This window comes from Sebastes umbrosus, chromosome 21, assembly GCF_015220745.1.
Source record: "Sebastes umbrosus isolate fSebUmb1 chromosome 21, fSebUmb1.pri, whole genome shotgun sequence".
Classification (NCBI taxonomy): Eukaryota; Metazoa; Chordata; class Actinopteri; order Perciformes; family Sebastidae; genus Sebastes; species Sebastes umbrosus.
This window is the reverse complement of record NC_051289.1, coordinates 21,455,686-21,523,415: the sequence shown is the minus strand read 5'-3', so window position 1 is coordinate 21,523,415 and position 67,730 is coordinate 21,455,686. Positions and strand designations below refer to the sequence as shown.

Sequence of the window (67,730 nt, the reverse complement as noted above, 5' to 3'; positions counted from 1 at the left end):
GTCCAATTGATTAAACTATGTCTAGCTTGTATAACTATGGTGCTCACAGAACACTCAGACACAGAAAATCCCCACTGCTAAATAATAGAAAAAGACTGAAATCTTCAAATACTTTATCACCCCGTGTTCCCCTGTAATTCCGTCTGGAAGCGGCTCTACAGATGAAGTTTCAACTCTGTGACAGACAAAGTTAAGCTACAGTAAGTGACAGTGACATTGACTGCAGGCTTACCCTTCCATAAATCCAATAGAAATGAACGTAACAAAGGCAGAGCCATAGCTGAGACAGCAAAGTAAGGAGAAATCCGATGAGGATGTCTCTATACGAAGCATATTGATGTGCTGTAGTTAATCTCTGGCAGCTTGCCATGAAAGAGCACTGGCTCTGAAACTAATGCACACCTGTGGGAATAAATCAATGACAGGCGCTCATTTTTTACGGGATTGAATTGTAGGAAAATAATACCATGACAGTTGAATCCCGAGATACACCTCATTAAGCGCTGTCTTCTTTCAAAATTCTTTAAGCGGGATCCTAAATGATTCAGCAAACCTTCCCGTTCTTCTGTTTTTACACAGAGGCACTCAGATGGCTTTGTGTACTCAGTGATTCTCTCTTCAGTCTATACCAATTACTTTGATTCAAACTGTTGAACTAACAATATCATGCTTAAACAGAGAAAGAACGGATGAAGCAGGCAATCAGTGAAAACTGTGAAGCTGCTAGCTCTGCTGCTTTTCAAGTGAAACGTGTTCGACATACATGAAAGACATTCTTCTATAAAAGCAGATGAAAAAAGCTTCAATAAATCTCTCTGATGTAGTGAGCGAGCGTGATACTGCATATAGTTGCTGTGATTTGTGTCCATGGTTGTTTTTGTTAATTAATTTCCCTCCTTTGGCTGTGCTGTGATCTGCATGTACCTGCAGTATATCTTGCTGTGCCACTAACCTGATATGAAAGCCATTCATCACTTGATCGGGGCAACAACAAGCCAGGTGAGGTCACAACAACTAATTAAACATCAGCAATGCGGTTTGAGCACGGCAACAGAGGAATTATGAATTCATGTTATTACTCCGGACAGTCACATTAATATTTGTCAATCTGTATTCCAGAGGGAAACAGCAAAGAATAGAGATTGAACAAGTGATGCAATGGAGGTGAAATATCTGGAGTTGCCCTGAGGAATTAATTATGAAAGAGCATGCAGTCATTTTCTGACAATAAAGACAAACTGAGCTTTATAATTGATAACAACAACAACCCTAAAAGATTAATCATTTTATTATGATAGAGCCCTGTTCAGTAGTAGTTCAATATCTTGCTCACAATAGGTAAAAGTGTTACAGTAGTTCTCTGGCATTAGGAAAAGCTGCTTGTTGCTGTCTCGGAGGCACTTTGGATTTCAATCATACGTTTTGATGTATTGCCTCCTGGTGAAGAATTATCCATATCCCTTTATCTGAGTTTAATTCAGGCCACTAAAAAAATCTATGTGTTCTCATTTACTCACTTTGTGATGTTATTTCGGCTTATTACATGGGTGTTTTTTATTTTTTATATGTTTTGCTTATTGTTACTTCACTTGGATGTTTGAGCTTCTGCAGAATCATGTATGTGCAGTATGCATACAGTCTTTTCAAAATAAACTGCCGTCTTCACAGGAAACAACTTGGTTAGGTTTAGGTAAAAAATTGTGGTTTGGGTTAAAATAACTCCGGAAGTGACTAACTAAAGTACGGAAGTTAGGTGACAAATAAACTTGACTTCTGGTTTCACACAGGGTACGAACAGCAGCCTCCTGAGCAAATGTCTGGTGTTTTTTGACGCACCCGTCCACCAAGACCTCCTTCCTACGTGACATTTGTCACTCTTTATACTTCCTGGTTCACGATTATGTGGATTACAGATGAATTTATTTCGTGGGATATATACAAATTACAGTGCATTACTTTTTGCAGGTATAACTACAAACAGTGTATAAAAACAGCCTGTTTTGTGACATCACAACTGGAAGCCAATCATGATCCAGTATGCACGTATGATGTGGAACCTTGAAGCCTCCAGTGAATGTACATTGGGAATGGATTCTTCAGTGAAGTATAGAGACATCTTGTGTAGTTAAACTTCTGAAATGAACATTTGCATATTCATACATTATAGATTTTTCAATGAGGTAATGTTTTTGTATGGAAAATCTATAAACACAAGTATTTTCATAAATACTAAATATATGGTGCCACTTTTCCTGTCATCCCAATGTTTAGTTTGTTCTTGTTTGGAGCTTAAGCCGTAAATGTTGAGTGACTCTAGGTAATGAGTGCTCTATGAAACATTATTTCGTTATTCCTTAACCTTTGACAAACGTGAAAGTTGATTATGCATTGTGCAAACTGTCATGTCAAACATACTCCGTATGTACCACCTTAATGCCCACATTTACTGTAGCTGCTAGCCTGTAATCACTAATATGAGCTTGTTTCTGTCATCTGCCCCCTCCAATCAGCACAAAAACAGTTCGCTGTTGTATGATGTAATTGTAGCCTACATGTAATAACCTGTTGTGTTTGCACATGTCAGGCAAGCAGAAACTTGTTTTGTGTGGGCAGTAGTGATAAAGAGCCAGGTCAACACACTGATCCCCCATGCGAGGCTGGACTGAGGGTTTATTGATGTGGGCTGAGGGACAGGCTCTCAGAGCAGGTGGACGGCTCCAAAGCAGTTCTAACTTTAATGAATCACACAGACCACCAGCACTCACTGGACATCAGCATAGTGACAATCATGACACTGAAATGGCTTTCAGAATGGTCCACTCTACTCATTTGCATTCACACGGGAGAGTGCTGCTCTGTTATCTGACATGTATTTCCATGTAAAGTGACAGTTGTTTTTTATGTTTTTTCAGATGTTCTTCCCCCTGCCTCCTTACTTGCCATTCATCTGGCAGCTACTCAATAACTGTTTACACCACTTTGGTAACTTTAACAAAAATGTAAGACAGCTTTAGTTTTTAGCATCTTTTTAAAATCAGTGTCCGTGATCAAGCTCATCCCAGGAGAAAGAAATAATTAAAGCTATTTACACAGGTCATTTTAAGTCTTAGAGCTTTCTTGCCAAAAGTTTTTTGCAAGCAAACATAACTTCATGTGTATAAATTTAACTCTATAAGTACTTGGAATGTGTCACAGAAAAATACAGATAGCAACGGCTGTATAGGCCAACCAAAGAAAAGCTAAATAACAAATCTTGTATATGATTTATATGGAAATCAGCACAAGACCTGGACTTTGCAACATGAAATGAAAATGGAGCCTCTTTGTTGATATGAGGTTTCAATTACTTTTGTTTTGGTTACTTGACAATGAATCACATATGGATACCTTCTCTCTTCTAGGAGCAGGGGAAAGACGACGATGAAAGGGAAAAACATGTCCCACCTTGTTGCTTTATTCTTCAGCCTAATAGACTTGCTGCTTTCATTCATTTTTACTTCCAAAGGCTGCACTTTCAAAAAATAAAAACTGCATTGAATGAGCTTTTTAAATGGCATTTGACATCCAGAACCAAATGTTCCTGAAAGATTAATGGCATTCAGCTAAACTTGGCTATTGTTGGTTCAAAACAAGCTCGCTCATTTAATCTTCAGAGCAAAAGTAATGATAATGAAATAAGATTCAAGCGAATCATCTCCTGCAACCTTGTGGCTGCACCTTCAAGGCCAACTTAAACTTTGATGTGCCCTTTGAGACATAATGCATCATTCCCGAAGGACTTGACTCATTAGATTGGTAAGGGATTTTGACAAATGCTTTCTGTGAGGATATTTACATGACCGTAGGATTCAGAATAAAAGCTTGTGACACAGCCAAGGTCGGGTTATATACGTCCTCATGTCTTATTCACATATATCGCTGCAGAGTCTCGGAATAAACATGCAAACATTACCACGGAACGAGGAATCACCAAACACCAACATTAAACATGACGAGTCTTAGGCATATATTTTAGAAGAATTGACTATTTGTTAAACCCCTAGCAACTGTAACTAATGTTTCAGTGGGTGCTTTCACATCAGGGACCCAGGCCCGGGTCCGAATACACTGGACCCCAAAGTCCAGTTTGTTTGTTTAGTGTGAACGCTCCGTACCGTACTCGGACACGGTGCGTTGATCCGTACTCGAGTCCACTTGAAAAGGTGCTCTAGTACGGTTCCTGTGTACTCGGGTACGGTCCGCATCAGGTGAAGCTAACTGTATCAAAACATGGAAGTGGACAACTATTTAACGCGAGTAACGTTAGCAGTCAGCAAGTAGTTTTGAAACGGCAGGCTGTTTTCAATAACGCCGGTATCCTCCGATCATCTGTATCTTCTCGCAGCATGCGGCGATCTCATCCTCTGAACTGCACGGCCGTGGATGATAAAGCAGGAAGGCAAGCGAGAGCTTCCTTAAAATATAAACAATAGTAGGCATTGGTGTCGGCCGATGTTTGGAGTGTGTAAAGCCGGCATATTTTCACATCTAACTCGATTACTTTAGGATTTATTTAGACCAAACCAGAGTTGGCGATTGTTGGAAAGACTAACGACGAAGGTTTTGGTGAGTTTTATTTTGTTTCCGTGAAGTTTGAATGAAGTGTTTCACAATGCTCCGCCACTAGAACAGCTGATCTCAACATCAAAAAATACACATGGATGATAACGCAAGTATACCCGGGTACAGAACAACTTTACTAATGTGAAAGCTGAGCAGCCAGGGAATGGAGAGGGGGGGGGGCAAGCATGGTACAAATCAATCGTACCTAACATGAAATCGCCCAGTATCTGATGGAGGCCAAAAAAGCCATATGAAGATATTAGGTGTGTTAATGTAGTTATAACTGGTTATGGCAATGTACAAATCCTTGGTTCATTTTCACAACCACAAGTGACAGAGAGACTCTGATAGCTGGAAAAATCTAAACCAGCCTTTAATTTACTACTTTTTGGCCTTTCTAGCATAACACAGTATGCTAATGTAGAGAACACTTTCAGGCAATCAATCTATTAATAGGGGGATGTAAGCTATGTAGTACGATAATTTGTTTTTCCATTCAACCTCTCAGACCTCTTTTAGCGACACATAATATTCTCCATCACGAGGCATGTCAAGGCGGTCATGTTAAGAGACACAGCTTTTACTCGGGCTGACATGATAATTATCTACTACAGCGACCGACAATGCTTTGAGGTCATTACTCCCATGGCGGGTCATTTCCCAGTCTTTTACATGCCTGTGAAACTCTCACAATGTGGAGCCAGAAAGAGAGAGAGAGAGAGATATCAAGAGAAAGAGCGAGAGCATTCCACAAGACGAAAATTAGCATTTGATTCGGACCGTACCGTGGCGCCTAAACTCTCACTTTGCTGAAGTGGCTGTGGATGTCTTTCATAAAACATATATTACATTAGGGCTTTGGGGAGATGACAGGTGGGATTTCACAATACGATTAGAATTTATCAAAGAAACTTCAGTCTCTTTTGTTGATGTGTCAGCCAAGGTAGAAGTTGTGTTTCGTTGTGTGAATGTAAACTAGTCTGGCAGGTGTTTCCTGCTTCCTTTCCTTGACTTCAAGGAAATTACTGTCTCACAGCACACACTCACTTTAGCTTCCCATCTTCTGAGGGAATTGGCATACATCATAAAGCCCTGAGCAATCAAATCTGGGCAGATGACACAGAAAACAAAGCAAGGCAGAAAAGTGAGTCTGAGCGGAAGCCCTTCAAGGTAAAAGTTTTACTGGGAATTCAAGGTAGAAGTTCCCAAGGCACCCTGGTTTGTAGTCGTAATCCACGATGAGGTGAATTTGAAATCAATTATGAGCTCAGTAGGATTATTGACAGATACCTCCTAGTCATTACAGCATGTGAACAAAATGACTTTTCTTGGGGAACTTCCATTAATTTAGCTGAAATGGAACAGTGTGCAGCAGCCCTGCAAAGCCACGTCTGGATCAATGAAAAGGAACCACAGAACAATCCTCATTGATCCCCTCTGCTGAAATACACCACTGTTATGGTACACAACGTGTTCGATTGGATTCCACAAATCCTTCACACAACTATGAGGGAGCAACAGAAAGCATGTGTGATGAACATTAATGCACTACTGGCGTTCCTGGAAAATGTAATTTGCTTTGTGAATATAGTATGTTGAAGGACATTGTTTTTAAGTGTGTTGAAGGTTTGTTGTGTGTGAATACGTGGAATTTGTGACGAGAAAGCCTTTTGTAGATGCTGACATCCAGCGTCATGTTTGGCCATTTTAAAAGGGGTGACAAAGGGTTGCCATCGAACATTGTATTTCAGAGTAGCCCTCCAGCAAACATACAGATCAAAATGCAATAAATTGAATATCTGTGATATTACCAAAATGATGGCACTGCTTACCAGTTCAGAAGAAGGACTTTGTAAGAAGGACTTTGGATCCTTCATCCTTCAAGGATCATGTTATCACTGACTATCATACAGTATTCATATTAAACATCATCCATAGTTTTTATCTTGTGGTGCCTGGTACCGGTGCGTTTTGCTTCGGTCATACAGTAGGGGAGAGCGGGGTCGGTTGTGACAGGGGGACAGTAAGGACAGAGCCTTTTCAGAGCCATTCACCAGCCTCATACTCAGCCACGCCCTTTTCACGTTCAACTTGAAAGTGGAGACATTCTGACTATTCCTCACATTTTATTCACAGTTTTGAAATATACAGCGTGTAATTAGTTAATTTAGTTATGCCACATACAAAAATATATTGTTGAAAAGCACATTTTCAGGCCTATCAGTTGATGCTAGTGCTAGCTGTCTGAATTTTTGTTGGTAGCTAGCACAGGAGTCCAAAGCGTGTCTGCTCTCCCTGGGACGGTTGGGACAGTATTGTTTATAGTTTATACCTTATTACAAATCAACAAAAGGCCTAATTGATTAAGAACCAGTGTGAAGTCACTGAGTGAATGTTTATTCATGTGGCATCCAGTCAGAAACCTTTTTTTTTTCTTCCAAATTCCATATCTCAGTAATTTATGAAAATGTATTCTTTTACAAATGTTTTCTTTTTCTCAAAGACATCTGTGAACAAGTGACCTTGTAATTATAAGGAGTTGAAATTTAGACTGCTATTCTTTCAGAGTAAATTATATATTTTCTTAGCCCAGAACAAGGTCTCCCAACAGCCCCGGCAAGGCAGAATTTTGGAAAAATCCACTCCTTGTAGGCTACATTTAACAACATTGTACCTTTCATATTTGGGTTGATCAAATCGTTTCATTACAGTTCAAGTGAGTAATGGAAGGTTATTTGGTGTTGATACATAAGTGTCCCTACTGACCCCGCTCTCCCCTACCAAAGAGCAGTTTTTACTCACTAATATGTGCTAATTTAACGGTTCCACTTCTAACACTATAGTTTGGGATTGTTCTTGGTTCCAATAATCAGCCCTGGCCACACTTAGACACACCCGTGCTTGCATTACATCCCATTATCTATGACCTTAACATTTTCATTCCTAAATTTGATCACTTGTTCGACAGAAATCCAAATTAGCGTTTGTTGTATTTAGAAATGAGATCATTGTGGTTTCTGTGTTTGTCGGTTTCCCACTTGGCACAGCTACTCTGTGCATTTTTCAGCTTTTGACTCTAAAAGAATCCAAATCAGCCCAATACCAAACACATCACAGGTGAGGCCAATAGCCTGAAGCCAAAGCAGGCCTGTTCTGATACAGTCTGATATAGCAACCTCTGGAGCGTATCCAGCCTGTGCTGTGTATCCTGTGACAGCCGCTGAGCACAGATAAAGACGTGTGTGGTCAAAAATGCAGACTTTGATCTGATGCTCCCATCTCTATGAATAAGCATCCGCCACATGCTGTGTACAGGAGGGAAGTGGGAACATCAATGCTAATCGAGCTCTCTGTATGAGACATTTTTTGATTTAATGAAGATCCGCTGATGGAAAGATTTTGGTCCTTTTTTGTCATTGTTGTTGTTAGCGGTGCAGTTTGAGATATAATGTGATTTTACTGAGTGACACTTGTAGCCTCAATGGCGAGATGGGGGAATCAATAAATGAGGGAGAACAGCAATAAGAGCCGTTAAAAACCCAATCACATACTCAGGTGATAGTGTAAACCCATAGACTCAGAGAGGCCGGGCAGAGGCTAAAAAAATCTTCATTCTCAAACCAAAAAAGATAATTACAAAGCTGTATTTTAATTGCAGGTACTATAATGGTGATACATTACCTCTAGTCTCTAGACATCTTGTGTGAATCTCTTCTCTAATTAGCTAACTTGCTGCTTTTATTAGTGAAAACTTTCTTCATTTGAATTAAAGGCCTTTGTAGGCAGTGTCAGAGGCCAGTCATTGATGTTGCTGATGGGGGTTGGGGAAATTAACAGGTTACAGCACACCGCCAACCGTGTCTCTGTTTGTTTATGAGCACGCATGCAAATGTACTTTGCCTCACTTTGTTTCATTATATGTGCATGAAAACGTGACTGTGTGTTTACCCATAAAAAAGATAGGTCGCACTGTGACACATCAAAACCCACCATCAGGTATCATAAAGCAAACGTCTCCTTGTTATTGAAGATACTGTAGAGACACGACGGCGAGGAGAAGGAAATTATAGTGAGCGCTGTGAATCATCTCAGCGGTTCATTGCCACTTCACGCTGATTGAAATGCCAAAGGATGACTCTCAAGGCCCCATGTTGATAGCAAGAATATCCCTTCCTTCGTGAGTGATACTGTCATCACCATCGCCATCGCCATCATCAGTTACCAGTAGCTTTTCATATTTGTCCTTATTTTTGAGAAATATAAAGAAGGAGCCCCATGATAGCTTGCTTGAATTATGGGTGTGACTAATGGTTATTCCTCTCAATGGACCTAACTTCCCAAACAGGTTGGTTCCAGTCTAGCAAAAACACAAACAAACCATAAAAGACAGAGTTGGAATCATAGTTTCCTGATTGAAACAGGCTGAAATCATAAAATGGCCCTCAGAGAGCTGATTGTTTCTCCATCAGATCATGGCAAATATACATTTTACCACCCAAAACCATTTGAATGAAATGTACAATATTTTAATCTCAATGAAAATGCACCGATATTCTCTTATGGTTTTCTTTTTATAAAAAATACAAATGTTCTTCCACAGATACATACATAACAGCAATATTTTACAGGCCTATCTTTAAAAGAATGGCTACTATATTTTATAATAAGCTAGCTTAACATGGAAGCAAATATGCAGGAGAGGTTGCCTTTAAATAGTTTTAAATAGACTTTTAAATAGACTAAAATGCAAACACTGTAAGCAAAACAGATTTGCAACAAAAACACAGCTTTCATCATAGGAAATCACTGCAGACAAAATGTGGACATTCATGCAGAAGCTTTCGAGAGTCTTCGGCTGGCGGACCCGACACAGCAAATAAGGCATTCCTGTCTGATCAGCAGCGATGGAAAAGTAAAAAAAAAAAATGTATAACATGTTTTCCAGTAAGGTAACCAGTCATTGGTGTCCATGCTCAATTCAGCCAAGAGCCACAGGTTAGAAAAGTTCAAGTAGTGGCAAGTAAAGACACCATGGTTCATTTTAGACAAAGAAAACATGGTTAATTAGGAAGTCCTTGTATCACAAATGATAGTGCTTTAGTTGTGGTTGGAAAAGTATCATGTTTAAGAGTCATCATCAGTTTTTATGACGTGGAAGAGAGTGACATTAAATACTACCTGGTGTCCGTTATTCCAGGCGTACAGTGCTCTCTCTCTGGCGTTATAGTCGAGCATGGAGATGTGAAAGTACTGGTTGTGGAAAGGGATGTCTATGTATTCGTAACTCGAAGTCTTCGTAGAGTAAGAGTAGTAAACCTTCGCTCCCGACAGGTGAGAGTTAGTGATATAGAGCGTCCCACAGATCATGAATGACTCACCCGCGTTCCTTTTGGAGTATTCGGTGTTCCAAGTCTTCAGCACCTGCAGGGTGTCGGGGTCCATCTGGGAGACGACGACATTCCCGGCGTTTTGATTGGTCGCGTACACGACCCACATTCCCAGCTCGTCAGCCATGACGTCGATGTCGGAGTACCCTCCCCACGTGTACGGGTACATGTTGTGGAAGCCGGCGAACTCCAGAGCTCGCTGGGCCAGCACGCTGCCCGAGTCGAAGCTGTACTTGACGATAATGTTGCTCTGGTACTTGTTGTAGTAAAGCGATCCGTTGTAGACCATGTGATTGGTTCCCTCCCATTTAAACGGGAGGCTGTACGTTCGGGAAACCACCCCTGCGACAAAGTCGTCCATTGTCTTGAACTCACGCACAATCTTGCTGTTAGTGTAACTGTCCATATACCAAACCTACATCAGAGAGGATGAAGAGAATGAGTAATGAGAAACAGCCAGACAGCCATCAAATATAAACTATTTCTAACCTCTTTTTTAAGTAAATAATTGATGTGATTCTATAAAAAATGCAGTTCAAAAGTTATCAAATCAGAAATATCAGTACTCTACTATAGATTAGCTCAAATCAAAACCCACTCTATCTTCAGCTGTGGTGATATTCTATCTTTTCTAAAAACAGATATAGTACCGTACACACTGCACAGCCCCCAGAAAGCACTCCCCTGCTCGCCTGCTTTCATAACTCACCCTGTTGTTTCTGGTTGATGCTAGAGGATCAGTCATCCATGCCCCAAACCGGGTTCCAGATGTCTTTATTGTAACAGGTCCAGTGATTTTCATTAATTTCCCACACGCTGTTAATAAAGAAATGCAGCGATAAGATGTGCTGTGGTGGTTTTTGTCTCTAAGTAGATTTCTCAAGCCAATTTCATGCCTGTGCCACCAGAGAGTGTGCCCTCTGTGCATACTAAGATAGCACTGGCAGCGAGCTGCTTTATTTAACTTACAGCGTAATGGTGCAACTGCTGTTTGTGGTTACAGGCAACACAGCTTTCTCCTGCCCAGCCCGTAGTATTTACTTTAATGCAGCTAAAGAATATGGACATACAGACCTCACATAAGGTATCATCAAAATCTTTAGTTACGGGCTGCTTATTTTGGTAAACTACAACACATTTGGTTTGAGCACAATTAACAAAGGGCAGGTTTTTTTTTTTTAAATAAATTAAAATATTTTAATTACAATAAAATTAAAATGTAGTGCAGCAGCAGTGTCTAGCCTAAGAAGCACCTTCCACACAAACTCTACCAGTGCCACTCACTCACATTCAAAATGTATAAAATATAAAACACATACAGTATGAGTCAACATATTTATTAGGGCTGTCAATTGATTAAAATATTTAATTGTGATTAATGATTGTCCATAGTTAATCGTGATTAATCGCAAATTCATAAAAACATTTTTATCTGTTCAAAATGTACCTTAAAAGGAGATTTGTCAAGTATTTAATACTCTTATCAACATGTGAGTGGACAAATGTGCTTTCTTTATGCAAATGTGTGTATATATTTATCATTGGAAATCAACAAACAACACAAAACTGACAAATACTGTCCAGAAACCCTCACAGGTACTGCATTTAGCATAAAAAATATGCTAAAATCATAACATGGCAAACTGCAGCCCAACAGGCAACAACAGCTGTCAGTGTGTCAGTGTGCTGACTCGACTATGACTTGCACAAAACTGCGTGTGATTATCAATTATAAAGTGGGCATGTCTGTAAAGGGGAGACTCGTGGGTACCCATAGAACCCATTTTCATTCACATATCTTGACGTCAGAGGTCAAGGGACCCCTTTGAAAAGGGCTAAGTTTTTTCTGACCAAAATTTAGTGTAAGTTTGGAGCGTTATTTGAGCTCCTTTGCGACAAGGTAGTATGACATGGTTTGTAACAATGGATGCTTTAGGTTTTCTTGTTTCATATGCCACCAGTGTCTTCACTCTAGCTTTAAAACTGAGCCCGCTACAACCTAAATATCGCAAGTTGAGTTAATGCGTTAAAGAAATTAGTGGCGTTAAAACAAATTGAACTTTGACAGCCATAATATATATATTGTGTTTTTTCATAATTTTGTCTTCAATATATGGTTTTATTTAATCACTGTAAAGAAAATGAGAGAAACACATTTAATAAATGTTCAGCTGACTAATGAGTAGCCTGACGACCTCCCTGTAGAAATAGTGGATATCAAGTCCACAACCAGCCCCCCTTTTCTGTCCATTATGAAGCAATTAAGTACCGTATGTTCCTTTCAAAAAGCCTTCTTTAAAAAAGATTTTGGAACATCTTAATGTTTGAAGAGCCAAAGGCTGTCAATACACTAACCAGTCCACAAGAACAAAAACTAATTGCTTCGTTTCTTCGCTGGCACTGAGATCGAGGTGAAAGCACATTGCCATTAAACGTATTTTTTTAAAGGAAACATTTTTTGTGTGGGATGTAAGGGCAACACAACAAAGAACAGCATTACAGCAACTGAAAGTGGGCTTCTAAAAGTAACCTGCTGTATAGGGAGCAGTTTAATGAACACAGGCCACACTTGTTTGTGGTCAAAACCACAAGGAAGTCAGGCCACAGAGTTTTTCGTTTTAGATCTACATTTCTCCTTTGGTTATTTTCTTCAGCAGCAGAAAAACAACAGTATACAAAGGGCACAAAAATACTCTTGCTATGACGGTGATGTGGCTGTTACATATTATGAAATCCTGCAATGCCACTTGTGCTAGTACTATGTATTCACCAGTACCATTGCCAACACTGCTCTAATAATACAGTAGAAAACACTGCACACTACATGCACATGCAGTGTTCAGCACTTACTTAGTTTGCCCATACAGCTGCGGAGCCGGCTGTCCAGTCGCAGGACTCGCTGATAGAGCTCATCGTAGTCAAAGGCCCCGAGCTCCTCCTGGATGCTTGTCAGCACTGCTGAGAGGTTCCTGATCTCCTCCTTGAAAGTGGAAATGAGCGCAGCATCCATCTTGTACTGCTCCAGCACAGGGATCAGCGGCTTCAGCTCGTCCATCTTGTCCTTAAGCTCCTGCAGAGGTGACAGTGACAGCGGCAGAAATGGAAAACAGAGAGAGGTGGCACAATGTGGATAGGTGTGATAGTCAGGGACAAACAAAACTACAGTTACAGAGGAGCACACCCTGCTTCAGTACATGTTAAGTATTTGTTAGCAAAAGAGTCCACCCACGTAGCTACAGGGGAGACTGGTAACTGATGAGGAATTATACACGTGTCCCTTGTTGCCTTAGTGCTCCATAACATGTTAGCATTTGCAGTCTCAAGAGACAGTAAGTGACTAGTATTATTCATAATGAGATAATAGACTGAGCTTGTACAGTATGTGCTGTATGAAGCACCTAATGGAACTAAGAAATAAACCATTCATTCATTCATCCATGCATTTACCCTTTCAGCTTGTGGGAAACTATGTAATTATCCACCATGAATTTACCAGGTCAACTAAAACGGGTCAATTTCCTGAAACACACAGTATGTCTATTCCTGTGTTTAAAGGTCTTATTGATGAAATTTTTATGTAGACAAATTAAAAAATATTAATAATACAACTACGGAGCCTTTAGAAAGGTGCTGAATAAATGTATGGCTTTACCTGAAAAAAAAAAAATTTTGATTGTGAATTAAAGGGACTGTTTGTAACTTTATAAGCGTATAAATGTACCGGGTCAGGACACATGCGCGCTCGCGTATGCGCGCTCGCGTGTGGCTGAAGTCTCTCCTCCGCTGCTTGTTTGCCTTCAACCACACAGCGCGCGTTCTCGCTCAGCTCGCTCCATCTCTAGACGTGAACGCGCGCTCACTCCACACTGCAGAACAGTTAGTAGCTCTGAGAATATCTAGTGAATGTACAGTGGACGTTTGTGCAGAAATAACTGCTGCAGCTCCTCCAGACAATCAGAGGTTTCCCGTGTCTTGTGAAGTGACGGAGCTCCGCAGCGAGACACGTTATCGCCTCCTACCGGGTGCCGGTGTTTCCCCTGCGGGCGCAGTCAGGAGGCTGAAGCACCCGGTCGGGAGGCGATAACGTGTCTCGCTGCGGAGCTCCGGCACCGACGCTGAAGGAGGAAAAGCCAACACTAGGATCAGCATTGATTTGTGGAGAGACCTTCGTCTGGTCAGCTAACATTACTACCAAGCAGGTGAAATATAGGAGTGATATTGTGGTTTTAGCTGACGTGTGTCGCCTCACTGTTTTGAGCGATGCTTGTTCATGTCTATGTAGAGCGAGCACAAGCGCGAGCCCGACGCTGACTTACGTTGACTTAACGGCTACAGGTGTCGCTGTTAACAAGCATTTCTGAAAGTTACAAATAGTCCCTTTAAGCCTCTAAAAAATGTTGTCGGGTCCAAAATGAATGTTTTGTTTATCTCTGTGGAAGACGTCTGACGTTTGGTTCCCACTTCTAACAAGGCTTGTGAGCCAATAGTAAAACAACGTTGGCATCACGTGGTATCTCTGGGTCACCGGTTAGTGTTGAAAAAACGGTTAAATGTCTGAGATTGACAGTAAGTGCCTGGCAACGACTTGTTGTGAAGTAAATGCAATGGAACAGGGAGGGAGAATGCGATGTTTAGTGGCTGAATGTTATCAGTGTTATCAATAGCACCTTTAACTACAATTTCCTTATAATATTCATATTTCTTGGTGGCCAGCTTTCTTTATTTAAACCATGGCTATATTTCTGACGTTCTTGCCAGGCTGATGGTTTTTCCACACAGTTATTTCTCAAACTCATTGAGTGTCTTGCAACCTGCCACACGAGAGATGTTCCTACTCCCATACCAGCTGTCCTGTGCAATCCACACAGGGAAACCGTAGCAGCACAACAGCTTCTGAAACAACCATACATTGTAAGCGCTTTCTGATTCAGAGAGCTTCTTTTGTAGTGTATGTATTCTTTATTTTCATGTACACACAAAAGATTATCATGCTGACAAAGACATAACATAGGCTCCTCGGCTCTTATCCTGGCTTTTCTCAACAACTTGTTGTAAATAAAGGGGACGATTATTAGCAGCTGTGTGAAAGTCAAAGAAGACTGTGTTGGGTAGTTATCAGCCAACGGATAATTGTGCCGATATAAAGGATGAGGAGACTGATGCTGAGCTAAGCAAACCAGCGGAACAATTTTGGAAACGTGTTTGATACTTGTCCCAAGTCTTACTATGGATAATTGAACCTGACCCCTGGTGGCAATTTTTGGTGTTCCATCTGAAGAGTTACAGGGACCTGCCGCTAAACGTAACGCCCTTGCCTACGTCTCTCTCCTTGCACGTCGTGCTAGTTTACTGAAATGGAAGGAGCCTACATTCCAAATGGCTTAGTGACCTGATGTCATGCCACAATCTTGAGAAGATTCGGACGCCATACGTGGATCGGGCGAAAAGTTTTATAAGGTTTGAGGTACCTTTCTCACCTATTTTCACAGGTCTACTACTGTGGTTTCTGAGTAGCAGACATGACTTTTCTCTCTTCTGCTGGAGGAGGACTGGGTGTGTTACCACTGCTCCTTTGACTTATTATTCTGTATGTAGCTCATCTTATGGAAATTGTTAAGGTGCAGAACTAGCTTCTCCTATAACAGTGTTGTATTATTTTTATTTTCATCTTATTTTTTTTTTTTTGGGGGGGGGGGGGTATTAACACCCTGACTGTACCAGCTGCTAGCTGTAGTCTTATATTTACCATAAAGATATAAGAGTGGTATCGACCCTCTCAAAAACAAGTGTAATGGCATTTGTGAAATGAATGTTGCATAAAAACTTCCAGGTAAATATAGAAAAACAAAATAGAAAAGATCCATTGAACGTTTGATTAAACCAGGCTGTGATTAAACGAGGCTGAAGGATACCTGGAAGTTTCTGGCGATGATGGATTTCCTGTCATCCTCAATCTGTCTGAACTTGGTCCTCAGGCCTTTCATCTGGTTCTCCATCTTCATGACATATTGGAAATCCCTCTGAGTTCGCAGGTTCAGCACCTCAATGGACTGAGACATGTTCTGCACCTAGAGAAAAACAATGATAAATACCCTAACAGGGTTATCAATCACAAAGTGGACATTTAGCAGGATAGTATAGTATAGTATGGTATAGTCAGCAAGTGAATTGAGGATGCCTTCCCTTCGCTCCTTCTTTCTTTTCACTACAACTAATTGAAAGGCACTTTGAGGGGTTTTCCCTGGTGAGCCTGCGTGTGTGCCTGAATGTGTGACAGGCTAATTTTGAAAAAGAACAAATATGATAAAGCCTAGCAGCCACGTACCTGAGGTAAATGTACATGATAAAACATTGTGTATTAGGACGACTACTACACTCTTCAAAAGAACAATAAAGCTTGCAGGGATTTGTTCCTTCATAATTCCAATCTTTAACAGGAGAGCGTGTTTGCTCGTGTGCGTGCATGCTGCACTGGGGTGGTAAATATTCCCTTTTACATGTGCTTACCTTCTCTAGTAGCTGGCGGAGCTGTCTGCTCTTGGCATCTCTGGAGCACAAGCTCTGTTCTGGTGCCACCACTGTGCAGATACAGCGGCCATCAGCATCCTGGGCCGAGCTGTACACCTGCCAGCCCTCCTTTGGGCCGATAGTCTGCAAGCACAGGCACATACGCACTGAGGTTAGATCGATATTTTAGATTATGTATTGTATCATTGAGTTCATATTTATGCGACACTGGTTCTCTTGGGAAAGCTGGTAACCTTAAGTATTTCTAAGCGTAGCAACAAAGATATGTTGCTGCAGATGCACCCACTTTGAAAAAAACCTGGGCAGTCAATGGTAGTGGAGTGGAGCGCAGCTACATACCTTTTTTCAAACAATAAGCATGAACAATGTCAACTTTAAAAATATAATAATAACAATAATTAGGGCTGTCAAAGTTAACGGAATAATAACTCAAATTTGTTTTAATGCCACTAATTTCGCAATAGCCCTTTCGGAGGTTGTCAGCATGATTTCAGAGGTTGTGAGCGGGCTCAGGTTTAAAGCTAGAGTGAAGATACTGGCATCATATGAAACTAGAAAAACCTAAGGAATCCATTGGTACCAACTCATACTAGCTTGTTAAGAAGGAGGATAAATAATGCTCCAAACTTGCACTAAATGTCCACTCCCATGTTGATAAGAGTATTAAATACTTAATAAATCTCCCTTTAAGGTGCACTTTGATAATAGATAAAAACACGGATAAAAACTGTGCAATTAAACAGAAACTTGCAATTAATCGCGGACAATCATGCGATTAATTGCAATTAAATATTTTAATCAATTGACAGCCCTAATAATAATAAATTGATGTCTCATGGGTTCAGTGTGCAAACAGTGCATGATTTCCAAGCATAGACTAAGGTGTACCCCAAGATTGAATGTTGGGTCCACTTTATTTTAATGTTTATAATTGTAATGTTTCAGCAATGTAATACACTGTAAATTCATCTGTGATGCATATTCTGAAGCAGCTGTTAAAACTATGCTAAATTCTTTCAAGCTGAACACTGACAAACACCCTGATTTTCACTATGACTAAACACATTAATTAGTCCCATCCCCAGACTAGAACATCAGGTATTACTGAGATAATCTCCTAATTAGAAACATTTGGGCATCTGGATTGCTGACAAAACCTCAAGCACATATAAATACATTTAACAAAAAGTTGAGGGGGAAACTTAACTTATACAGAAAAAAGACTTTTTTAGGGAGAGGGTAAAGGAGTCGAGCCTTCTCTCGGGTCTGGATTATGGACATAATTTATAGACATGTGACTGCCTCCATACTAAAACGCCTGGAGCCTTTCTGCCCTTTAGCTTGAAAGCTATTGTACTTCATATTGTGGGGATTGACAAGTGTATATGTGTTTCTTAACAAAATCCTATACTGTAAATTCCCCTTTACTAACTAGAGAGCATAAGATTATGATTTAAGGATTGGCTCATAGGCTACACGTCATTTTAGATATGAAACACCTCATGGATCCAGATGGCATCTTACTCCCATTCATTAATTCATTCATTACTTCGTAAAACTCTGCCTGGCAGATTTCATCAGCTGTAGTTAGCTAATTAAGCTAACATTAGCTGGTTAAAGATTCAGGCTCAATGACTTTTTAATGTTGACTAGTGTTAAAGTGTTACGAGAACCCTGTAAACCCTGTCTTAAATATGCACTTGATAGCTATTTACATGATATCATGCTAAAAGACTGAGGCTAAAGCTGTATGTTCAAGAAAGTCTGCTTCCTGACCAGTTGGTGATCCATTAGGAAGTCATAGAAATAAAGATACAGCATTGTTCTTGTACTGCAGTGTAGAGCTTGAACATCCTACAGAAAATGTAAGATTAGACTCTTATTTCATTCCAACCTATAATCCACTTATAGCCTACAGTACTTGGACAAGCAAAACAGAGATTCTTTATGCTTAATTGGTTGTAGTCACAGCTGTGTGAGAAAATAGGCTACTACACAGTGGATGTGCTATCATGAACCAAGCTTGTTTTTTTGTTTTACCACCTGTAACCCCAGGGACTGCCCATCGTTCCGACGGTCCATTGTTCCGAAAATACACTCTCCACAAATACACACTCTCTAATTATGGGTAATTATTATGCAGAATGACATCATCGGACCTTCCCGTCTCGTTGCCTTGAATGTCTTTGTTGGTTGAATCGTTTGGTTAGGTTTAGGCATGAGAAGTGAGGTTAGTTAGGTTTAGGGTAAGAATATCAGGGTAAGCCAACCAGAGGCGGGTCATAGGCAGGAAAAAAATATCACAACCGGGAAGGTCAGATTGTGCATAACAATTAGCCGTGTGCTTCTGTTTGGGACAACAGGATGTTTTCAGAGTATTGGGGTTTCAGAATAATGGGCCGTCGGAACAATGGCATGGCACCGTAACCCCACAGTAGTGTACGACATGCTCCTTGGCTTTGGAATTAACGGTGGATTACCATTGTATGTAATAAGCCAGTGGGCCGATCATGCTAACATTTACAGAACACATTAGACCAGACAAATTTGAATCCATTCCTTACACTTTTGCCTCGTGTTTCTGGTTTTGGAAAGGCCAAAAAAAGACAGTATCACTCTTAATACAGCCTGTACACACAAGTTCATCATGTGGAGAAATCCACAGCTTGACAGGCCTGCTGTGCCTAGTTACGGTTGCTAAGCTATGATTGGACAATGTGGACAACAGTGCATCATTTTCCATAACCGCATGGGTCGGAGTAGAATATTCATAACATTCACATTTGTCAACAATCAAAATCTAAGTTTTGTTCATTCATGATGTTCTTTGAATTGAAAGGTTCTTTTGACCCTACAGTGTCTTTCTCAAACTTTTGCTTAAGTTAAGTTAAGTTTTTTTCCTGCTACTATATGTCACTACACCGCCATTACGTTAGAGCTGTGGGGTTATGCACAACATCTTGCCATTCAACTTTGAAAATTGAAGACATAAACTTTGAGTAACTTCAAGTACTTTTTCTCAATTATTCATAGGACCTGTGGCCATGCACTCTCTCGCAGTGGAGAGATTTAGCTGACGCTTCAATCAAGCAAAAACAGACAAACAAGCCTGAAGATGCTTTTGTATTCATATAAATATTTATGCACTTTGCCAGCAAGGACTCTGATGGTAAACCTTGTCATCCACTATAATCCGAGTGACATATCTGAAGAAAAGGAGGTACATTTTGAGGAAGGGGGATTTATGAACAAACAGAATAGTTGAAGAGGTGGTTATGTAGGAAAACAGTAGCTGGAAAAAAAGACAATGAAAAGAGGACAGTGCTGACAAAGAACAAGAAAGAGGACTTGACTGTCAATTAGGGGGAAAGAGATAGAGGTAGGAGAGTAGGTACGACGGCACATATATCACTACAGAGAAGTACAAAGACAGCCAGCATAAGATAATGAGATGAGGTGAGGGATAAACGAGGAGGGCACCAACGTGTACGGAGGAGAAAATGAAGGAAAACAGACAGAGAAGTAAAACAAATAGGCAGATAGATGACATTGGCAGAACAGTCCATCTCACCAATGCTTACATACGGATTAAAAATAAAGAATGGTTCTATACAAGCACTGACTGGCATTACTTATTCAGTTAAGCCAAACTAGAACTGGATGATGCATGAAGAACAACATGTTTTACCTTGTGCGGTTTAATAATCTAGTATTTTATTTATGAAATTGTATTGTTGATGAGGCGAAGACTAATTTTTCAATATTTTCTATCTCTCACTGCACGTTAGATAGAAGAAGCTCAGACTCCAAGGCTACAATGGTTTCACAGAGCTGAGCGCCGAAGTCTAGTCATTAATCATCCTCAGAAAACAGCATCCAGCAGCTCAAAGCTCTCCCCAGCCGCACAGCAGAGTTTTGCTCCCTGCACATCCCACACACACACACACACACACACACACACACACACACACTCATGCATGAATGGTTACGTATAGTATGTACTGCACACACAAACCAGTTGCCAAGATGTTTCCTCTGTAGTTCTCTTCTTGATCTCCCAGTCTTTCTTGGCCAGGGTTAGACTAATGGCCTTTTGGAGGCTGATATGCAGTATAGTCATCAATACTTTTTGAGTGAAGTTGCCAACAGACAATATTGTGTGCCAGTATTCAATATGTTTACAGTCAAAACCATAAAAACGACAGCAACGTGTATAACTCCTCCATGTTTAATCAAGAAAAATGGATCCTGTGGTGCGGAGGCCTCTTGCCCAATCAACGCTAAGATGCAATAACACTTTCTCAAACTCATACCAGTTATTATGTCAATCAAGAGTTTACATTTACAAGTTTCTTCTTTAAAGCAATGCACCAAATAAGTATTTTCTATGCAGCAAGCTTATACTGTATCAACCTAAGACAGATTTGATGTGTCATTTCTTATATTGCCTCTGAAATCTGTCTCCTAGACAACACGTCTCTCTATATTTATTATATTTCTTTCTACATTTTTAAACATTAATGATCTTTATAACAAGAACATACTTAGTTAATTTCTGCACTTAAACTTATAATTAATTGAAAGCTATTTTTACATCTTAACCTGTCTGTTATCTATTTCTTCATTTGTATCTTTTGAACTCATGGATTCATTGACCACGAATAACTTTCTGTACCTTTCTTGGTTTCACACCAAGCGCGGATTTTCATACTAAAAATTTGCATGGAAATTTATAAAAAATGATTTTGTGGGTTCTTATGAATGCTTGCACACCCCTGCGGAACATTTGTGCAGGGGAAAAAAATATTCGGACCGACGTCGAATTTCAGTGGATTTCGGCCTGTGGTAATACATGTTTGACCATTGAAATCCTTTGTTCCAACTGATGTCATTCTGCATAATAACTAGCCATGTGCTTCTCTTTGTTGCACGGAAAGTGTGTATTTTCGGGGCCTTGGAACAATGGGCGTTTGTTTTTGGGTAACGGACTGTTGGACAAATGGGCTTTTTCGGTCCAATGGGACATTTTTCGGACTATTGGTGTTTTGGAATAACAATGGACCGTCCCGTTCTCAACACCCAATAATGTACAACAAACACTACCACCTCAACGACCAACTAAAGGACAATATATGGTTTGAGATCGCCCAGCAGCTGGGAAACGATGAAGATGGTAATTTAGCTGACATGCACTTGTTAACGTTCTTTGTTGGTCAGGGAACAGGGCTAACCACAACAGCTAGCGTTGGCATCACATTTGGGGTCTGATTAGTTTATGCATTGTGTAGTTAACTTTAACCCCTTATGGGCCTTTCACACAGAATGTGGCAATATAGACATTCTCTGTCTGGATAGGTTTTTGTTGTGTGGAGTGGACACGGCACTTTTAGTAGGAAAGTCATTGGGCCTTATTGACAAAAATGTAACAGGGCAACGCGGATAATCTGCACCGGACCCGGTGTGCATAGTTGTCAACGAGGGAAATTCAAGTGCAGATTTTCTGCATTCCCGCACTGCATTTTCGCATCACACTGGTGAAAAATGGCTTTTTGGATGACAATATGCTGTGCTCTACATTGTAGAACCAGAAATATAACACAACAATAGAAACACCTTACAATACAACAGTATGATACATCAATATCACAAATAATAGCCTGCAAAATGACCATATAAAATTGCCTCTTCATCTCTGTGACAGTCTCACCAAATATATAACAGGTCATATTTGTCACTTCATTAGAAACCATCATATTGTACAATTGTTTATGTTATGGCATCCACCCACCATCCAACAGGGTAATCTAATATTGACCTGTTATTTGAACAGGCCACTATTTTTCAATGATCTAATATAACTTACTGAGTCAAAGATTATAGGACAGTCCAATAGCCACTAATAATGAGTGATCATGACTTTATTACTTTTATTACTGCACACAAGGTCAGTCTCACTTCTAATCCCTATTAATTAATGTTGGACGTTTATGAGGTGACCTGATTGAACTGTGAATCAGCCCTCAAACTTTTCATGCCTCAGTGAAGCCAAGAGCGACATTTACAGTACAGTATATTATGACTATATCTGTCATCTGGCCACCCAGGATTAACCAGGGGACAGGAAAGGAACTGTCGTGGAAAAAATGTATTAGACATGAAAGAATGTTTTGGTGTTTTGAAAGACCTCAGAGTCATTCACTCTCAGCATGCAATATGTGAGAAGGCTCTGGTTGTCTGGAGGTTACGATGAGACCTTGCAGATGTTCCCGAATCCCATAGTAAAGAGTCTGGACCAAGGGTTACACAACATTTTTTTGCCTCCTCCAAGGTGGTGTGATTATACGTTACTCTGTATGACATTGGATACACTGTATAAGGCTGAGCAAAAGCAATGTTCAATAAAAATACATGAGCAATGACCGTCTAGCTCACTTTTAAAGAAAGTCCTTGGTATTTGATGGTAGCCTGGAAAACATCCGAGGCACTCTGATTTTGAGTAAAAAATACTTTATGAAATCATGGATGACCACCAACATGTTTCGATTCAGCAAGTCCTCATCAGGGTGGGAAGTTCAGTGATGACAGGTGTTCAAATGTGACATGAGTCAGTAGACATACAAAATGTATGTAAATATGTAGTAAAACTAACTCACACATATACTGGCTTAAAGACAAAAAAATATAAATAACAAATTAAGATCACTAACTGTGAAAATAACGGAATAAAAACCATAATGTGCTAATGTAAACTACAATACTCACACAAATAAAGGCAAAAAAGAGATAAAATGTGGAGCAAATAAATAAATTAAGGATAAATATAATGAAAAAACAATAATATAAACAGACAACGACCTTATGGGACTCTACAGTATGAATAAATAGTACTTGTCCAAAGTATTAGTGGCACCGATAAAAATGTTTGGAGGAATGTATAATGATGGTTTACAGAAACAGGATGAGGCTGCACTGGCTGGTAAATATGCAGTTCAAAACTGTATAATGGCAACATCCTAATATAGAATGGCAGCATAGTGTTCCTTGTCAACTTTGATTTTGTAAGCTCATAACATACTACATCACATGATGAGATACCATAACAGCCTTATGGGACCCTACAATGTTAATGTGTGTGAATTATACAGACTCAGGTCACATGACCATTTGATGACTTTCAAATTTTGAAAGTCATCAAATGGCCATACCTGTCCTTACAACACAGTGCATGAATCACGTTTTCTTTTACATCATGCTGATGGAAACAAGTTCGAGGTGTTGACTTGACCTCCAAATTCTCCAGATCTCAATCCAATCGAGCATCTGTGGGATGTGCTGGACAAACAAGTCCGATCCACGGAGGCCCGACCTCCCAACCTACAGGACTTAAAGGATCTGCTACTGATGGCTTGGAGCCAGATACCACAGCAGACCTTCAGAGGTCTAGTGGAGTCCATGCCTCGACGGGTCAGTGCTGTTTTGGTGACAAAAGGGGGATCTACTCAATATTAGGCAGGTGGTCATAATGTTATGGCTGATCGGTGTATACAGTATATATTTACTATATATGGACTATATATATCTTGGACTGCCACCCAATACCAAGGACTTCCTTTCAAAGTAAGCTGGACAGGCACTGTGAAATATTGGCTGGCTGATAAAAACACACACAGACAGAGGAGCACTACACGTCCCTATTCTCCCTATGTCCACAGCTAACAGATCCGGAGAATGGTGCTTCGTTCAAGAACTGAAAACTGTCCAGTTTTGGCTGATGCTAATTAAAATTTGACCTCATGATTCAAAATGTAACACAGTGTTGGATTTGTATTCAGCATTCTTTTTCTTTTTCATTCCATTGCATCCTGATAGTCAGTATTATTAATATATGACAGAGGTAAAGAGAGGTAAAGAGAGACCTCGTTGACCTGATGGAAGCATGTAAACAGACTATTCTCCTTCTGAAATGTTTAACTGAAAGAGGTCACAGAGCATCCGTTGCTGAACTATGTGGGGAATATTTTGGAAAATGGTCACCGCCTCCGCTCACAAGACAGTTAAGGCCCTGACACACCACGCCGAAGGTCGGCCGTCAGACAGTTTGGGGCCGTCAGTGAGCGTCCGTCAGACTAGTTTTTGCGGTGTGTCCCGCACCGTCGGCTCTAGTCTGCCCGTGTTGGAGGTTTTTCGACTGATTCAGCATGTTGAATCAGATGGGGAGATCGTCGGTGAGAGAAATCCCTTTGATTCACCGTTCAGCTTAAACGAATCAGTGTACAAGAAGAGAAACTGAAGTGAGGAAAGCAAGCAAACGATTAAAGTCAAGAGGACAGAGACGGCTCTTCTCATTTTTCATCTTCATCTCATCTGATTATTCCAATACACAGATATTTTCACAACCACATGTCCATCTGGAATGCAGCTAAGTGGTGAGTGAATATAACAACGGCTTGTATATCCGCAATCCTCGGTATTCCAGTTTCCCTTTTTGAATGACGAATACCGACTACCGCCACCTGGTGGTGTGGAGAGTTATTTCCTTTCACGCAGGCGCACAACGTACGTGCTAACTGAATGTCGGCTGTAGTCTTTGCGGTGTGTTCAAATGCAACTTGTCAGCCAAGATAAAGGCAATGTGAGGCAACGCAACAGTCGGCCATCATTGCCGCTAGTTCTTTGATATTGGGTTGGTGTCTGCACCTTTAGGCCCCGATCAGACAGGGTATGTTTCAGTATGCTGGGGTGGCTTGTTGTAATTGTTTTCAATTGTTTTCAGCGCTTTGCACGCTGCTGTTGCATTGCTGAGTGCCTGGTGTTTAGCACTCTGTGTGCCTCAAGTAAAAAAATGCCAGACGTCATTAGCATTTTTTCTCATTGTGGTCACTTTTGTTGGATACCTGGAGCTTTATGACTTTAACAGTAGTTACCGTGATCTGAACAGAAAACAGCGGAAGGCAAATTAGTGCGGTTCTTGAGATTTCGGGTAACCAGTTTTCATTCATTTAAACTTTACTGATAACTATTTGGGTAATGTAGAGTTCATGGTTTGTATTAAGGTAATGTTAGCACTCATTTGGTGGTTGCTTAGCAACAATATAAAATAAAAAGATGCGACAAACTGCAAAAAACTCTCCGTCTGATCGGAAACAAATAAGGCAGTGGGGTGCGCCTCTGTGTGATCAGGGCCTTAAGCTGCTGTCTGCAGTGCCTCCTCCACAATCAAAAGCAGAGATGCGCTCCTTTAGGCATGACCTATTATTGCAGCCATTGGATTCAAGGTAAAACAGCAATGGACTCTGCACCTGAACTCATTCAGATACAGTGCTCTCTCGAAAGATGCTCTCACATCAGCACCACAAACTGCCTTTTCATCTATATGTGCAAGACACAGACAACTTCATCTTGGGTGTCTTGGTTCACAGACATGGCTCTCATTACCGCCCGGTGGCTTTCTATTCTTCTAAACTGCCTCCTGCCTCCTACCAGGGGATGACAGCATGCTTTAGAGCTGTTGCAGCAATGGCTATCCTAATTGAGAAATCAGCCCCCATTGTTTTGGGCACCAATTCTCAGTCTTTTGCTCTTAATGGTCTGCTACCCATCACATATCAGCTGCACATAGATCCGGCTACAATGCAACCATTCAATCTAGCTCTAACAATTCGGCTCCTAGAGCCTCATCTTTGAACTCAACTACATTGCTCCCATTGATTGATATGGACGATGAGCTAATAGCACACGACCGTGAAACATTGGTAGGTACAGTTACATCACCCAGGCCACAGTTGATGCAAACCCCTATTCCAAATTCTGATTTGATTTTCTTTTGTGATGGTTTAGTAATCACACTCTCGGACACCCAATATCTTTCAGGTTAAGCTGTAACCACTGAAAGAGATGTCGTGGAGATGTATGCTTTGCCTCCTGGAACATCTGCTTGTGCTGGCTCAATATTAGAGGATAATTGGGTAGATTTTAGGTCCGATTCGCCCCTACCGACAAACATAGGGGTGTTCCCAATTTGAATCTGCTCTGAACAGATTATCTGCCCAAATGAACCTATAGTGTGAGAGGTTTACAGACATCATTTTAATTTTACAGACTAGATCGGAGTCTCCCCAATTTTTTATATCTTTGATATTTCCAATTTATTTGAAATTCTGTAGTGTGAAAGGAACAGCGATGGAATATTGAGCAGAAACCCGCAATAGCCAATGAGAAGGAGTTGACCAGGAAGCGCCACCAACCGGATGTTGCATACTTGTGTGGAAAAGAAACACTTGCACTGTAAAATGCATAAGGGTCTTCCCATTACGTCTTCCCAGCCATGACTTAATTCGGTGCAAATACATATCACAAACAAGTACAACCATCTGAGAATGACGGTCTGTCTCCATCATTGTTTATTCTTTATAGTCATGTTTGATCATGAGAGTTTCTGCGAGAACCGAAGTCCCTGGAATCACCACTCTGAATCCTCTCTAAAAATGTGCGTAGTTGGTCTATTTGAATGAACTTGGTGTGGATTCCTATGTTTTCAAGTCTACTGGAGGGGATTTTGCTGATCTTATACCCCTCTAACTTACACTTTTTCTCATTTACAAAGGGGAGACCCCAAATAGTCGACTATTCATTCTAGGAGCCTGATTCAATTGTCAATTTCACAGTCGGATTGTTGCAGTGGCGGAAAAATGTGATTATGAAACAAAGGATCATTCGGCCTATATGGGGTGCTGAATATCTAATTTTACATACAATTGCTTGGTTTCTCCCAGTACATCATGATATAGAAAGAATGCATTTATTAATCAGAGCACTCACATAGAACATAGAACCGTCAGAGCACTACATTTATTTTGAATTTATGAACAATTCTCTGTCAAATCCTCTCTCTCTCTCTCTCTCTCTGACTGAAGTCATTTCCCCTCTGTCTGTGGATTTCTTCAATGAGGGGGAAATGGAATTACGGCCGAAAGTTCTATTTACAACCACAAAAAGCAAGCAGGCAAAGAAACCATGTGTATCTGTCTCTCTATCGATCTCATCTGCTCTGTTTCAGTACTATAGACAGCGGCACATCCAAACAACAAACAGCGTTGTCCATTATTCTGAAACATCAGCTAAATGGACTTGCATCTATATAGCGCCTTTCTAGTTTTCCGACTTCCGACTCAAAGCGCTTTACACTACGTGTCAGCATGCACCCATTCACACACACATTCACACACTGATGGCAGAGGCTGCCATACAAGGTGCCAACCTGCCCATAATCTGCCCGTCTAATCGAAATACTCATTCACACATGGCACAGCCTTTGGAAGCAATTTGGGGTTAAGTATCTTGCTCATATGCTTCAACGTGTGGTCTGGAGGAGCAGGAGATCGAACTTCTGACCTTCTGATTGGTGGGCGACCCGCACTACCTCTTAGCCAGTCGCCCCTGAGCAATAGTCACATTTATCTTGGCCAATCATTTTGTTGGATTTGCTATTTTTCTAAAGATAAAAGCTTAAAGAGAGGGGTATCAATGAGCAAAAAACAAAACAAATACGATTCAATGATCAGTCAACGATAGGCAAGACTAATTCCTGACTTGACTAAATTCTTAGTTGGTGACATCCTTATATTTATAGGCTGATAAAAGGATCAACTCTCGACCCTGAATGTCAAACTGGCCATAAATGCGAGCCCTACTAGTAAATCAAGGAACACCAACTGGACCAAGTGTTGCCCATGTCAGCAGGAAGATCTAAAGTCTCCTCAGGCCAATCCTGCCAAAAGAGAAGATGACGGGTATGTGAACTTGGCGAGGAATATTCCTCTATTTCAGTCACTCCATGAAACAGAGGAATATTATATATATATATATATATATATATATATATATACACACTAACAATCAAGCTAGACCCGGCAAGACTTGACAAAGGTAGTGGGATAGCACAAAAGCACGACATCACAAGAGTTGCAGCCTCCTGTTCAACAACCCAAAGTTACACAGAGCTAAAAAAGATCAACCCATGCTAATCTGCTGCAGATATCTTATAGTTTAAGAGTATTTTTTATAGTTTAGAGCTTTATAGATTAGAGTTAGAGGACAACTGGGGCTCATTGAGTTATTCTTTTATTCATTAAGTGAAGATTGACCTGAAGCATACGTTTTTCCACATCAAGAATGGAGGTATTTTTAACATAATCTGATGTGAAATGCTCAATTTTATTTTTATGTTTATTGTTTTGTGTTATGTATCTCGTGTTTATTGCAGGACTAGTTTACTGAAAGTGCTTGACTTAGCCTAATAATGCTAAAAGGCTGCAAGTTTTATTAGGTGCTTTTAAAGTATTAGTCGCGTTTATTGGCCAGCGTTCTCCTGTAAAACTGCCTCTGCTGTGGCTAGTTATAGTCACACTGGAAGCCAGTCGCTAGTAGTGTGGCTCCATGGATGTCAGTCCGTCTGTCGTTTCACCACTCTGGTCCAGAATAAAATCTCTCAACAACCTTTGTACTGATATTCATGGTCCCCAGACGATGAATCACAATATCTTGGCATGTAACAGCAACACTAGGTCGAAGTTTTCACATCTCTATATTTGAGGGATTGGCACAATTTGCACACAGTCATGGTTCCCAGACGATGTATCTTAATGACTTTGGGGACCCTCTGACTTCCTCTGGGATCACTATGAGGTTGACATTTGTGGGTTTTTTTTACAAGAAGTCTCAACAACTATTGGATGGATTGCAATGACATTTCGTACAGACATTTATGTCCCCCTCAGGATGAATTGTAATAACTTAACCTGTCCTTTAGTGCCATGATCAGGTCGAAACGTTAATGTGTCAAGTACTTTGGTTTATGACCAAATACCTGCGAAATGAATGGCATTCCTTTCAGCCTCAGCTGTCCATGGTAAAAAGAAAAAGTTAGCATTCTAACATTCTAAACTCAGATGATGAACATGGTAACGTTATACCTGCTAAACACTAGCATGTGAGCATTGTCTTTGGTAGCATGTTAGCACGCAAGCAGTGCTGCAAGCAGCCGACGTGTGTATCACGCAGCCACCACGCCACGCAGCCGCCATGCGCTCCTGACGTTATATGTGTGCCCCGGGCTTAGGCGCAGCACTGCTTGCAAGCACTGCTTGTCGGGTGTTCACACCAGCTGCGTGTCGGCTGCGTTTCTGCTGCGTTTCTGCTGCTGCTGTCAGCCTTTTCTTTCTACATAGAGTTTGCCTTTTAATGGCCATTTAACTTCATGATAAATGTGATTTATATTTATTTTAGAAAGAGAAAGGTAGAGAAACATGTGGTCATTTGTAAATAATAGTAATAATCCACTATTAAAACTCCGTACTATATTCATTCATAGAGCTCTGCAAGTCACTGCATGTTCTAGAACACTGTCCGGCACATATTGCAGAATAAAAGCCTTGTGTTAACAAATGAAGACACGTGAGACGCGCGTCTGTGTGGCTGCTCTAACCTGTTAACAGGGAAGCCGAAATAAAAAAACAACAGGTAACGCAGCCGCTACGCGCTCCTGACGTTGTATGTGTGTCCACGCCGTAACAGTACAGCTAGCATGGGTGCCATAGAGGTGACACACTGCATTTTTGGCACCAAGAATGAGATCATATCACATGGTACGCCGCCCGCCACTCGTTTTCCATATTTTGGTCACTTCATTAGGTGAGGGTACACCCACAAAAACCTCTCTAAAATCACACAAACCCGTTGATTCATGTTTTGCTCGTCTTTCCACTTTATTCCACGTCATACAGAACATGCAACATGATGAGATGGAGATTATTCGGGTTACATTTTATAGTAGTATTCGAAGAAACCAAGGATTTTTTGTTATAAAAGTGAATTTATTTGTGGCGCATTACCAGGATCCGGAGATTAAGCAGGATAACTATTTCTTTCAAAGATTGTCGGCGAGTATTTGCTGTTTGAAAGTCTATTGTCATTCCAAAGTTCCAAAGGTGGATTTGATTTTCCAAATCTTGGATCACTCGGTAGAAACATGCAAAGTCAACAGCACCTACAGCGCGTAAACAATCATTTTAATGAATTCCTCCCTGTGGAAGATATGATTCATGCTCTTCACAGCAGACAGGTATCCTGCCAATTACACGCCTAATTGAATCCCTTTTCTGTTTGTTATTCTGTCATCAACATGTACTTTACTTTGGCTACTTCACGCTTAACATTATCTTTGTCCTCATCAACCTTTTGTGTGATTGAGGGAAAGACGTAGGGGGTTGATGAGGGAGTGAAAGTGTATGGATAAGTTAATGTGGGTAATATGGTTAAGAGTGAGCTAGTGAATGATGTCAGGGCGCCGTTGTCATCAGATCCGAATCACTTCCTTCGCCCTCATCCGTGACTGTGAGCAATTTACGATTACAGTTTTGAAAACACGGGTGAAAGAGGAGGAATATTGAGGAGGAATATTGCTTCCTGTTTTACTTTTTCATGCACATTATCCAATTCCAAGTAAAAGATCTTTGTTTGTTCTCTGTTTTCTTGTCCTTTTGGCCGACAATCTTTTTCTATCAATGTTTGCTGTTTTTTTTTTACCAATTTTGGTTACATTTTTAGGTTTTATTGTGAGAATATTCCAAAATACCTGCTTTATATACTTTAGAGTATTTATACCCCAGTAATGTTTCGTACACTTGAGTAACATTTCTGTAAAATCACAACACTTGCTTGATAGAATAAATTGCTGCTCTTTGCACCCCTATATGCAAAACTAGTTGGACTCCAGCAGAGGAGCGATTCTGGTTAGTGCTAAGTGGATCTGTTTTAGCCACTGCCAAGATTCACAGCGAGTCCATATACTGTACTGTAGCTGACTGTCTGCACCGTAAACGAATCTCCACCCTGCAGAGTAAAGCCTTGGTCTCTTGATCAAATTCCTTTTGCCAGTCTCATGATGGCTGATTCCATTTGCTGTATGAGTCCGGCAATGTGAGGAGGAACTCCCCAGAGGGATACCACAGGTGAGAAGCCGGCGCTGAAAAAATTAAAAGATTGTCGGTGGCAGTGGCGGAAATCCATCTGTTATTAATACAGTCTAGATAAATAGCGGTGTGAGAGGTATATCCGACTCCCGCAACAGCATCAGCTGGAGCTGCAGAGAGGCAATAAATGGACACAAATAATTTAATTCTAAGTAGCCATTATCATTGTTTTGTCACTGGAGTGTAACATATAGAAGTGGGACTATATGAAGCTTACTACAAACTGGAACATTCCTCCCCACAGTTCTCAGACACAACAGGAGGATGGTGGTATAAGATAATAGACTGGAAATATCCCTCATAAGTCATACATGCCTTCACAATTTTACTCTTCGGATCTACTGGATATCTGTGTGCATTACATTGCAGAACAACAGAGTTGTCACTGCACCGATGTCTCGCTTAGATCATCTTTTTAGCTATTTAAAGCAGTTACAAGACAGGTTAAACAAATGTGTTAGGAATTCATCCTGTATTTACTTTGCTTTGCAATCAACCTGTTTTTAAACCTGGAGTCACAAGTTAAAATTAGCATTTTGTGATATTAAAATAATTAAAAAAAAGCCTTCATTAATTTATAGACAAATCCAGGTGCCCGTGATGCCAATAAAGCTAAATCTGGTATCGCAGTAAGGCTGCCGTCCTCCCTGCCACAAGACAGAGACCTAAACAGATGCTATCTATCCAGTCATCTATCAACCTGTCCAAACAAAAAGCCACCAGGGTATTGGAGCCAAGTGAAGTGGAATGCGCATGTCAGGATTGTAACTGATGATCATACTGCTTAAATGAGTTAACATTTTAGCTCTAATGGCAGGGGAAAATGAACTTGCATGTGCAGCCAGCTCTGTAACCAGACTGATGCAGACATCTAAGACAGCTATGACAAATGGTAACACCCCTAAACACAGCCGCAACAGTAGCAGCAGAAGCAGAAATCCTGGAAATCCTGAGACCAAAAAGGTTTCCAGTAAGATACTGACAAAGACACGACGCATAAGAGGGAGAGGGAAAATGCCATCTTTTCTCTCAAATGTGACTGTGATGAAAGGCATGCAGGGAGATTAATTTCTTAGAGGCGTTCCACCTTCTCGGCCATTTTGACCCCAGCGAAGAGAAGATTGAATAGATAATTCCGCAGCAGCTCGGCACATTCTGCCCTAGACGGTCTCTGAATGAGCTCCAGCATTATCTCGTTCACACCCTCGTGCTTCTTCTCTAGGGTGTGCTTCGGCGAGTCTTCTGGCTGAACAGGATGGCATGCCAGTCAAAAGCACCACGGAGGATGATAATGAAACAGTCATCAAACATTATTGGTGGGGTAAAGCCAGTGGACATCCCAGGCCACACTGAATGGCACATGCATACACCAGCAGAATACTAAGCAGCTGTGACAGTGCTGAAGTTATTCCTCAATATGCTGAAATAAAGGTTGAAGATGTCTCAAATTACGATGGGTAGCAGATAGGGTGAAAAAAATTAAAACATAAGATTGGTAAGATAAGACTGGTGTATTTGATCAAATTTTAAGCACCCTCATCTTAAGCACTACACTTTTGGGCTACGTCTTACCCGAGGAGGCCCTGTAATTGGAATTTTCACTTATTATGTTGGTAAATCTAGTGGAGCAGTCTGCCGGGATAAGAACCCTTCTTTAATTGAAGCCCAAATCAAATCTGCGTCATCAACATGCACACGTCTTGGCAGCTTCTCGGGGTAAGTGTTTGTAAAGTGAATGTGTGCTCATTAGTATTGCACAAGAAACTCTCAACAGTTTTTTTTCTTTTTGCATTTTGGAAAAGGACATTCCTGCCATATTAATGTCAGAAAAGCTGCAGACTTTTAAAAAAAATTGCTGGAAAGTTAGTTCACCTGATTATTTCTTCTAACCTTTGAATTTTCCCCTTCTAATTATGCTCCGCAGTGGTGTCGGTATGTTAGGATGTTGAAGCTGCGCCAAAAAACTTCTTCACTTCAGCCTCCATTCTGATGTAGAAGCAGAAGAGTGTGCCGGATATAAGATTATGCATAACTTAAGGATGTAGGCGTTCACACTGGTTTGGTATCAGCAGCTCAATAGGCAATAATTGCAATTATAGGCTCTACTAGGTTAAAACCATCAGAACCCTGCTTTAAACTCTTAGATAGCATTGCATTAATATGTTCAGTGCGTTCCCAGAGGTGCTTTGAAGTCATATTGCAATTTATTAGGTGTAACTACTTTCCTTAAACTTATTTCCTTTACTTTTACTTCAGTGAATGATTTTCTGTTTCTTAGAATGCCTTTCAGCAACTTTGAGGTAATGTGCCTAAAGTTGTTGCTTCAAGTAAAAGCAGGATATATGGACATATAAATATGTAAATTCACAGTAGTTAGCTGACTGCTGATGAAGAAATCAATCATATCTCCTCTTAAACATTGGAGTTGTCGCTAAGATAAGAACGATTTTAAAGAACTGACACCAAAACTTGATGTTTACAATGAACATTTTTACACTGGTATTGATCTCTATTGCACAGCAGCTGCACTGTAAATCTACAACTGACCGTTCACTCACTAAACCCCTCCCTCAAACAGCGATCGTCCAATCACAGCTTAGCAACCGTAACTAGGCACAGCAGATCTTTCATCGGATTTCTCCACACGTTGAAGCGGTGTGCATAGTGATACTTGACATTTTAAGAGTGTGGTGTTTTTTTTTTCTATCTTTTCATACAACCAAAGATACAAGAGTGAAAGTGGAAGGAATGGATGAGATGCTCTAACAGAGGCTGCAATTGTTAGAATGCCTGGCTTACTCTCTCAATAAATACGAAACTGTTAACTTCTAAAGCACATCATGTCAGCTAAGCAGTCAAACAGGGTTAACTACAATGCAATACAAAAACAAAAAATCGGTTTCTCGAAAAATTACTCAAACCGATTAATTGACTATCAAAATAGTTGGCGATTAATTTAATAGTTGACAACTAATCAATTAATTGTTGCAGCTATAGTCTATTAACACAATATCATGTATGTAGCGATCAAGTGCATTATAAAGACCCCTTTTATAAGATTCTTGTTTAAACGAGTTAGCTCAAGCTAATCAAATCTGCCTAGTTGGGCAGCGGTGGCTCAGAGATAGAGTGGTTTTGATCCCCGGCTCCACATGTTCACATGTCACATCCCAAATTGCTCCCGAAGGCTGTGCCATCAGTGTGTGAATATTTAGATTAGATCCTGATGGGTAGGTTAGCACCTTGCATGGCAGCCTCTGCCATCTGTGTATGAATGTGTGAATGGGTAAATGCTGACATGTAGTGTAAAGCGCTTTGAGTGGTCGGAAGATTAGAAAGGCACTATATAAATGCAAGTCCATTTACCATTTGACGGTTGCAGGCTACATAATGCCAAATCAAGTAACAATTGTTTCAAAAATTTATATTTTATTCATTTTGGGTGCTAAATCTAAATCGCATATGAACTGTGTGATAATGAAAAGCTTAGCAACAGTAACTAAGGGGGGTGGGGTTTTTAGAGAACGTGAAGTTGAAAAAAATACACCAAAATTCAAAACAGACACATCGCCAGTAGTCTTATGGTATCTTTTAAGTTTTAGGTAACCTATATCAAACTAAACTCTTCTGTAGTACTTCTAGTTTAAAGCTACTTAATACGTTTTCTTACATTTTCACTTGTAAGAAATTAATAAGCGCAGCCCGTAATCATCTCTTCGGTTGATTGAGTACAGTATAAATTCACTGAGACCACAAGTGTCTTCCATTCCTCTCAAGTCCAGCCTTTCAGCTCTCGTGCAGTGATATGCATGTGATATGGGCTCCGCTCGGGAGGTAATTATAGTAATCATAAGGGCAACAGAGGGAGAGGGTCGTAACTATGCCCCTGGTAGATTCAACATCATGTATCAGCTCCTGTAATTATGGCTTAGACGGTTATTAACTGAGATGCATTCACCCAGACGAGTGAAAAAAAGCCCCAAACAAGGGAAAGTCACTTTAAAGACTCATAATCATCATCTATAAAAAGAGAGCGACTTTCAGCATTATACATATTAATATTACCTCGTCTCTTTTTAGATAGAACAGTATGGACTGGAAGCCTCGGGCATAGCAGCACGAGGCAAGAACAGGAAATTGTTCAGAGGCTTATTTGTCACTGTCAGTACCGAGACATCTTATTACTAATCAACAGGATTAATTCACTTGCCTGACAAGCATAAGCTCAATTGAATTATTCGCAAAAAGTCCCTGCCCCACACACCTAACATCTGACACATCCTAAAGCACATATTCAAAGAAAGTGACAGGAAACTCATTACAACCTCACACGGACTCAGACAGTCTACCATCTCTCTAAGTCCGAGCAGAAAGCTCCGTGTATTTACCCTGCTGCTGGTATAAACAATCCACATCCATCATCAGTGGACTTCCTTTATATCCAGTCCATCAGCTCTGACGACCCCCCTCCCTGCTTCAAACGTGAAACACGCGGCGTCACAACTAATGACTTTGCTGGCGAGTCTTCTTGTGGCTGGCTGTTTGCTTTGTTTGTGTTGACACATATGTATATTTAGAGGTTGTCGTCTTTAATTTGGCCCCCGGTGGGAAACGGTGATGTGAAATATAAAATGGTTGTGTAGGTGTGTGTGCCCACAGCATCTCTCATCTTTTAATATGGCATCTGTGCCAGACAAGTTCTCCTAGCCAGCCTGAGTGTATCCTCCACATAAATGCTAATGCAAGCTGAAAAAGGATTTCAAACAAGCAGAAACAGCATCAGCTCCTGGCAGACGACACCTCCAGCTCTACCATACACAATAACTTCAAAGATGTTTCATATGATTAATGATCAACAGGACGTCGTATCAATGAGAAGACCTAACATTTCTCCCCCCCAACCTTTGCAGCTGTGATCACATTTCAGCTCATGTTTTGATCAAAACATGAAACCTTTCAACAGAAGCTAAGGCTGAAAACTGCTTCTCTGTAAATCTGCAAATCTGGCATTTACATTACAGGTGGATTAGACTCTGTGTGTGAGTGTGACTGCATGTGGGTGTGTGTATGCCTGCCTGCCACCTACTCACAGTGGCTAACACAAAGGGCAAGTGCATACACAAAGCTCCATCCCACTGGTGTTGTAACAAAATTCCCGAGAGGAACAGCTCCCAAACATCCACATTATTCACAGCAGTTCTGTTTAGCGAAGCCATGCACATCGTTTGTTGTCTATCCACTGAGGTGCAAACAGGTTTGCTGTTGCTAACCAGGTTACTTCATATCCCAGAGAACAACATGGCACTGTTGAGCACAAACGCAAATACATTGGTAGTTTTAGCACAATCTCAGAACCAATAGGTTTCCGGTCTGACGACAGATGCCTCTTGGGTTCCGGTGTAGCCAGCGGATATCTGGGCCAGGCTTTCCTCTTCCATGCGTCGGTTATTGTTTGCAGTCCGATTAGTAACTTGAGTTACAAGACTGGAGTTGGAGTTGAGAGACGACGTCTATGACCAGATTGTTTCAGAAGTAGCCAGTTTACGAGCTCATTTTGAACCAATAAAAAGCTAAATCCTCATCAGACGATAGCCGGCGGGTTCCCAGATTGCATTTCGGCCAATGTGTTCCGCCTCTTTTGCTCTGTTTACCTGCATTCAACTGAAGCCTGCTCGAACGTGATTGGTCAATACTACTCGGACTGAATGTTAATCAGCTTTTATTGTCACATATTGTATTGTTCACAGCACAGCACACAGTGGAAGTTAGTCTCTGCATTTAAGCCCATCCTAGTATAAGTATTAGTATTAGCAGTGGGCAGCTACTATGCAGCACCCGGGAAGCAGTTTGGGGGTCCGGTGCCTTGCTCAAGAGCACATCGGCAGTGTCCAGGAGGCGAACTGGCAACTCTCCAGCTTCCAGTTCCAAAATTATGTCCCTTTATTATGTCATGACTGCTAGTGTAACTGGATTTCAAATGTAGCTGGAATGAGCTTACTGGAGATACTGTAGGTAGATTACTGTCATACTGGAGGTACTGTGATACTGGAGATACTGTGCTGCAAAAGAATTGAAGCTTATTTAATGCTGGAATTATCAGATCATAAAAAAAGAGTAATAATGAAATACAATGTTGAAAAATAACTTTACATTTAAATTTTAAATCTAAACATTAAATTAATGCGATTCAAGCTAAAATCTCTAAATAGATTTTAGCCATTAGCTGTGATGACTAAGCAATGAAACTATAGATATGTCTGGTGCATTTTAAGTTGGCAACTGAATTTTTGGCAGCGGTCTGACGTCAGACTCCTGGAGTCTATTAAGTCTCTCTCTCTCCTCCAATCGATATGTCCTCCAGGTGCAGGATATAATGTGTAATCATAAAACTCAAATTCCAGTCATCATTTTGATCATGATGAGAGCAACACAGTGCTGTTAGCAGTCGCTGTGTAATTACCCGGCTGGCACGGACCATAAGGGAAAACTCAACTATGCAAATATTTCATTTTCTCACAGAGGCTCCTTCCGTTGTGTACAGTCAGTGCAGAGGTATCTGCCAGGATCCTGCCACACCAAGACAAAGGGGGATCCATACTGTTAGCCCCAGCTTCAGCCACTTTATCCAGAATAGATCTGGGTTTTAAGAGGTTATTTTAATGTTGCTAAAGTGAACATGTGGGGGGAAAAAAGGACACATAAATGTCAGGAGGTAGAGGCTGCCACCCCTTATTGTAATGAACAAAGCCTTGTGTACAACGTCTGACAGCCCGTGAGTGACAGCTTAATCATTTCCAGCTTAGTGTAATACTATAAAAGGTTTGCCTTTCCAGATCTTCTTTAAACACTGGAGCAGAAAAGGGCCGTGCTACCAATTTGCATGCAGCTCTTGCTCCACCAATAACTCATATTCCTCAATGGCAGCGGTGTATTCATTGATTTAATCAAAACAGATGAAAGATAGAAACTGAACTGAATGATAGTCATCAGAGGTAACCAGGGGTAACACTGCAGAAATACATTTCTAAAATATAGAGAGAATGACATATCCAGAGGTCTCTGTTAATGCAATAACAAGAACCTGTAGACCAGCGATGCATGGGGGCTGCGATGGTTAGTTTCAGTGCTGGTTAATGTATCGATTCCCTTTTCACTGAATTGCTAAAAGGTGATAAAAATAACTAAACTGAAGGCATCAAAATGTTTTTCTGTATGAGCAGCAGTCAAAAAACAAAGGCATTGGAACAGAAAAAGCAGCAAGTCCTCACATTAGAGGAGCTGTATATAAGTAATTGATCAATCTTCTAATTGTTTCAGGACTATTGGAGAGGTTCAAGGATCTCAACCCTATGTATAACGCAGCATTGGGTGTACTCTCCTCAGCATCATTGCGCTCTGCTCCAAAAGGTTTAGACAACACATGAACTGATGGATAACGTTTTCTCCTCTTCTGTGGGTTGCTGCACAGCTTGTGTGGTGAAGTTTCAGCACCATGGACAGCTCCACAGCCTCAACCAACACAAGACCCTGAGTAACATATTGATTTCTCCATTCATCATAAGGGACTCCTTTAGTCACGGTTATTTCATCTTTCCTTTAGTACAAAACTGCAAATCACTGCTCATGTGATTCCATTTCCCTCAGATTTACTTAATGTTCTTTGCACAACGATAAACCAAATAGTGTCAGAAACAGGAACACAGTGTTTAATTAAGACAGAAGAGAGACAGTCCTTGGTGGGGGATGAAAAGGTTATGCCACTGGGACATAACCGTGCTCCTGCTGGGCTCAACTATTAGTCATATACAGCACAAATGGAAGCATATATAGTCATGTATTAAAAACAATCATTAGTCTATGCTAGTCTAATGCACTTGCTCTCACTGTTGCATCATAACCCATTTGTCTTACAAACAAAAGAAGATCCACAAGTGGGCGAGCTGGATGAGTATAAAAGGTGATTAGTCACAGAGGAATTGTGTTCCAGCTTAAACCCCATTTTGGTACATAGAAATAATATTATATAATATAATATACCATAATAAATAAATACATATAAAATGCTGTTTCGATGTTCTGCTTATTGCATGACTGATCATCACTACACTTTTTTTTTTTCTAACATGGTACAAAAAACTGCATTGAAAATGTGCCAGTTTAATGTTTTCTTGCTGATGGGAAACACATATTTCCTATAAAACAACACTTAAATACACGAATTAATAAGGTTTATTTGTAAACTCGTCATACACATTATCTACTAACAAGCACTGCATTTTCAAGAAGTTTTAATATTAATTCATATGACTTGTTCCAGCCCACCTTCAGCCTATTCATAGCTGTAAATCATTATTATTATGATGATTATTATGGGAATAAGTGCAGCTAGGTGCATTAAACCTAAACCGAAGTGTAGTGCATGCTGTAGATCTGTGAAGCTCTTTAAATCGTGTCTAACCAGGTTAATATTAGGGCTGGTAAATAAGGCAACATTAAATAGTAGGACTTTTGGGTGAAGTTTGGCATGACAGCCTCCATAAAGAAACGGGCATGTAAACCAGGCTGCAGGCTGGAGCTGTCCAAAAAACTATAGCTGTTAATTAGAGCAACACTCTGATATGAAACAGCAGGCGCTTATAATAAAATAAGATGCAGTAATGAACTCACCATAGAGGGGTATAATCCGAAGATGGTGAGAGAGAGGACCGGGTACAGGACGCTCAACAGGACCCGCATGGTGACGGGCTCTCCTCCGAGGTGCAGTCCGCTAACATAGAGAGCTCCTGTCCTCCTGTTCACCTCTCCGCGTCTCCTACTGCTGTCCAACCTCAGACAGAGACAGAGACAGAGACAGAGACAGAGACAGAGCGCTCCGACGGCGGAGCAGAGACCTCACGTTCACCGGCATCACACCACCGCTCCACGGTGATCACACTGAAGCCACGGAGACGGGAAAAGTTTTGAGAGAGGGAGAACATATTCAGATATCTCAGTTGAGCAGACTGCAGGGGAGGTGCGGAGGGCATGTGACATCACTTGATGAGTTTAGGGGCTTATCTATCTATCTATCTATCTATCCATCTATTTATCTATCTATCTATCCATCTATTTATCTATCTATCTATCTATCTATCTATCTATCTATCTATCCATCTATTTATCTATCTATCTATTTATCTATCTATCTATCTATCCATCTATTTATCTATCTATCTATCTATCTATCCATCTATTTATCTATCTATCTATCTATCTATTTATCTATTTATCTATCTATCTATCTATCCATCTATCTATCTATCTATTTATCTATCTATCTATCTATCTATCTATCTATCTATCTATTTATCTATCTATCTATCTATCTATCTATTTATCTATCTATCTATCTATCTATCTATTTATCTATCTATCTATCTATCTATCTATCTATCTATCTATTTATCTATCTATCTATCTATCTATCTTTCCATCTATTTATCTATCTATCTATCTATCTATCTATTTATCTATCCATCTATTTATCTATCTATCTATCTATCTATCCATCTATTTATCTATCTATCTATCTATCTATTTATCTATTTATCTATCTATCTATCTATCCATCTATCTATCTATCTATTTATCTATCTATCTATCTATCTATCTATCTATCTATCTATCTATCTATCTATTTATCTATCTATCTATCTATCTATCTATCTATCTATTTATCTATCTATTTATCTATCCATCTATTGCAACTATTGTAGGTCTATCTATCTATCTATCTATTTATCTCTCTTATCTATCTATCTATTGTGTCTATCTATCCATCCATTTATCTATTTATCTATGTATCCATCTATCTATCTATCTATCTATCTATCTATCTATCTATCCATCTATCTATCTATCTATCTATCTATCTATCTATCTGTCTGTATGTATGTATGTCTGTCTGTCTATCTATCTATCTATCTTTCTATCTATCTGTCTGTCTGTCTGTCTGTCTGTATGTCTGTCTATCTATCCATCTATTGCAACTATTGTAGGTCTATCTATCTATCTATCTATCTATTTATCTCTCTTATCTATCTATCTATTGTGTCTATCTATCCATCCATTTATCTATTTATCTATGTATCCATCTATCTATCTGTCTGTCTGTATGTCTGTCTGTCTATCTATCTATCTATCTATCTATCTATCTATCTATCTATCTATCTTTCTATCTATCTGTCTGTCTGTCTGTATGTCTGTCTGTCTATCTATCTATCTATCTATCTATCTATCTATCTATCTATCTATCTATCTATCTTTCTATCTATCTGTCTGTCTGTCTGTATGTATGTCTGTCTATCTATCTATCTATCTATCTGCCTGTCTGTCTGTCTATCTATCTATTACCATGACACTGTAGGCTATCAGGACTTTGTTGACCTTCATATTCACCTTCAGATTCTGTCCATTTTCTTATAAGGGAAAAAGAAGAAAGAAAAAATGCATACCCCTTACTATCACTATGCACTCAAGATTATGCCAAAAACTACAGTAGTGTGTGTGTGTGTGTGTGTGTGTGTGTGGGTGTGTGTGTGTGTGTGCGCGTGCGTGTGTGTGTGTGTGTGTGTGTGATCTGACTCTCTTGTGGCAGATTGACATTTAGTTTCCACTCAAATTGCTACGCATAGATGATAATGATAGTAACAAAACAGCAAACGAACAACAGCTTGTAAGGAACTAATGGGCTAAATTCCATCAAATACAGAGAATATTGGTCCCTTTTTGAATGTGTATCCACGAACAAACAGTTCATATTTGCAGAAATGATCTGCTATTGATGCTGTCATAAGAACTGATAATCACGTTACAGTGGCAATTTTGCTGGCAGAGACTCAGAGCAGGTGTGCTTTGTGGATATGAACTCGCTTTACATCACACAATCTAAGAGGTGATTTTCACACTTTATGCTATAGTCTACACTATACTAACCTTGAAGGAAAAAAGCATATGTGAAACAGGCTTAGTAACAACAATCACTGATAAGACAATGGTTCCTCACATTTGCTTCAAAAGGAGAGGGAAGCAATCGAGGGTTCTTTATGACTGTCATTCAGAGCCGGAGCGGAGAGGTTTTATTTACAAGACCGGCGGGTGGGTTCTGCACACATCTGTGGTTACCTCCGTACTGTATAGTTTCATGAATATCTCATGCCTGAGATATTCATGGAACTATTCATCAGTGGAGCAGCGGTGGGGAGATGAGATGCCAGTGCAGGCTAGCGTGAAGATGCACGCCTCTAGAAAAGCAGCGGCACAATACCATGAGATGCAGTGCTGCTGGCGGTGGCAGTCAGTCGAAGTCTTGATAATCTGGTCATCAGCTGTGTGACACTTTGCTCCGGGGTATCTCTACAGTTACATGAAGAAGAAGAAGAAGAATTTCTCCACACATCTCTCACCACAGCAGCAATGTATTTCTCACTTCAGTGACACATCTTTGACTCTTGACATAGCTTTATGTGTGCTGTTTTTCTGTCTGGTAGATCCTCATACATACAGTACATAAAGAGAAATATATACAGATACACCACTGGAAGATTGTTCTATTGGTCACCGGGATCATCCATATGTTACGGTTAGCTTGGATACTCTCTGATAACACTTCAGCATAGACTGTTGGTGTGGAGTGAGAATAGACAGCTATTGTTTTATATCTAACTAACTAAATAATCCAAGTACATTTTAAATACATGCAGCTGTATGTATTGTATGCAGAAGATTGATAAGAAAACAATTCAGTAAATGTAAAAAATAATCCCCCAGAGGATGAACCCTACTCACCTATCCTCTAGCGCCACCAGCAGGTTCATATTTTTGGGTTTTAGTAAAATGTCTCAAAAAGTACTGAATGGATTGCTGTGAAAGTGCAGCCTCACAGAGCTGCAGGTATGGCTGTAGGCTCTTAGTCTTGTTGAATCTGCAAGACAGATTTTTTTTTAAGAATGCCAAAATATTTTCAAGAGTAAAAGATCAGACTTCTTTCTTTCAATACAACTTGTCACCCAAGTAAACAGTTTTTTAAAAATAGATAAAGGTTCAGTTTTCGTGCCAAACAGGATGCAATCATGTAGAGGAGCAGAGGAATGAAAAGAAAAGGTGAGTAATAAAACATGTGAGGGCTCTACTGGAGGACTAACTGTTCTGTAGAAATACTGTGGTTTCACCGGGAACACTCAACTTGTGTCTGGTTGCACTCACAAACACCCAAAGACGGTGTTGGGATTCGCGACTGAAGCCACCAAGCTTTCTCTTACTGTACCCGGTGAGTATGTTAAACTTGAAACCTTCATAACTGAGGGAAACCTTCTCCTTCATGGGTAACTGTAAGATCCACTCAACCTTTACATCTAATAGGTGGGGGAAATATTTTACCTAAATCAGTGGGCAACCTAAGGGGTCTGAAAAGTGAAGCCAATGCGGAAGTGCCTTAAACTTGCATTCTTTCTAACAGCCAGCAGGGGGCGACTCCTCTGGTTGCAAAAAAAGTCTGATTGTATAGAAGTCTATGAGAAAATGAGCCGACTTCTCAGTAGCATCCCTGGCCAAATGACGGTCTAACTCTCCAACTGATGGATCACAACCTTGATTTGCTCCAAAAACAATATGCAACCACACTGCAACCACACAGTAAGAGCTACGAAGAAAACAACCAAAAACTAAATATTACCATTTTTATCTTTACACAAATGACAAGCTCTGATACAGTGCTACAGATAAGAATATTTAACTTTAAATGAAATTATTAGTCCATCTTTAAACCATTAATCACACATGCAACTGTATCGCACAATTCACTCCAGGCAGGTAGAGCCAACATGGAGTCTTTGCTAGTTACACATCTTTCACACTTTTTATATCAACAAAAACTATGAAACTACATTCTTTCTCACTCACTTCTTATCAATTAAAGTAAGAAACGAAACATAAAACAAACCTCTGTCCTAATCAGCCAAGTGCTAAACAATAAAACTGTAAGACACACTCCTTCTTTGGGAAGATACGGCAGACATGTTTATCTTTTTACTTCTTACCGGAATACCCCTTTCAAAATAAAAGCACTCGCCTTAATAATGTAACTAACTAATGTAACTAACTATTACAGGTGTTACCCTTTCAAAATAAAAGCACCTTTTTAACGTAATAGGATAAAATTAGCATGTAGAAACACATACAAAATGAACAAACATGATACTGGACCATGCCAAGGTCATTTACATCCTCACTTGATTTATTACCTCAGTAAACATTGTAAACATGAGTTTATGGTCTCAATCACTAGTTTCAAGTCTTCTTCAACACAGCATGATGTTCATTCAGTAAATTATGGTCCCATTTAGAGTCAAATAGACCATAAAGCAGGGGATGCTTTAGGGCGTGGCTACCTTGTGTTTGACAGGTCGCTATCATGGCGTTTTCCAGTCTGGAAGTTGTCCTTGTTTTTGTCTTAGAACTTTAACCTTTTCACATCGTGTTCAGAGTTCATGAAAGGGAATTATAACTTTTTTGGTCGCCTAAAAATGTCTTATTCAGCGTTCGGTTGTGCTCCACCCTCTCGTGTCACCTTTAGTTGCAAAAAAACAAGATGGCGACGGCCAAAATGCCGAACTCGAGGCTTCAAAACGGCAGTCTACCAACCAATGTGTGACGTCGCGGTGACTACGTCCACTTCTTATATACAGTCAAAGTTCTATATACTTTAATTAGCCGGATTATTTTCTACATGTTCTCATCCATCCGTACAGTTTATCTGAGCAGTCTGCTGTTTTAGGTGGCATACTGCGTTCAGACTGCAACACAGTGTTCCCTCCGTAGCAGATAGAAAAACTCTCCTGTCATAGTTTAAAGCAACAGGGAATGGAAATGCTTTTCAATAAACCACTTTAAGCACTGAGCTCCACAGAGCCATCGGCAGCGCCATTTGTTTGAAGAGGAAACTTTGACACTGAAAAGGAAACAGGCTTACATCCGTGTTTGCATGTTAATTAGACAAGTATGACCTCCAGTTTTTTGGGTGAAATGATAAAAGGAATTAAATCCATCTATGAAGTTGACTAGGAAAAAAAAGCAATCCAGGAGTGATGTGATGCTTATTCACACCAGTCTAATGTAGTCTTAATGGAGCTGGCTTTTATAGAGCTAGTTCAGACAGTTAAGTTGGTGTAATTAAAATTAAACAGACCTTCTACTGGAGGAGACCGATAGGCTTATTTCTATATTCTTTTGGATGATCGTGTTTGTGAACTGCAGGTTCGGCTGTTTGTCATGTGTTAACATACAGACAGTACATATATAATGCCTCTGCATTATTCACCACCCCATTAGAGGCCATTTATTGGATGGTGCTTTCTGTTTTGCTAATGTAAAGCCTTCATCTCATCTCTGCACGTATATACCTCGAAACAGGTCACACTCTCGCTCTCTCTTTCCTTCTCATTGAACTCTTTTCTGCTGTCTGTAAAGTATGAAAGAACTGAGTGATGCATCAATTATTTAAACACAATGCCAAATCCTGTGCACACATGCTGAAATGTCTGCACGTGTGTCTGTGTTTTTTTATCAGCTTATCAGACGCGAGCTGGTGGTTAAAGGTTAATCATGCGTCACTGAGCGATGAGTATGTGTGTGTATGTGTGTTGTGGCATGTCCATCTGCATTCATTTGCCCAGAGGTCATCTAATGAGCAGTCTGGGGAGTCGGGATGTGTCATGAGGTGATCTTCTTGGTAAACAAGATTTACCGATACTAACCACAGTGTTGTCTTCCGATGGCAATGGTCCAAATTGTAGAACTCCCTGTAGCATTAGTTAAGCATGAAGGACTCTTTGTTGTGATTTATCATCACTTAAGTTCATAACTGGCAAGAACACACAGCATGAGCAGCAGTCCAATTACTCTTGTTGTCACCATAACCTTTACCTCCCCTACATTTGGACAAGTTCACACTCCAACGCTTGTCACTTATGTTAATGAGATGTGTGACACTTTAAAGAATCTTTACATATCCCCCGAGGTATAGCCAGTATCGGTGAGCACGGCCAATAAAGAGACGCTTCTGCTCACTTTGCTTTTGAAATGGTTTCATCCGCACTTTGCATGTTCAAGGTAAGGCTGCTAACCTCACCCTCACATGGCAGACACTCCAAAGCATGCCACGCTTACTGAAAAGCTACTTAAGTGCTATGATTCGGGGCACTGACATAATGGTTCACAAGCAAAAACAGACCAACGATCTCTAATATATTCCCTGTAGCTGTTGTTATTGTGTTTTTGAATGGGTTTCATTCATATTTAGTATATTCAAGGTAAGGCTGCTGACCTCACCTTCACATGGCAGACACTCCAAAGCATGCCACGCTAACTGAAAAGCTACTTAAGTGCTATGATGTGGGGCTCTGGCATAATGGTTCGCCAACAAAAACAGGATGACAATCTATAATAAATTCTGTGTAGCTGTTTTTATTTTATGGCAAAGCAGCAGAAGCATTTTTTCTGGTCTACTACCTGAAATTACAATAATAAATCACTGCAGCTAGGTTTCCATCCAAATGTATCACAAATTTTGAGAAAATCTGCAAAAGAAAATGTGAATGATTGCTTGTTTCCATCCACTACTGTTATGCGATTATTAGGAGTTGGTTCATCGAGATAAGCAGTAGGTGGCGCCAATTCTCCAGTCGGAAAACTATTGTATCATAGCAGAAGTACAGGGCGCAAAAAGATGACGTTATTAAAAAAGAGTGCCAGTCGAACGTCAAACGGTGAAAAACAATGTAGAAAACTGGATGGAAATGTGACGTTTCTGTTTGTTTCATGTTTTAATATGAGGAAGGTTACATCAGATCTGTGTGGAGCGATGAAGAGACTGTTTAAATCTGCCGATATTTTTCTCCTCTTCATTGATACACCAACTTTTCCACCTCAGCCAAGTGGAAAAACTTTTTGCGATATTTCAAGATTGATATCACATTTTGGTGTTTCAACTCAGGTTTTTTTTTATTTAAACTGTGCATATAAACCAACTCTCATCCAAACTCGTCACATACTGCCGCTTCATCACACCCCTTGGTGTCACTTTAGGTTTGAGCAACAAAACCACTATAGTTAGGTTTAGGAAAAAAATACATGGTTGGCCTAAAAACGACTTAATTTGCACAGTGGAAATGAAACTGAACGTTGTGAACAGGGGACATAAACAAGCAGCTGATAGTAATGTGGAAGTGAAACTTAATGCATTGGACACAAACAGTGGTCGGTTTGTGTGTTATACTGCAGCATCATCTGCAAAACCACAATTAACAGCAGTGCCAATTAACACCTTAATGACCAATTACAGTAGGTGGAAAACGTAAGATTGTCCAACAAGTCACATAGAAGATCAAATATTCCGAAAAAAGAGAAAACGTCTTGAGTGCTCAGATGTTCAAGCAAGTGTAACGAAGGTGCCCTTTGGTAGGGAACACTAAAGTTAAAAAAAGAAGAAAGGTCCAAGGCACTCTTCTGGTAAAAAGTTAAAAAGCCTTTAATCAGATGAAAATCTAAAAACATAGATAATGCTTGTACATCTTGAGATAGAGCTGAGTTACAACCCACGTGTAGCGGCACAAACCGCCTTCTTTAGGGTATTCAGAGTTTTATTTTGTTTACATGTAAAATATCTGTCCAAGATGTAATGTTCACTTTCTAAATTTCCTGTTTTCATCCTGTTCTTCTTCTGGCAAATCTCAAGCAACACACACAGGACTACGAAACATCTGAGAGCTTGAATGAGCAGCCTAACTGTACCGTGCCAAATCCTCAACAAAGCCAGGGAAGGAGGAGGAACAATAACTCCAGTATTCCACTAAAGCCCAGTCACAATCAAATCACTTCTTATCCGAGCATTATTGCGATACGGCTCGCCGTCACCGACAGGAAACACGGAGCAAATTCTGCAGAAAACTTGACTATCAACCACGTGAAGACACAATCCTCGGTGACAAAGCCATAAATATCTGAACAATATACAACTCAATATCATTCATCCACGCCATACAGCAGACCAGTCAGTCTCAGTGTAGTGACATCACCTTACACATCCTGCCTTAATAACCGCCCCAAAATGCTAATAAATAAATAAATCACATAGTCACACGGGCAAATATTTGAAAAAAATATCTTCACATCCTCATATCTATGACAATATGTTTTGACAAAGTGTTCAATAAAGTATAACACTAAAGACTTAGATGCTAACCGTGGCATGCACAGTCTATAAGGGGCATGGACAGAAATGGAAAAGGGGCCCAAATTGTGTTGGAAGGTGTGCATGCGGAATGAAATTAGTATCATTTCTTTTTAGTATTGTACACACTCACATACAGAGAACTATGCACAAACAAATATGGGGGAAAAAATAATTAAGAGTCCCTTCAGGATGCTCCTTGAGTAAGGGTCTTGTGTGTTATAAGCTTTTGGCAAAAGGTCACACCAGAGCAGCACTTGTGCAAACCAGAGGGGTATTTGAGGCAACCAAAGAAGCACCTGGGGGGCACTTGGACTTTGAGGTGGTTTAATTTGAGGATTGCACTTGAAAGTGCACCTCTGCTGTGACATGGAGCATGGCAATATTCCAATGGGGAACATACCCCGGTTAAATGAATTCTTTTAAAAGGGGCATTTCCGCACTTAGAGCAAAAAGGGCAAGAGGTAATGTTCCTCTGAGTAACATTCAATGCTACAGAATATAATCATGGAACAAAAAGCAAAGCACAGATGAAACTCTACCTGTTCTGCATGAGGCACTCTTCGAACACCATCGCTGGCACCTACAGATAATACAGAAGAAAAGCATAATACATCAGCAGTCATTACATACACGTCATAATGGCACTCGGGTCAAGAGACAACAACATCGAGCACTATAGCACTGAAAGGCATTAAATAAGGAACAATCATCCCTGAAGAATACCGTTGAAGAAGCACAATTGACCACTGACACCCGGCACGCTACACACACTTACACACAGCCGTGTACTCCTATCTTTGTGAGGACATTCATTGACATAATGCATTCCCTAGCCCCTTACCATAACTTTTACCATCACAACTAAATGCCTGACTCTAACCCTTACCCTAACCTCAACCTAATTCTAAGCTGAACCTTAAAAGCAAATCTGAATCCTCAAACAGGCCTTTGAAGGTCGTCCGAAGTTTAAGACTGCCCAAAATGTCCTCACTTTGAAGGCCTACAACTTGGTTCTCACAAAGATAGCTGTAGAAGTACACACACACACACACAAACACAGAATGTTCCCTACAATGGCACTAAACTAAAACAAACACCGAACACATCCATGTAAGATATGTTTGTAATATGCAGTATGTGACAGTGTATGTCCTGTTATATCATATGCAATTGTTTTAGTAAGAAATGCATCGGTCATTACAAATGTTGTTGTCTTGTTTGCGCATACACTCCAGTTTCTTGAGCCCCTCTACCTAAAATAGGACATGTTTCCTGATTTCCATGTCAGACCAATATCCAATTTGCCTTCTTGCCCTTTTCCTCTCCTCATGTGCTATTGCTGTATCGTCCTTCCTCTGTCATTTTCTCTACTGCATTATTCCTTTTCCATTCTCCCCCTTGCTCTTTTCTGGCATTAGTTGCTCAGCAACATCAAGTGGTATTTGGTGGTACAGAAAAAATAGAGGGGAAGAAACAGCACATTGAATGTGAGGGGTCTTTTGTCACTCTGCAGTAGCTGGTGGGTCTGGAAAGCACTTGGATCTTTGAGTGGACCTCTACTAAGGCTGTCATTCACAGATTAATAGGGGTGTGACGAAATATCGTGCCACGAAATATATATTGCAATAAAACTTTGCAGGTGTAAAGCCAAGATACGTTACTACACCTGCTCAACAAGCATAAACACGATGAAACGGTTAAACATGTAGGAAAAGCAACATTTCAATCTGCTCTGTCTGCAGTCTCTCATCCTCCGCCGCTGTTTACACAAGCGCAGCGCGTTAGCTCGGCGGCCAACAGCTAACTGTAAACACGTGTAAGTTATTTAGTTGAGTTGTGAATGACTTTAGTTCCCTCTAGTAAGCCGTGTTTCAGTATACGTGTCCGGGGAGTTTATTGTGAAGGGAGGAACGGAAGACGTGAAGCGGTGATGCGCTGCAGACTACGGAGGCTCCTTGTTATTAATTTATTATCTTCATAAAGTATAGGAGCAGCGTAACCCTCGGCTACACAAGACTGAAACTAAAGCTGGCGGTAGGCTGTGTAGTCTAACTGTTTAGGTTAGTTTGTCATGTATCTTACTGGTAAACTGATCAGCTGGCTGAGACAAAGACCCCCGCTTTGTAATGACCACGACCTCTTGACACCACTACGGCTAGTGTGTGTGTGTGTGTGTGTGTGCGTGTGTTTGAGAGAGAGACAGAGAGACAGATGGGAAAAGGAGGTAGACTATTGCACGCAATGTTTCTATAAGTTTTGAATAACTTACTTTGAACGTTGTTTTGTCACTTTACCCGCCCGCCCAAACCCATGATATTTTCTAGTCAGCTAACACGATCCCGCCCAACCCGCGGGACTCGCAGGTTGTGGGTCGACCTGCGCATCACTAGCACGCAGTCCAGAGCAGAAGAGTAATATTCAACAGAGAGCAGACGGGGGAAACAAAAATACACTGAATTCAGGTGAAGAAGAACCTGATTTTAAGTCTTATTTTTATTCAAAGACATGTACGCTAGCAGGAATGTGGCACAACTTGAAAATGAAAGCAGTGCAATAAAAATATTTTGTCCCTAAAATCAATGAATAATCGTAATAATAATCGTGATTATCATTTTGGCCGTTATCGTGCAGCCGTAATGTGCGGTGGTGTACTGCTGTTTTCATAATGGGCGCTTCCCTTCATTGTTTGTATTCTATTGTGTAAGGACTCACATGCACACTGGAATCTGTAAAAGGTCGTAAAGCATCATTAAAGAGAAAAGGAAGAAGAAAACTTCTAGCTGGTGTCACTAAAGCATTAAAAAAATGTTTTGCAAAATGTTTTATGAGGCAGGCATGTCTGTAAGGTCTCGGAGGTCCTGCCCACCTGCACCTACATGGCTTTACTTGTGGATAATTAGACCTGCTCAGGTCAAAGGTGAGAGGAGACATGCAGCAATTATGTGATGTTGTCAGACTCAATGTACTAATAAGAATGGGCGCGCTCCGAAGCGTGGTTTTCAGCAGTACATGCCTACTTTTAATCGTTGGCCCCATGCAGCACGTAAACCAAATACCACATCTCCCAGGATCATTGACTAATAAATACATATTTGACATGGCTTGTTAGGGCGGCTGAGCCCAAACGGTACTGTGCCGTGTCTGTCAACACTTAAAAGATAACTCAACATCTCTACCACATGCAGATTCAATATCTAACCTGCTTCCTCATATGCCGCTTGCACTTCACTCCATGTTTCCATGCCCTAGCCGTGCGTGGCCAAATGGAGGCGATGATAACCGTGTAATTTGTCCCTCCCTAACAGATGCAACACACACTTCTGAAAAGAGGTCTAAATCAGCTCATCACCTAAATGGCCTATAAGGATAAACACAATATGCCTCTTTCACGGACGGCTGAAAACCACAGGTGTATTTACCTGCATCAGTCTCAGGGTCTTGGTATTGTGCATGCTGATAACAGTCGTTCATTTTATAATTTAAATCTGTGCTTTACTTATTGTGACATGCCTACTTGTAAAAAAGGCCTATTTCAGGAAAAAGGGGCTCAGAGTGTTTTGGTAAGCGTGTTGGTTGATGAAAACTCACAGGATACCTGTAATTAAAAGTAATGAACTTCCCATTTTTCCTGGTATAGTATGCTACCTCTTCACTGGATCTCTACTCTAATCAGCTCATTATACTTTAGAGAAGTAAGACTGGTTATCATTTATGATCACTTTAGGGTATGAAATAGTGTCCTTGACATGGTGTTGCATCTCCAAATGAAGCTCAGGAACTTTCAACAACAACACATTGATCACAATGTGCACGGCTAATTACAACGCACAGTGCACCAATTAGCTCTCATATAATTGCCTCTTGAATGCAGGAAGTTGAGTGGCCTCTGGAGTACGACTCCTCCTTTGTGGGAACCAAATATAGATCTCTTTATTATCCTCCGCGATAAAATATGCCTTTGTTTATTAGTCATCATTTGATATCATATTTGAAAGTACTGGCCAAGTTGGGATCTGACTTGGGATTGCAATGCATCCTGCCTTTGCATCTGGCACTTACAAGATTATGCTAATTTTGCCAAAGGGTTAGAGCTATTAACTGATTACCAAACAAGCCTTTCTACGTCAATCTACTGTAATGAATGTATCTGGGAGGAAACGCAGGATTCTCCCCGAGGATTTCCTAAAAATAAAGATCTGTAGCGCAATACAATGCACATAAACTGCAATCACATAAGAGGAGCTGTGCATGTGAAAAGATATACATTGTATAATGAGAAAGTTTGTGACCCGGCAGCCATGTTGAGATCAGTTGAGGAAATACCAAGCACCAGCCGGAGCAAACTTTCTCATTTTACAGCTAAACAGTACACTACAAGCTGTTTCTGAAAACATTTGAGGTGAGAAATAGGCATTACAGTAACAGAATATTGATTCATATTTGATCAGCGCTGCCTAGTTTGACCGTTTAATCAAAGTTTGCGAGTGATTGACAGCTGCCTCCGTTGAATGAACAGCCAATAGGAACGCTCTCTCTCTGAAATGTCCTGTGATTGGTCAAAGTCTCCCGTCACAGACTAAATTTTTTAAAACCTGAAAACAGAGCCATGAGGAGGTGCAGAAGTCTAATTTTCTCTCAGAACACTTGAATTACAATATGCTGAAAGGTTATTATGGAATTTTTGCCCAATGATGCCAAAAATATTCTGCCTACTGCAGGTTTAAATCTAAAGGTGACCGTGCTTTATGCCGTCAGGGCCCCTCGGCTTTAGAACGAACTGCCTGAGGAGATAGAGCTTGGAGAGATGCTTTAATCATTATCAATCACTTAATTATTTAGTTTTGTCGCTGTGAAAAAATCTCAGTCCTATTGGATCTTAGCTACATGATCACCATAAATATATAGTTTATAGAAATATATAATAGACAGACTTGAAACATTTTACTTTTAGTCACGCTATTTATCATGTATAAGCAGTAAATAAATATGTAATAAATGATTGACAACAGACATGTAAGCAGATATAAGCACTAAAACTCCTCCTCCATAAGGTGCACTATTAACAAATAATTGATGACAATATAGTAAAACACAGATGTAATCATATAAAATATGTCTTCATAGGAGAAGTTATAATTGTAGACAAATACTGTACATTAACAAACACTTTAAAATGTCCTTCTATCGGCTTACAACTACATAGTAGTGTGTTATGAACAATTTTTTTTTGTATACTGCTTATAAATGCTGAATAGGGGTACTTGAGGTAAAGAGTCACCAATATTTCTTATAATTAAATGAACACAAGCGGGGTCTTCTAGCTGTGCTCTGTGGGTTCAGCCTCATTAAGAATTAATTTTAATGTGCACCCCATGGGGTGTGGGTGGAGGAGGGTCTGCCATAGACGGGTATGAGAGGCACTTGCAGCATGGCTTCAAGACACGCTGTGTGTGTTAATAGCACCACCAACTACAGCCTCCAAAATACCAGAGTTGAATCACCACCCTAGCACTGCAGGTTTCAGTGTGGAAAAAAAGAACAAGGAGTATTGTTGAAAAACATAAAAAAAAACGATATAACACTTTACGAAATATTGGAGACTTGTACCTGGGCCTGAGAATCAGCTGTCCAATCTTTCATGTCAACCACTTAGCCCTAACACCATGCGGTACAAAAGAACACCTTTGACTACTGGTGATGATTTTCCACTGACTGGCTCTACAGTGGTGCTGCATGAGTCATACAAGACTGAATGCTTGCAGCAAAATAAGATACTTGTCTTTCTTCAGTCTTCACTCTTTTCTGGCATGTCAAATAAGAACCATCTCCAGAATTTACAGCCTGGTCACGTTCCCATACAATGGAACTGCATTGTCAATTAAGTTTCGAGAGAAATGTATTTTTCTCCCGTTTGTTTTTGACCACAAATACGTTTCTAATCATAGTCCGCAGAAGTCTGCGTAGGGAAGAGGTCAGGGTGGATGGGTGGGTCAAACTAACACAGGACTTTCACCTAGGAGACCGCTATTTATGTCCCGTGGGAGAAAGTTTGTCCCCCAGCAGCCATAGTGAGATCAGTTGAGGAAATACCAAGCCCCGCCCACCAGCCGGAGAACACTTTCTCATTTTACAGCTAAACAGTACACTACAAGATCTTTCTGAAAACATTTGACGAGAGAAATAGGCATTACAGTAACAGAATATTGATTCATATTTGATCAGCGTTGCCTAGTTTGACCATTTAATGGAAGTTCGCAAGTGATTTACAGCTGCCTCCGTTGAATGAACAGCCAATAGGAACGCTCTCTCTCTCTGAAATGACCTGTGATTGGCTATAGTCTCCCGTCAAAGGCTAGATTTTGTAAAGCCTGAAAACAGAGCCATGAGGAGGTGCAGAAGTCTAGTTTTCTCTCAGAACACTTGATTTACAATATGCTGAAAAATTATTATGGATTTTTTGCCCAATGATGCCAAAAGATTTCTGCCTACTGCAGGTTTAAATCTAAAGGTGACCGTGCTTTATGTCGTCAGGGCCACTCCGCTTTAGAACGACCTGCCCGAGGAGATAGAGCTTGGAGAATCCGTGACCTCTTTTAAATCAACCCATTTTTATAGACTTGCTTTTATGTGATGCCGTCTTTTTATGGCTTTTATTCTTTTTATTTGTATTTATTTTATTGACACGTTTTTTTATTGTTTGTATTGTTTTCATCTCTTCTACCGTTCTTATCTCTCGTCATCATTTGTCTTCTCTCTGCTATGTTTTTGCGCCTCACTGTTTGGTTTTTGTTATATTGCCTTCTGGGTATCCTGCTTTTGCTTTTGCTTTGCTGTCAAAGCACTTTCTAAACACTTTTTAAAGGTGCTATATAAATAAAAGTTATTGTTATGTCCTCTCCTCAGGTCACCTATCTCTCCATGATACTGTTTTTACTCCTCTGTTTGACATGTAAAACTCTGCCACGCTGCAGAAGTGTGTGGACAAACAATCTTACTTCCCTGCATGGCTGAGAAGACTTGGGGAAATGTCAGCTTGCCCATGCTGAACCACGGCTGAATCATACTGCTCGTGGGGTTCAGCAAAAGTTCACATTTTTTAAATTACAACATTTTAGTATTGATTTACTTTTAGCCTTCAATGACACTCTGGTGACTCTGAATAAGTGACTCACAGGCTGCAGTTAATGGTCCAATATTAGCCCCATATATCAGTCTAACACTGATGTATATTGAGCATCCAATTCTCACTTCATATGCAAACCTTAAAGGCAGTGAGGAGGATAACTGCTTCCCACCCACAAAAAATGGTCATTTACTTGTTTGTACTATCACCAGCAGCGCTGCCGCTCTCTCCACCTACACTTTTTAATCAAAAGCTGCGTGCAACAAGTTGAGGCCTATTCTAGTGGGGATTGTTGAAAGTCCTTCTGGGAGACCAGAGGAAATCATTAACGGGAGGAGAAGCAGATGGAAAGAGGCTGTAACAGCAGGCACATTTCACTCCAAAATGACTCCTGACATATATTGATCATCACAGGCTGATACAATCTCAAAGGTTATTCAAGGCTAGAGATTTCCATTAAGACTAGAGCTATTTTTTTTAGAGCTGATATTTGTGAATTTATTATTAAGAGCCTTTATCTTCATATTGAGATTAAAGTCATAACTGTAGAGGATAATAGTGTGAACAAGATGAACATTAAATTGTTATTAATACCTACTCTTCATGTTAATCAAAACTCTCATCTCTGTTGAATATTCTAAAGCTGATTTGCTGAATATTTGTACCGTGGATTGAAAGAAAAACCTTGAAGGGTAACTTTGGTATTTTTCAACCTGTATTTTCCCGTGTTTTTGTGTCTAAGTGACTAGTGGGGACAAAATTGTTTTAAATTGGTCCAGTATTGAGGGAGTATGCTGCAGACAGCAGCTGCTAAACAGGCTGAAATGTAGCCTAATTGCTCAAGGTAACCGTCAATTTACGTCCACTACTGGTTTTGCCACTGAAAGGCTCAGATTGTTAGGTGTCTGACAACATTAGAGATAGGACCCTACAGAGAAATAAAATGTCTTTTGATCCGGTCTGTTTGTTATTGTGTCTCTCGCTCGGAGAAGTCCCGCTCTGAAATCTCGCGTCACATCCACATTGTCAAAATCATCATTGGACGGGTTTATTACAGTCCTGCGACAGCCACAGATGCTGGATTTTTTCTTTTTTTTTGTCAGGGCATTTGATTTATTGATTGCTGTCAGGATGTAAAGTTGTTATATTTCAACAAATATAACAATAAATGTTTTTGAAGAAGATTACCAACCCTAGCTTTAATTCGCACAACAGCAGCAGCAACTTTCTAACTTTGTGTTATTCTGAGTTGGCACTCAATAAGTATTTGAGCCTATACCTGTTTCTCAGTTTTCATATTCTTGTCAAGGAGGAAAAGCCTCTGAGACAACAAGACAATGAAACTTTAAACAATTAACTCAAGTGAAACAGAAAAAAAGTATTCATGAGTCCATGTAGTATTCATGCAGACCCAATCACGAATTGCAAATCCACTGTGTAACGATATCCCTCCCACTGTGCAGAAGCCGGTCCTTTTGTTTAGCTTACAACATTAACCACCAGTTTAAAACTGTTTAAAACTACAACCGTAATACAGGAGAAATTACGTTTTCCTCAAAACGGAATTGAGAATGCAGTTTATTTGTTTGGGAATGTAATTTTGAAGGAGACAGGGTTGCAGAGTGGAGACTAATGTTAGAGTCTGATCTTACATTCCTTATTAGACTTCTGCATGAATCATCAACTGGGGAGGATGCTGACCTTCTGCCCGGACACCTAGCCTCAGTCTTTTGGAAAAATATCAGCTATGTAGCCATCAAGCATTTAAAACCTCTGAATTCTTGTTTTATTAGGTAGCTGGAAACATTCAAACTAGGGCTGTCAATCAATTAAAATATTGAATTGCTTTAATCGCATGATTGTCCATAGTTAACCGCGATTAATCGCAAATTAATTGCACATTTTTGATCTGTTCAAAATGTACCTTAAAGGGAGATTTGTCAAGTATTTATTACTCTTATCAATATGGGAGTGGGCAAATGTGCTTGCTTTATGCAAATGTATGTATATATTTATTATTGGAAATCAATTAACAACAAAAAACACTGTACCCCACAAAGGGGAGAAACCCTCACAGGTACTGCATTTAGCATTACAAAATATGCTCAAATCATAACAAGGCAAACTGCAGCCCAACAGGCAACAACAGCTGTCAGTGTGTCAGTGTGATGACTTGACTATGACTTGTCCCAAACTGCATGTGATTATCATAAAGTGGGCATGTCTGTACAGGGGAGACTCGTAGGTACCCATAGAACCCATTTACATTCACATATCTTGAGGTCAAAGGTCAAGGGACCCCTTTGAAAATGGCCATTTAAGTTTTTTCCCGCCAAAATGTATAGTAAGTTTGGAGCGTTATTAAGCCAGTATCTTCACACTAGGTCTAAAATTGCTTAAAATCGCAAGTTGCATTAATGTGTTAAAGAAATTAGTGGCGTAAAAACAAATTTGCGTTAATGCATCATTATCGCGTTAACTTTGACAGCCCTAATTCAAACAATAGCTAGAGATAGCAATTTTGACCAACTCATGACACTAACGTTAGTTAATTAGCTATCTAGCTAAAGCTGATGAGTTGTCACCTCAGCAAACTAAAATCAACATTTGGGGGGCCTGTCTGGCCCTGCAGGCACGTAACAGCTGGAAAGAAATGTTAAGACTGTTTTTTTCTACCTCTGTCTGAAATCAACCACACATTGTTTAGAAAATTGCTACGAATTTGAGTGGTTAAACACAAATGTAGTAGAATGGAAAGCTTTAGAGACTTAGCAATTTTTCAAGGGAAAATTCAAAGTTTTGTTTGTGTAGTCGGGGTTCGGTGGCCCGTCCCCTCACCGATCTCATGCCCTTCACTGCAGCTTAATACACTGACTCATCATAGTCCCTGTTTACCTCAATGCCTCTCCTCCCTTTCAGCCTGCCCTGCCATGCAAACAATGCACACTTGGTTCTGGAGGATAAAGCGTGCAGTACCTGTCATCTCTTCATTATCTCAAGGCTTTAAGCACACACAATCCTTAAAAAAAGAGTCTGCGTGATCAAGGTGATTGTCAGTTCATCCTCTCCAAAGCCTTGAGGAGAGGAGTGCTGCGACCGAGCCCCACAGATGTAAAATGACCCCTGAAACGTGCCATTAAAACGCAGCCCTGCTGGCTCATGGTCAAATGCTCAATATCAGTCAATTTACCTCTCTGCAACTGAAGCTTTCAGTGTACCACCGTCCCTGAACGGCTTAATTTCCAGTCTCAATGCCTCCCCTTTTTCATATTTAAAAGCAGAATTATCCCCTGCTCCTGTCTGCAGTCTTCATTTACTGGAATTTATTGTCAATAAATACAGTTACAGTCAGAGGTAGAGGGCTCTGCCTTTCCTTACAACCATCTTTAATCAACATGGGCTGAAGTCATTAGGCCGTTAAACGAAATTCACAATGTGTGAAGAAGTTGATGTCTTCACTTTTGAACTTTGGCTGGTGATGAAATGTGAAGAGATTCTCTGAACACTTGAAGGCATAAACACAAATATTTCCTTATTCCTGAACATTAATGTCCTCTAAACTCCACTTTTTCTCCTCACATATACAGAAGTACTGTGCTGTATGTCCTGGATACATTAAAGGGACTGTTGGTAACTTCTTACACGTATAAATAATTCGGTCGGTGTCCCAATCGAATATTTAGTGAATATACAGTGGATAATAAAGTGGATAATTTGTGCAGAAATAAGTGCTACAGCTCCTCCAGACCAACAGAGATTTCCTGTATCTGGTTTCCTGAAGTGACGGGGCTCCGGAGTGAGTAACGTTATCGTCTCCGACCGAAACTCCGGTGTCTGCCCTGTTCCTTCTGACTACAGTCGGGAGGCCGGCCGAAGCACAAAAAGTTAACACTAGGATCAGCATTGATTCATGGAGAGACCTTCATCTGGTCAGCTAACATTACTGCCAAGCAGGTGAAATATAGAGTGATATTGTGGTTTTAGCTGACGTGTGTCGCCTCACTGTTTTGACCGATGCTCGTTCATGTCTATGTAGAGCGAGCAAGAGCGCGAGCATCAGAACGCTGACTTCCGTTAACTTAACGGCCACAGGTGTCGCTGTTGTAGGTAAAAAATCAGACTCAGGAGAGGAAGGTTGGGTGAGAGGCAAAAGACACTTTATTTGCATAAAAGATCTGAGCCTTGCGTCTCTGCAGTCAACACAAAAACTGATTTGTATTTTCGAGTACATCAGTATATCAAAACAAAATAACACACACCCTCCCTTAATTAAGGTCATGATTTTTCCTTCTTCTGACAGGTTTTTCCTGTAAGTCACCGATCTGGCCTGTTCTGGTCTAATACAAATAGAAACAAGATATCTCAGTATCAAAGTCAAGCAATTTCTGATTCTTACATAGAGTCCCTTTAAGTTATGTGAGGGAGCGAGGCTGAATGAGCATAATAGCTTGAATTACCATTTCATTTAATTATGCATTGTAAGCATTTAAAATCAGAAAAACAACCTCTTAGTCTCAGAGGAACTGTTTGCTTACACAGTACACTAACTCATAGCGGACAACAGCAGACTGTAGACTATACATATCAAGCCACTATACATTAGTGCATAATGTATACAGTCCGGCAGCATGGGATACAAACCACACTGTGACTAACTCAGAGGATTAGACCACTGATGTGTGACATCATCAATTTTCAGCCTAAATAAGGGATTTAGCTCACATAAGTATTCAACGCCTGGTCAAATAGAAGTGAACGGCAATCGCCTCTAACTATGTTTGATGCCGGTGCCGACCGTTTTGTGTAAATTTATGAATTTAATATAGATTCTTAATGTGAGTCATGAACGTGAGCCAGTTTTGAAGCTGCAGAGTGAAGCTGCAATATAATAATGCAGTATTGAGTATGTTATTATTTCAGAATTTGATGCTAAGGTCACCAAAACACAATTTCAATGAATAAAAAAAAACTAGTAAAGAGAAGCAGAAATGCTAATCGTTTTCGACAGCGGTGGAAAATAAAGAGGGTCTGGACATAATGCGAGAGCTCCAACATGACGACGGCACTTTGCCGCCGTATAGTTTCTTTCCAAATGAAAATGCCAATCTCCCAGGTAGAATATTCTCCCTCGCGGAGTGTGACAGGACTTCAAATGGCCGTGATGTGAGTAAGGCCGTAGAGGAGATGTGGGCTAAATATCAAATCCATCAGAGGCAGGTCGATAGGTGTGACCTTGTATAGAACATTCTTTCTAACTTGTCTCGGAGGGAACACATTTCTCACCACTGTGACAACAGAGCAGCATCGTTTCAGGAGGAGAATATGCCTCTTACATTTGTATGGCTTTACCTTATTCTTGCCAGCCATGCAGTGGTGTTCAGATCTTTTACTTGAGGAAAATTACCAATACTACACTGTATAAATGCTCCATTACAAGTAAACGTCATGCATTCAAAACCTTACTCAAGTAGAAGTACTGAAGTATTATCAGCAAAATGTACTTAAAGTAAAATGGTCCCTCAGATGGATTTATTATTAGTAGATTGTTAATACTGATTCATCAAAGCACAAATAGCATTTTCCTTCTGTGCTGTAGCTGGTGGAGGTTTTAATTAGCTTATAGTAGAGTGGTTCCCTACATCTGGGAAATAGAAAATCTCTCTTAAAAGGAACAGTGTGTAACATTTAGGGGGATCTTTCGGCAGAAATCGGCACAATATTAATACAATGTTTTCTTTAATCACCTGTAAATAAGAATTGTTGTGTTTTCGTTAGAATGAGCCGTTTATATCTACATAGGGAGCGGGTCTCCTCTTCACGCACTCCGCCATGTTTCTACAGGAGCCCAGAACGGACAAACCAGACACTGTTAAGTTTTCCTGTTTTGGCCAGAGCGGATAACGTTACTCGCTCCAGAGTTAACCTCCATCACTCCACTTAGCCGCCGGTAAACAAGACACGGGAAACCTCTGTCGGTCTTGAGGAGCTGCAGCATTTATTTTTGCACAAACTGCAACTTCTCGCTCTCTTGCTTCACCACTCTTCCCACGTACACACACTCTACGCACTGGCTCTGCTACTTACAACAACTTCGAGTTTCCACGTTGGCCACCGTAGTTCTCCTACACGCTTGGCTCACGGGAGAGGTTTCAATCGGTTGCAATCTGCAACCTCCCCGCTAGATGTCGCTAAATCCTACACACTGCTCCTTTAAGGGAAACTGCTAAAATCTCATAGACATCTGAATTATAGCAAGAAGCCCCAAAACACAGCTTTTATGTACATTAAGTTGTAACAAGCCACATGAATATGGGAACCACTGGTTTAATCTTGGATAGCAGTTTATCATATGCATCTTATCATGTGTTATTTAGGTGAGATTGTAAACTGAAAAATAACTAATAACTACAAATAAATGTAGTGGAGTTAAAAAGTACAACATTCCCCTCTGAATTTCAGTGAAGTAGACGTTACATAAACTACAAATGGTCAAATAAAGTACCATATTCATGTCTATTTTATTTTTGGTCAGGATTTTTAATTTTCATCCACATGTTGAGCAATAGTTAACAGGATTCCTCAGAAAATCAGCAAAGAAAAATGCAAATTAAATTGCGTTGTGTAAATATGAAGACACCAACGTAAAGATGTTTTCAATTCCGGCATCATCCCTCAGGTTTCTTATATGCAAATTGAAAAATGCTCATGAAAACAGGTGGGTGAAAACACACTTATTGTGCATTATATACCCAACACGACACAACACGCTCAACCACCAGAGAGAGTAGATGGATTGATTTAGCCATAAGCACTTGATAAATATAGGAATCCTTAAGGCTGAAAAGAGATGAAATTTGAAGTAGAAACAGGTAATGTTGGTAGTACAGTATGAAAATGTAGTAGTGATGTAAAAATGTGATGAAGTACAGAGCAGAACAGATTGAATGAGTACCTAAAGCTGGAAGACTGTGTTGTTACCAAACCAACCACAATGAGTTAGACTGCTCATGAAGCTAACTAATATAAATGCATCTCGCCTAATACTGTGAAATAAAAAAACTGAGAGCGCATCAAAAGAATAAATGGAATTTACACGCATGCACACATCACACACACATACTGTATGGTGGTAATTGCCCAACCGACTATTAGCAGCAGCATTGTCAAAGGCATTATGCAGCCACTCACACAGAGACAGGCAAGGTCTGCTTCAAAGTCCAAAACAGCCTTAACTCTATAAATTTTCTTTCATAATACACCCACACGAAGCATGTGCCAGTATAACCACAGCAGGATTATTAAATTATTATTAAGAGAATGACTTTAGAGGTGCTAAATGTGCTCTACTTTCTGCTGTTTATGTCTGCTGCGTTCACTCCATATGTGTATATTAATATGCATGTGTTTCCTGTCTGTTTTTGCTAATATTTTGCTATTTTTTTTACTTGAATGTTGAAGTACATTTACATGTATCTGTTCAAGTGTATTTTTTTTTTTCTTTTCCTTTCTTTTAACCCTTAAAACTCTGACGGCCTGCCGGCAGACCGGCCGCTATTCTGTCTTTCAGAGGTTGTTGCCGAGTTTTCAAGCTAGAACATCCTGGTATCATATGAAACTAAAAAAGTTTAAGGAATCCATTGGTACCAACTATGTCATGTTCGCTTGTTGAGAAGAACGCTAAATAACGCTATTAAGTTAGGCTAAATTTTGGCGAGGAAAAACTGGCATGGCCAGCTTCCCCCCCCCCCCTTCCCCCTCCCACAGTCGTGTTGTTTTAGTATGATGTAGCTATTCTCCATATAGTCAGATTTGTCTTGCTTAGTCTCTATCCCAACATTGTGCATGAAATATGGACATAGAGACCTTACCCCTCCTTGTGTTGCTTCATTCTCCTTTACTTTCATTTTCTACTCTTACCCTTTCGAGTAAAGAAGCGGCTTTTGAAAAGTCTACCTGTTAAATGTTTTAACAGGCGCTGGCAAGATCTATTGTGTGCTGTCTTCCCCGCCCGGTGAGATTTGCCTCCCTTGTCCTTGGCTGGTAAACACAATCTTCACGCTTGTCCCTTACCTGCTATTTAAGAGCTCACCGGCTCGCTACCTCCCGGGAGACGCACTGGGATTTATTGGCAGGGAGGTCAGAGAGCCTGTTGTCCTGTTTGGGATTCATTGCCATGCACGGATACAATGCCTCGTGTGCAGGATGGGGAGAGTGCGCAACGGGGCTCATCTGAACTTATTCAAATGAGAGCGTGTCTTTGAAGCGTTTCATGGGGTGAGCTTTGTTACGGGTCCCGGTGGATCTGCCGTTGACAGTCTCTCAGGTTTTCTAACGAGGGGAGCCTTGGCATGTGCCTCAGGGCTTGTTCACAATCACTTGCTGTGCCTCTCTGATCACTCCACTTTTAATGTGGCCTAAGAGTCCACTCGAGGGTTTTGAAAGGCAAACGCAGAACAAGAGCGTTCACACTAGGCGCCGGATCAGCGCTACCACAGGAGTGACATTTGGTGCAGTGAATCACTAATGGCAGTCCGAGGTTTTTCTACAAGGATGTTCAGGAGTGACCGATGCCTGGAGTCCACTGTGACTCAAACAATGGATTCAGAAAACTCCTACATGCCTCTCTGACAGACACTATCTATCACATGATTACCACTGCAGGGTCTGGGAAATATTACTACTAGGGGTGTCAAAGTTAACGCCATAATAACGCCAATTAGTTTTAACGGCACTCATTTCTTTAACTCAACTTGCGTACTGTCATCATATGAAACTAAAAAACCTATGATATCCATTGATATCATAAGAGCTTGTTGTGAAGGAGGCTAAATAACGCACCAAACTTTAGCTAAATTTTGGTGAGGAAAAACTATCATGTCCATTTTCAAAGGGGTCCCTTGACCTCTGACCTCAAGATTTGTGAATGTAAATGGGTTCTATGGGTACCCACGAGTCTCCCCTTTACAGACATGCCCACTTTATGATAATCACATGCAGTTTGGGGCAAGTCATAGTCAAGTCAGCACACTGACACACTGACAGCTGTTGTTGCCTGTTGGGCTTGATTTTGTATGAGCATATTTTGTATGCTAAATGCAGTACCTGTGAGGGTTTCTGGACAATATTTGTCATTGTTATGTGTTGCTAATTGATTTCCAATAATAAATATATACATACATTTGCATAAAACAAGGATATGTCCACACTCCCATGTTGATAAGAGCATTAAATACTTGACAAATCTCCCTTTAAGGTACATTTTGACCAGATAAAAAATGTGTGATTAATTGACAATCATGCGATTAATCGCGATTGAGTATTTTAATCAATTGACAGCTCTAGTTACTTGACGATGTACTGTAGGAAGAGATGATACCAATGACTAACATTAACACACCATTATCGTATATGATAAGTATGCATATGGCTTTCTTCTGAAAGGAATAGTTCAACATTTAGGGAATTGTTTAGGGAAATATTTAGATGAGGAGATTGACACCACTGTTAACATTAAATATGAAGCCACAGGGAGGAGGTTGTTAGCTTAGCTTAGCATCAAGACTAGAAGCAGAGGGAAACCCAAACACTGTAAAACAAGTACCCTGACATATTTACACTTCAGTTTCAGTACGGATCAAACAAATAAGATATATGTTGATAAGTGAACTTTAATTCCGGACGGAGCCAGGCTGTGTCCCTCAGCACGTCTGTTTTGCTAAAATAAGATAATCGTGATCTTCTCATAACAAAAAAGCACATAAGTGACTTTCCCAACATGTCAAGCTGTTCCTTTAATGGCTGACCTTCTGTCCCTACAGTCCATTTAAGAAGCAGGGAGTCCAGAATAAAAGTCACAAACAACCAGACATAGAGTAAACAAAATAAGCCAATAACAAATATAATGCCTGTAAACATTTATTACACTCACATTTTTCAATCTGGACAGGCTCTGATTGTTATTATAAGTGCCTGACAACATTATGGAAAGGACCCTACAGAGAAATAAAACCTTTTTCTTACCTTACTCATGCACACGTGGGCAACGATAACCTCACAAACTCATTTTTTAGAGCCAGGCTGCTGCTGGTGATGGATATCACACAGATCATAGTCAACAGCATTAACAGCATTTGATGCACATGTATGTACACACACTGATAATTACACAAATTGTATAAAAGGCATATTGACATTCAGTTTAGTACAAAATAAAGTTATCCATGAACTAACTAAGGTCTAATTCTTCTATAATGACAGACAGAAGGCAGCACACTTCATAGACGTGCATATGTTACAATTCTTCAGACCTCTTCAGACAGAGTTTTAGAAATGTTGGATGAAGACTGATTCTTGATATACAGTGATAATATCACTGTGATATTAAGTTAAACAGATTTTATCTCTTCACTTCCTCATGGATAACGGGTTTATTTCTGTTTACCTGAGGCTTCATGGTGTTTAAAGTTAAAGATTTCTTCTTCCATTTAAAACAAAAGCTCAGGTGGCTGATTTACCGAGACGGAAATTGTTTTTTGCAAAATTGCGTATCCACTTAAATCCTAGAAAATCCCAAATACCTTTGTGTTTGACAGGCTTTTATCCGCCGTTTTGGTGATGAGAATGCGATGAGAATGTTAAGGTGACAATAATGCTACCTCACATTTCTGTTTTTCCTCTTGGCAGGAGTTCAGAACTTGTTTGGAATCTTTTTAAAGGATGTTTTTGAGAGAAAGGAGTATGAATAACTTGCTTTTCAGTTGCTCGACGCTCCTACATGACTGTGAACTGAGGGCCTTAACAGAGCCTGACAGCAGAGATCCTGTCCAGCCCCAGAGCAGATATGTGCCACTGACATATACAGATGTAATTGTCAATTGTTATGAGAGTGATTTCAGCTCTGTGGTTCCCTACAGTAGTTGATGGGCCCCTTCATCTCATCTGTAGAGAATACAGTAGTGTCAGCCCGCTGGGGTTGCTAATTATCCGAATCACAAAAATAGCTTGGAGCGTGTTACATGCATACTCACTGTTAGCTAAGAACTGATGTGATGGTAACAGAGTGGTCGGAGTCAAACTGTAAGATCATTCCCTGGTGTTTCCCAGCAGTCAGTGTGTTGAGCACATTTCCCAGGTTCCTGTCTGAGGGCTGCGTGGAGCTGAGAGCCAGCATCGCGCTTTAAAATGATTGCCACTCAATCCCTCTATCTGTGCTGACCGAGCACTCTGCCTGCATGTTTAATGCACTGCTCTGGGTTGCTGGGTCTTGTAGGAATAGTGAAAATGAAGTATACATGCGGTGGTGATAACCCATCTGTCATGTAGAGATGCAGCAAATGTGAAGAGGGATCAAGTATATATGGATGAATTTAAATTTGGTACAGGGAGAGGCTAACTGTACATCGGGGATTGTATTATTTTTAGCTTTTAGTATTTGGGGGTGTTTTAGGCAACATTTAGGGGTCTATTATTATTGAGTGGGACGGTGAGGGGCAACGTGTGTATACGAACATAACAAGGCTGCTGAATGAGAGGGGCATCCGCCGCACACAGAAACACAAACACATTGTGCCGAACACCTCAAGGTACAGCCAGCTGTGAGCACATCTGGTTTTAAAGCATGTTTGCATGTTCCATTTGTAACGTTACCTTTTTAGACTTTTTAAATTTTCCAAATAAGACTGAAAAAAATACATTTGTGTCCATATAAAGTAGAGATGCACCGATACGACTTTTTCAGTCCCCATACCGATAGCAATGCCTGGGCTCTGGGTATCGGCCGATACCGAGTACCG

The 67,730-nt window shown here is 40.3% G+C and overlaps 1 protein-coding gene across 1 annotated transcript; it reads right to left on the bottom strand.

Moving 5' to 3' along the window:
* Positions 1-9,112: 9,112 nt before the first annotated feature.
* On the bottom strand, positions 9,113-40,473 carry olfm3a (olfactomedin 3a). The gene is made up of 6 exons (XM_037756208.1): positions 40,214-40,473; positions 16,497-16,640; positions 15,902-16,057; positions 12,840-13,059; positions 10,699-10,805; positions 9,113-10,404 (listed from the first exon to the last, which is right to left on the bottom strand). Exons 1-6 carry the CDS (start codon positions 40,280-40,282, stop codon positions 9,727-9,729), a joined length of 1,374 nt encoding a protein of 457 aa, XP_037612136.1. The 5' UTR covers positions 40,283-40,473; the 3' UTR covers positions 9,113-9,726.
* Positions 40,474-67,730: the final 27,257 nt, after the last annotated feature.

What these genes read in the sequence shown, in the direction of transcription:
- olfm3a (XM_037756208.1), bottom strand. Translation starts at nt 40,282, where the DNA reads ATGCGGGTCCTGTTGAGCGTCCTGTACCCGGTCCTCTCTCTCACCATC. An exon ending in TCGGATTATACCCCTCTATG is followed by an intron (nt 16,641 to 40,213) that starts GTGAGTTCATTA and finishes CTGTGCTTGCAG; the next exon opens with ACTATCGGCCCAAAGGAGGG. An exon ending in TCCGCCAGCTACTAGAGAAG is followed by an intron (nt 16,058 to 16,496) that starts GTAAGCACATGT and finishes GTTTTTCTCTAG; the next exon opens with GTGCAGAACATGTCTCAGTC.